The 71,668-nt window shown below is 37.5% G+C and overlaps 5 protein-coding genes across 7 annotated transcripts; all 5 read right to left on the bottom strand.

The window, feature by feature from the left end:
- Positions 1–297: 297 nt before the first annotated feature.
- On the bottom strand, positions 298–7,416 carry LOC116179296 (U-scoloptoxin(05)-Er3a-like). Its single transcript, XM_031499052.1, has 3 exons — positions 7,292–7,416; positions 707–841; positions 298–653 (listed from the first exon to the last, which is right to left on the bottom strand). The coding sequence occupies exons 1-3, from the start codon at positions 7,341–7,343 to the stop codon at positions 418–420; spliced, it is 423 nt and encodes a 140-aa protein (XP_031354912.1). The 5' UTR covers positions 7,344–7,416; the 3' UTR covers positions 298–417.
- Positions 7,417–11,744: 4,328 nt separating this feature from the next.
- On the bottom strand, positions 11,745–20,922 carry LOC116179297. Of its 3 annotated transcripts, none has more exons than XM_031499054.1 (5): positions 20,646–20,803; positions 20,507–20,588; positions 14,888–15,134; positions 12,172–12,306; positions 11,745–12,120 (listed from the first exon to the last, which is right to left on the bottom strand). In XM_031499054.1, exons 3-5 carry the CDS (start codon positions 14,949–14,951, stop codon positions 11,897–11,899), a joined length of 423 nt encoding a protein of 140 aa, XP_031354914.1. In that variant the 5' UTR covers positions 14,952–15,134; positions 20,507–20,588; positions 20,646–20,803; the 3' UTR covers positions 11,745–11,896. The 3 variants fall into 3 exon arrangements, with proteins under 3 accessions (XP_031354914.1, XP_031354913.1, XP_031354916.1); XM_031499053.1 differs by having other exon boundaries at positions 20,643–20,803; XM_031499056.1 differs by lacking the exons at positions 20,507–20,588; positions 20,646–20,803 and adding an exon at positions 20,904–20,922.
- A 9,935-nt stretch (positions 20,923–30,857) lies between these two features.
- LOC116179283 lies at positions 30,858–31,567 on the bottom strand. Its single transcript, XM_031499038.1, has 3 exons — positions 31,408–31,567; positions 31,222–31,356; positions 30,858–31,169 (listed from the first exon to the last, which is right to left on the bottom strand). Exons 1-3 carry the CDS (start codon positions 31,457–31,459, stop codon positions 30,934–30,936), a joined length of 423 nt encoding a protein of 140 aa, XP_031354898.1. The 5' UTR covers positions 31,460–31,567; the 3' UTR covers positions 30,858–30,933.
- Positions 31,568–35,910: 4,343 nt separating this feature from the next.
- Positions 35,911–36,562, bottom strand: LOC116177752. Its single transcript, XM_031496833.1, has 3 exons — positions 36,430–36,562; positions 36,230–36,364; positions 35,911–36,170 (listed from the first exon to the last, which is right to left on the bottom strand). Exons 1-3 carry the CDS (start codon positions 36,479–36,481, stop codon positions 35,944–35,946), a joined length of 414 nt encoding a protein of 137 aa, XP_031352693.1. The 5' UTR covers positions 36,482–36,562; the 3' UTR covers positions 35,911–35,943.
- A 5,404-nt stretch (positions 36,563–41,966) lies between these two features.
- Positions 41,967–42,957, bottom strand: LOC116179371. The gene is made up of 2 exons (XM_031499157.1): positions 42,762–42,957; positions 41,967–42,712 (listed from the first exon to the last, which is right to left on the bottom strand). The coding sequence occupies exons 1-2, from the start codon at positions 42,940–42,942 to the stop codon at positions 42,501–42,503; spliced, it is 393 nt and encodes a 130-aa protein (XP_031355017.1). The 5' UTR covers positions 42,943–42,957; the 3' UTR covers positions 41,967–42,500.
- Positions 42,958–71,668: the final 28,711 nt, after the last annotated feature.

Genomic DNA, 71,668 nt, shown 5'->3' on the forward strand with positions numbered 1-71,668 from the left:
ATGTCTAGCGTGTCTAATCACAAAACTTGTACCGTAAAAAATAGCAGATGAAAATCATTTGATTGGAATTTTATTACTTACTTCAAAATCTGGAATTATGATGCTATATTTCTAACTTCTTAGAAACGTCATCATTGGGTTTCAAATTAGGTACTTGGAAACAACTCTCGTTGGAAACCATTCGGTTCTATACGAACTACGGAAAACCTGGATTTTTTTCTGAAACCTTTGGAGTTCCTAGGAAATTGTTCATCATAATAACTTTCAGCAATCTTTCTAGAAACTTGATTGGGCAGGTTTTTTTCGCAATCTTTATTGATGATATTAGGTGAACATACAGCTTTCCCTTCAAAAATAGAACAATCAAGTGCTAGTATCTAAACTACATCACATCTAATTAAAGTAAATGAACAAGACTTAGTATAACAAATATTTGGTGGCGAAGTACATCAGAGGAAGGCTCAAGAAGCTGACGGTGCTTGATCCCAAAACGGAGGATGCGTTACAGAAATCCTTGTTGCACACTCGGCACTCCTTCACTTCAGTTCCACCTGCCGGATTATTACAATCTGGTTGACTTTTTGAGTTTAAAGGGGCATCCGCCTGAATAACTCCACAGTTAGAACGCACTTTATAGGCGCTTTTCGCTGTTTCTGTAAGTAAGTGAATTGATATCGGAGTATATGGAAAACGCTGGCGGACTTACCAAAAAATACTTTATATGTACAAACGGCCATTGAATTTTGTGGAGCATCGGGGCAGGTCTTTTCTTTGGGTTTGGCATCCTTAGCGCATCCGATTAATTGGTCGCTTTCGCATTCGTGACATTTAAGGGCCGAGGCTGAAACAAAATTTTTATCTTCCTTCTGTCAACTGTAATTCCTTGTTACATGAAGTATAAGCGGCGTCCAATATTTAACAAAAACAAGATACCGACCGTCATAAAGGACGTTTATTTCGTTTAGTTCAGTATATTCCCCAAGAATCTTCTTGGATAAAGTGTCTGCGGAAACTTTTTGTAATCTTATGAAATTTGTTCCTCAGAAGCTATTTCCAAACCTTAGAAAATGATCTAAAGATCTTTTTACTCGACATATCTTTCCCGAAATCTGCTTAGTAATACTCGTAGTAGTAGCGAAGTTTTCAAGAACTCATTTTACCTTCAATAAAATTCTTTCTAACTCAAAAACTATCAATTTGTTTAGAAACCTTTTTTAAGTAATTTCCGAAGAACAATTTCCAAGAAACTTCTTAGAAAACATTTTTTTTAACTTTAGCGTAGTAGAGCGGAATATTGGTAAATGTGTAGGAAAGCAGCCTTGATTGGAGCTTTGGCAATCTGGGATCTCCAAGCAAAGTAATACCTACTGTTACAATTATATACTAAAATTCAGCATTTACCGTGTAACTAAGGTATGATTTTCATTAACATTGTTTTGGGAAAAATCATGTTCCAATCTTCTTTCCATCAAATGTTTGATATAATGCTGTGTAAACAATGTCATTTGGGACGTTTTAGTTTCGTATTAAGACATTTGGAATGAATTCGGGGGTGTCTAATTATGTTCTTAAATTTTTTTCTAATCAATGTCGTGGATCTAATTACGTTTTAACACAAAACAATTGTGTGAATCGGGCGTGTAGTGAAGGTCGTATTTGTTTACCTGCTTTATAAATGATAAACTATTTCTTGTAATTGTTCGATTAAGACATGTTTGTACCTCAATCTTATTTGTTATGAGGGTGCTCATTAATGCGAATGTGACAGTTGAGATATGATTTATTAAGCTTTTCGATATTATAGACAAGATAAAGTGCCATTGTAACCAATTGTTGAATTTGGTATAAATGTGTTGGTTTAGATAAGGAATATTCTAAGAATTAGTGTGGACGTGCAAATTTGTCCGTCGTATTAGTTATTGTCGTTTCTATGCAATTAATAGTTTTAAGTGGGGATTTCCATTTAAATACGGGAAGACGCGGAAAGAAGACGCATAACGTTGTTCTGAACACTCATGTGGAATTTTAATTGAATATCGTAGTATTTTAACATGATTGTAATGGTTGTTTTAATTTTGTGTATTTGTATACCTAATATCACACGAGTGGTGTGTTCATTCGGACCCTTTTCACGACGAACAAAGAATTTTATCCTCAATGACGGTTAATTTTACCGATTCTCATCCAAAGATCATTGTAAGTGGCCCAACTGACATAGTCTATACAGCACTATTTTAGTACTCTACAATATTGGTAAAGACTTACTTATACCGTATTTTGCCATTTTGAAATGGGCGCCATTTTGAAACTTTTAGATGTCAAGATGCTTTCCGTGCGAAATCACATGGGGTTCGGGGTCAACATTTCGGGGGATAATGTTCTAATAGGTACATATTTCCCAGAAATGAATTCTAGTAGCGTTCGCAAGAGAAACTTGTTGTGTAAACTTTCTTGTGACCAACTTCTTACGAACTCTCTAATTTTTCAGGCACATGTATCAAAAGTGGTCGTTCCAGTGCTCGACTACGTCACTGAGGGTCCCTGTACTCATTTCATATGCTAACACTTAGGACACACCCACCCTTACCAATAAAATTGCTTACCCCAAAGCAAAATAAAAAGTTGGTGGCTGATCGACCTGCAATGTGATTAACGGGGTGCAATGGACCCTTATAGCATTAAAAATCATGTCAAAGGCTTGCGTCAGAATTAAGAGCATATTCATTCTCATTTTTACATGCTTACAAGAAAGACTGACAGTAATAATAATAATATCGTCTTTATTCAACCAGATAACGTAACTATAATTATACAATAAAGACTAAAGTAACTGTTAAATATGGTTGAATCTTAAGGCGAATTTCAGATGAATTGCTAACAGCAATTCCCTGTCCTTCGACTTAACCTTACTTAGCATTAGTAAGAATCAAAAAAATCCGCAGTAAACGAAGAATCCTGAAAATTCAAAGAATGCGAAGAATTCCAAAAATCTGAAGAGCCTGGTGTATGAAGAATATAACGAATTTGAGGAATATGCTGAATTTGGTACCTAGCTAGAGAATAAGATAATTTCGGAGAAAAGGAAGGGCCTAAAAAATTATAACACTGAAAATCTGAAGAATCGAACTAGCTAAATGCACCCTAATAAACCGAAGACGCTTACGGATTTGGAGATTTTCAAGAATCTGGAGAATTCCAAGCCACGGAAACATCGGAAGAAGTATAATATAATCTAGACAATAAAAAAATCGAATGATTTCGAAAGAAGATCTTTAAGATTGATGAATACAGGGTCTGAAGCTGAAGCATCTGAAGAATTAGGATTATAGATAGAATCATTCAACAAATTCTAAGAATCCAAAGAATTTCAACCATTTTACGAAGGTGGAAAACCCTTAACAATCTGAATGATTTTTCAACTCAAGAATTTTAGAAATACAATAAATTGACAAGAATTTGGAGTATAATCAGAATCTGACGAGTGTATGTATACCTGACGTATTTTAGAAAAATTTGAAGAAAAATGAACCATACAATGCTAAAAATTGGAAGATCGTGAGAAATATGATAAGTTAGGGGCATGAATGAACCGAAAGAATATCATTAATCGACACTTATTAAAAACTGAAGAACTGGAAGACCCTTATGGATCTGGATGATTTTGCAAATCTCAAAAATTTTAAAAGGGGCACCATCAAGTCTTACTGTACGATTGATGCCAGCTCAGAAAAAAGAGTAGAAACGTGTATGGCAATCTGCCCCTGGATTAAGGCAATCCAAGAAACTGATCAGTTTCCAGGAGAGTAAATCCGGCTCGTTGCTAGCACTCTACAGAAATGAATTAAGGTCATAAAGGCCTAGTCACTGGACACCGTCCTTTGAGATATCATCTCAACAAAATCAGAGTAGCTGAACATAACGTACATGTCGCCTATGCTTCGAGGAGGAAGACAGAGTGAAACACATCATCCGAGTTGGTGTCTCCGGACAGAGATCATAAGACCCGGGCGAGGCTGCAACAGCAACTCAATAGATCAGGGAGTTGCACCCGAAGAGCATCATCAGATTTCATCACAAACTGCTTCTCTCGGAGTAAGACACTAGGCTACGCCAAATAGATCCAAGTGTCAAAGTACGTACACGTAGTAGAGCCTAGACCACAGAAGGAAACAAATACTCAGAATCTGAAGAGTTTGTGTAGGAATTTTAGGAGTGGAGAAAGGAACCATTTAAATAAACATAAGAATCGGAAGAATTTGATAAACATGAAGAATATGGAGAATTAGAAAGCATGAGAGAATCGAAAGAATCTCATTAATCCAAAGAACCTAAACAACGATTCCGAACAAACTGCAATATCCAACGGATAGGACGTTTATGGTGGATTAAAAAACATGGGAGAATCGAGAAAAGCTTATTCATCTAGAAAACCTAAAAATCGAAGGATTTTGAAAAAACTGGAGAACTGGAAAACTGTTTGAATGTTCTTAGAAAATCTCAAGGACCAGCAGAATGTACAAAATCGAAGGAATCCATAGTAGAGTTTTATTCTAAATCATCCAAAGAGCCATATGATAAATTTGAAGAATCTGATGGATCCGTATAACAGATGAGTAGAGTCTTATAGGCCAATTATATTAGACAATTTTCTTGCCAAAAATTCTCTACTTTTTTTCGGGGAATTTCAATCTGTCATCAGAGTTTCCATAACACGTTGGTGGTAGAAACTACAAGCTATTACTACCTTTTTATGAACGCCATATTGGATTTTTACGGTATGAGATAGAGGACAAAAAAAATTATGATGTGCCACACCAAATGGCGCCTTTTTGTTCACCGCTCGAACCTCAATTAAAACAGCTCGTATTCGAAAAAGCCCGACTTTTAATCCGGCTCATTTTCAATAGCACTGGTCCTTGAACTCATAGAAACCGATTGGCGAAGGCTTGACATCGCTGTCTCTTTTCGTTCTCGATTTAGACGAGGAACAGCCAGAGAGGTGGACTAAACCATCAGATACACTTTTGGCGGTTGGGTTAACTCTGGGGTGACGCTTCAACATTTCTGGTAACGGCGTTACAGCAAGTTGCTCCGGTGTTTGCGTTCATTCATTATGGAATAACCCTTGGGCCCACCACTCATTCCATGGAAATGTGTGATGTCGTTTATTGTGGTTTATTTTGATTTTTAAATTTAAAAATTGTCGATTTTAGCGCCCCCTTTCGACCGCCGCCCAGGGCACGTGGCCCTATCTTAGATACGCCTCTGCCTGTAGCCTCCAGTGGCGTAGGGACTGATGTGCGTACCTGCGTACGTTGTGGAAGGCGGTGAATTGTTGAAGAGCTTCAAAATAACAGCATTCTTTAGAAAGCCATGACCAGGAGGGGCTACAGCCCCCGTAGTCACCCCTCTGGCCCCTAGTACCTCCTACATCTAACGTGTTAAGGAAATTATGGTGCAAGATTCAGAATCTCCGAAAAAAACTGCAGCTAGAAGGCGCTAACGTAAACCACCCATTTCCCGCCGTTTGAGGTAGGGCAAATTGACATTTTCATTTTTTGCGGGGATACCTATCTCAGTAATTTCAGGTGCGTTTTTTTAGTAGCAAAAAGGGGCAACTTTAACCCCATTTAGCCTACATTGTATGTCTCACCGTTACAGAGACCCCAATCTCATGAATTTGAATTGGATTTAACCGTGAGAGTGGTGTTAGAAGGACGTTTTCCTTTAGTCCAACTGCTTTTGGAGAAGGGAGAATTTTGGAAACAAAAGCCATAATCACAAAACAGTCTGCAAAACAGTTTTTCAATTCCAAAAAGGTGTAAGATGTGGGTGTGTACCGGCCGGTAGGTCGAGGTATTTTCGGAAATTTAAATTAAATTTCACAAATTCATCCAGGATGAATTTTCTTTACGCAAAATATGGATCATCAGTAAACATGAAAACTTAAAAAAAAACACGAAATTCTGATCATTTTCATTGTCCCGCCAAGATAGGTAGTGGGAATTTTTTCGAATTTCTGAAAACTTATGCCGATTCGACACTTTAGTATCAAAAGACCACCAACATTAATCGAAACCTAATTTATTTAATTGCTTAAACTTGGACTGCTTGGCGGTAGACTTTGGATTGTTTAAAACGACCTACTAAAATGGTAACGTTGCTTTATTTCTTAAGCTTCGAAATTTTGAGTCCCAAAGTTGAGATTCATTTTTTAATCTCCGATGCTGAATGTTGAACTCTAAAATACAGGCCCGGGCCCACATGGCCCCATGTTAAATCCGGTCCTGCCAATACCACTTTAATTTCTTTCTTATAATTTTGATTACGAATTGTTTCAAATTTGGAAGGGCGCGAAATTATGATTTTTAACTTTTCTCTCGCAGTTTGGTATCGTTCACATGGATTTTTAAAGATCTCAGTTAATTCTGCTTAAAATTATGATTATTAACATTTGCATTTTACATTTTCCAATTTAGAAACTGAATTAAGTAGAATTAATTTATAATAAGTTCAGTGTTATGCTTACGTTATCAGCTAATTTGAAATTTGGAAACTCCCTTCAGCAGAAATTAAGACATTGATTTTAAACCCTAATTTTCCTCAAAATCAAAACTCTTTTCTCGCCCCTGTTTGAATATGCGCCATCCTAGGGGGTAGAAATTTTGGCCAAGTCTTTACAAGCTCGAGAGGCGCAATAATATATCCTATCAAAAAAAGAGTTATGCTTTTTGATGGGGCGTATGCGAATCTCCAGAGAAAATGTAAAAGGAAATGCTATTTTGATGGTTTTTGTGGTAATCTCAAGATAAGAAACGTTTAAAAAAACTTATAATACCGAATTCGGTAAAATTTATAATGCAAACACTTGTGACCAATTGTACACATTGTCAATGCAATTGACTGATAGCAAAATACATGCCGCTGTTTGAGTGACAAGCGCAAAGCGGAAATAGTTTATTTATTTAATACTTAAAAATGTGGATTTTGGTTATCTCTCAAGGAAGCATAGATACAAAGGATATGAAATCAACTAACGTAGATAGAGCCTTTTCGACAAAACAAAAACAAAAAGAGTGACGATCTGTATTGTCACCTGGAACAGCAGCACTTACTTAGGAAAAAAACAGAATTAAGAATAGTCTATATTAGAAGAGAAATCACAAAGAAAATGGAAATATAGATAGTTTCTATAAGATTACACAAAACGTGGATTATTTTGAAAATTGCAAATATGCGCGACCTCAATTTTGGGGCCCTTGGAAAAGCACAAAAGCACACAACCGCTTACCGGTGCAGCACAAAGCAACCAGACACATAAAAACGCACACGAACTTTTCCATTTTGTAAGCTGATTTGAAGCAACCCCTTTGACTAGAGTTGTATGTAAGACTGATGTGGCATATGTTAATAATAATGGTGGGAGACTCAAAACGTCAATAGTTTTGTTGTTACAAGGGACATTTACTATAGTTATATATCGAGTTTCGATTGGTCACCTTAAGTTTCACCCGATCTAACCTCCCTCACCCCCCTGACTTGCTTGTGCTTAACGTAGCTTCACCAGGTAGTTAGACAAGGGGTGAGAAAATTTACCGTTAGCGTGATGCGTTACGGTATAGCGACTCTTTATTTTTCAATTATTGGGAACCATTTCCATTTTTTGACGTTTTTAATGTATTTCACTCGACAACTAAATCACCGACATTACACTGTTGTCCACGAAATTCCTTCAAAATCGGAACAGACAATCTACTCCTATCCACTCCTGTATGAATTATTTAGTAGGTAAACACATGGTATTCAATAAATTACGGAAACGATGTCATCGGATTTCTCGAGAATAGAGTAAACAATATTGGTAACAGTAGATGGAGTGAAAGTCGTGGGTCGTCCTCTGAAAAGATTGGACCTAAGGAACTAATGTTACAGAAAAATTAATTCGAAACAAAACTGTATATTTTCGAGTCAAACATTTCATTACCAAGCATCATTTTCAAGACATTTTTGGGCCTTAGTTTCAATAGTTTTGATTCACCCTGTAAACAAGTATTAGAAGATTAGTGTATTCTCATTTCCAGAATTTCTTTAATTTCAAGCAACTCTGAATATAGTTTCATATATTTTAGTAGAATCTGCCTGAAAATATTCCCAGAATTTTGACTTTTGGAACTTCACTGACGTCATTAATTTCACAATTGTACACTCTCTTTAATATTGACTATGTGATTTAACTGCGTTTTTTTGTGGCTTTCCGACGTCTACATGAAAATTAAATTCAGTTTTTTTTTAAATTTAAAGGTCCACTTCGTGGGTTATCAGCCAAGGAACGGTCGTGGGAGGGCGATTTTCTCGGCGATATCATTTATTGAAACGATGAGAAACAGCGTTGAACAGATCCTTGAGGTGTTCCAGAAGCTGAGGATTTTTGAGCAGATCTGATAGTTTGAAAGGTTCTATTATTTAGGAAGTTTTTAATGAAAGGGAATATTTTCAGGCTGTATCGAAAGCTTTTTGCAGATCAAAGGAGACGGCTAATACTGATTTTATCCTGTCGCGGAAGCATAGCGTATTTGGTGGAATCAAAAAACCAGATTAGGCGTTTGTTAAGAATCTTCTCCAGGAGCTTGAACACAGTGAATTTGAATGAGTTTGGTCCAGGGTTATGGACTAAAACCCAATTTCAAATGAAAATTCAAAGGGCTGTAACTTTTGATCTAGTAGCCCAATCTTGGAACTGTTTGAAATTATGGAATCTACAGGCCATATTCTATACGAAAAAGTTTTCTTCCGGTCGATCTGAGACAATTTTTTTGGGGCCTTAAAAAAAGGCAGTGTATAACCTTCCTTTTTTACCAAAAATCGACTACACAAAATTTCTCGGGAAAACACTTTTTCTTATTAATTTTGGTGCATAGAATCCAAATCAATTCGTACTTTTTCGATCAGACTTCTCCATCAAAAGTTATAGACTAGAAACCAATGTCGAAAAATATTCAAAGGGCTGTAACTTTTGAACTAGTAGCATAATCTTGGAACTGTTTGAAATTATGGATTCTACAGGCCACGTTCTATAAGAAAAAATTTTTCCGGATCGTTCTGAGACAATTTTTTTTTCGGGCCTCAAAAAAGGCAGTGTGTAACCTTCCTTTTTTACCAAAAATCGACTACACCAAAATTTCTCGGGAAAACACTTTTTCTTATTAATTTTGGTGCGTAGAATCCAAATCAATTCGTACCTTTTCGATCGGACTTCTCAATCAAAGGTTATAGACTAGAAACCAATTTCGAAAGAACATTCAAAGGGCTGTAACATTTGAACTAGTAGCATAATCTTGGAACTGTTTGAAATTTTGGATTCTACAGGCCACATTCTATTAGAAAATTTTTTTTCCGGGTCGTTCTGAGACAATTTTTTTTTCTTATTAATTTTGGTGCGTGGTGGTGAAATTTCACTACATTTTTAGGTTCTAATGACGACTTCGTCGATATCGGTAAGTTCGAAGTAAGAATGTGAGAAGAGAGATTTACCCTTACCCTTAGAATTTCGAGGTCTTTTGGAAAAATACTTCTTTATTAGAGAATGAAGATGATCAAGAACCAAATGTACGATTGTAATTTTATTTCACAAATGACGCTAAATTTAATCCTCATAATTATACATTGTTTTGAATCCGCTGCAAATAAATAAAGGCATACAGAGCCAAGACAAAGTACCACGCAACAATACGATTGATTGAATACAGGTTCAATAACGTCTTAATTACCCTGATATCAAAAAAATCATTCATTTTCGGTCTTGTGTATCTGTTATTAAGCGGCAGAGCAAAGCGATGCAAGTTTTATAGGGGAGTCGATGGTGTCCGTCTGTCTGTGAACACGATAACTGTCAAATGCTTGGACCGATTTGGTTCAAACTTTGTACAGTTGACTTATATGCCACATGTAACAAGTCTATTGAAAATGGGTAAAATCCAATGACTCCGTGGGGCACACCGAGGTGCTCTGCCGCTTTTTTCAACGCTATTTATGGGTTTATTGGTAGTCGTAGTGGTTTTTTGTTTGTACTTTATTAAAGGAGATGCGGTACTAGAGTACGTATAGAGCAATAATGGATAAACATTTTGGTTCGTTGAATTACGATAATTTTATTATAGTTCATCTGCCGAAAAAAACGAAAATAAGAGGAGTTCGTCCGTTTTAAAACCTGGCTCAACATCTCCGTAAAAGTGAATAAAAATTATAGAGCCTTGTTTAGCTTTTATGATTTTATGGTTACGAAATTATGATGAAATGACGTAACATCTACCTACTTACTAACAGATGGAGGTACCAAAAATACTGCAGCAAGCGGACAAACTTTCAGATGTAGAGTACAAAGAACTACTTCGAACAGGACAGGCTACCGGATTTAAAGAAATCTTTACAGATAAAAATTCAAAAGGAAGGAAAGATGGACAAATAGAAAAATAAATATAAGGCAGTTGTCTATTGCGCGATGCGCATGTGTGGTTTTATAGAAAAATTTTAACTGGTCTGGACTGAGGTCCGACGATACTTCCATCAGGGGCGCGGAGTTGCAAAAATCTCCAACTTGGATAGGTGAATTTTAAATCCATTTCTTCTAACACACCCTAATTTTCGTGGCCAATTGTACACGTCACGATAAAGACGGTTGAACCCGTTCCATTCGATCCTTTAACAAATTTTTCTATGGCACTAGCGAGTGCGAGTGATATATCACCCCACCACAAATGGCTTATAAATATATCAGATTAATTTTTAGCGATAAGCGCAAACCTTATCTATGAACGGAGAAGAACATGAGATAAACCTTTCAAATATGACACAAATAATTTTCCTTTTTTTACAACACGTAAATTTTTTTATCAATTAAATAAACAAAATAAACACAATGCCGCTATTTAAAACTACGTAATTTTCACAAAAATGTATATTAATTAAATTAAATAACTAATATAATTAACCTGGAGCAAAAATTCTTCTTTAATTCCTTTGTAAGTCTAACGTCAAGCTTATAAGATTCTGGTCAAGTGCATCTATAGTTCGTCAAGTTCCCCTAAATCTAATCCTAGGTTGCTTTACAGTTAAGAGTCACCCTTTAATGTTTTTCAGGCTTCTTTTAATTTCTCAAGTGTATCTCAAATTCTCCTCCAGGTTTTCTCATGTTTTTTTTTAATGATTCTCATGTTACTGCTTTAAGTTCTCCCCTCAGAATGCTAGTGTTTGCTTCAAACTCATTTTCTTTGTAACGAAGCACCCGTTTTCATACACGAATTCGATCAGAAACGCCCGGCCAGGACCCTTCCCTTCCCTCAGATGGCAGGGTTCCATTATAATCCGCAGTTTGCCATTGTGGTCGAATGCAAGGGCTAGTGGGCCCCAGACTGGCTGGGAAGGACGACCGCTATTATCAGACCCTGGAACGGCGCCTCTATGAAAGTTCGGAAGCACAACTTCTAATATATAATAGCTATATTCTCCATTTGAAACCGCCACACTCCTGCAAATGGCTAAAGCGAATTTGTGTGGGCTGTGTCTAACACCAAAATGTAGTACAGAACTGTAAAAACCCTCAGAGGAGAAGATGGAATTCACACATGTCTTTATTTTACAAATTTGAACATTGTTGATTTACTTACCTCCTGTTGCTTCGGTTGTTCATCGGCGTCCTACTAGAAGTCCTTGTAATAAGAATGGAAAGTGTTAATAAAAAATTCAATTTGTACCTATTTATTGGATAATTTACACTTTCATTATAAGAACGATATACCTACAGCATTATTGCAAAGTGACACGCAAAGAGACAATTGTACTATCGATTCAGAATGACCACCTCAGAGTTCAGAGTTCAAATCGTTACAGCACACAATATTCACCTCAATGAACTCATTGCATAAATCATGACGAAATAAACAAACCAGGAGACATTTGCCCCACTCGCCGAATTGCACAAGTCCCTATCGCACACTCTGCACTCGACCACTTGAATATTGCTCGGGGTGTCGATGCAACTCCTAACCAAGCTGGTGTCAACGGGATCTTTCTCGTTTATCAGCTCGCATCCGCTGTGCACCTGGTGTATCTTCTTCTCCGTATCTGAAAAGGCCGGCTTTCGGTCACGGGGCGACAAAGTGATAGATTACGCACCGTACAAAACGCTATACTCGCAGACCTGTCTGAAGTAGCTCATTTTACTTCCGCACGTGTAGTTCTTGGGTTTGGTGTACTTGAGGCATCCGTCGATCTCTTGGGAGTCGCATTTGTAGCATCGCAGGCCAAAACCTGCAACTCATTAACTGCAGGTTACGCTGTTTGCTAGTTAAATTAATTGTTATTGCGCAAATAGTGATTTTGGTGCAAGCTGATATCAAAAACCAAAAAAGGGCAAGTCGCTTCTGTCACTATTCAGAGTTTTTCGGAAAGAATTACTGCAAATAATATTTTCTGACGATTTTCTTTTAACTTTTGACCTAAAATGCAAAAATTCGGAAACGGTTTCCAGGAAGACTGGCATTTCTGAAATGAAGTTCAAAAATTTTTTATTTTCCTTTTATTTTATTTTTAAGTGGGCGGAGTTTCAGTCAAGGCCAACTCAACCCAATATACATTTACAAATATCCATGCCTGAACATGGATTCGAACCAAAGACCCTTCGTACCGCAGACGAACTTAAGCTCCACTGTGCCACACGGACCGACAAATTCTATCACGACTTTAAAAATTGTAACAGATGGTTTTGAATTTACAAATTAGACAGTATAGGAAACTTTAACGCGTACAGCTTCAGAACAGAACTAAAATGCAATAGAATGAAGCGCTTTCAGATATAAAGCGAGTGTGCAAGCAAATAAGACCCAAAACGTCAGTGTTGCAGGTTCCAAGGGCCGCTCTTACAGAGCATGGGGGGACGGAATGTCTGCTAGACCTTACATATATAAAAAACGTGGTTGAAGTTTGGTTTGCGTCGGGTCCGTTTCGGTTTTTAAGCTTGGCGACTATTATTGAAAAAATTAGGTGGGAGAGAGGGATTCCTCGCCGAACTTTCAAGACGAACCTATGTAATTCGTTTGCATATTAGATTCTTTGCAAATCTTTGAAGGCGAATTTATGTAAGTTGAACGCGGAATTTTAGATTGCGAAACACAAACGAATTAGTATAGTTGAAGTATAGGGAAGTTTTTAACACCGCGTAATCATACGTGTGCTTTTAAAGTCATTGCGTGTCGCCATCACGAGTAAAGGTAATATAAGATAGAGTACTTATGTGAGTGAACATTTTCGTTTTGTGGCATTATTGGATCAGTGTGATGGTCCCACGGTTTTACCACGAAAGCGTTATGGTCCAAGGTACAGAACGTTCATTGCTTTTATACTTGGAGTGGTAAATTACAATAGAAAACAAGTTTATTAACCAAATTTGTCGGCCTATTTTGTTTATAAGGTGGATAATAAGATTCTGGATTAAACGGCAACCAGTAAAAAGTTTAAAGGCGATTAATTAGCGTTTAAAACCCTAATGGTGGGCTTACACAATCATCATCAACAATTTTGATACAAACAATCACATGGCATGATCGACAGTGCGCTCAATTTCCAAAACACAACCACATTCAACGTTAAAATAAAAATTAAAACGTACATACAGGGTGTCCCATCACTATTGCAGCTGCCGAAGCCTAATAAAACGCCCGAATTTCGTAGTTTACACAACATTATATTAAAAACTCCTAGAAAAACAACAATAAATTGCCAGGATGACATCAAAAAGAGAAACCTTTGTTGCACCATCATCAGGCGGTTTTGTAACGATTTTTGAATGAAACAGGTTGTATTACGCTTTACAATTTAGCGGTGATCTCATACATTTGCACAACATTTTTACGGGGAATAAATTTGCAAAAATGTTAATAGTACATCAGTCAGAAAAATGTCACAGTACTGTGGCGAGGAAATATTGAAGTACGAGGCCCCTTTGAGACCGAGCACTTTAATATGCGAGTCAAGTAATGTCATTTTACTGAGGAGTTTTGTATTACATTTTACCCGAAATCATTATAGACACTTGTGCGGCCGGAAAAGTGGTAGGCGCGACCGGTAATATGACAGATGCGGCCGGTAAAGGGTCAGGCGGCAGGAAAAATAGTCTGTTCTGCTTCTGATATAAAGTGGGCATGAACATGAAGGTTTCATGGCGGTTTTGGGTAAATTAAATTAATGATTCATACGGTCTAGGGTCATAGGGAAGTTGCATTCTCAAAAAGTCCAATTTGAGGCCTTTATGACGGGTCTCTAAGTTCGAAAACGAATGTCCAGAACTTAGGATGTGGTTGGCCAAGGATGATCTTTGGCTGGGAATGGAGACGGTGTTCGACGTACATTTTTTGGTTGCTTATCAAGTTGATGGTGTAGGAGTTTTTTTATAATTCAATTTAATTAAACGATATAGACCTATAAGCAAATAATTCAAGTTGTTAATTGTTAATTATTACAGGTGCTTTCCGTTTTGAATAAAAGAAATGCGAAATTTGAGTAAGTGTTATTTCAATGACTAATTTTGTGTAAAGTGTCCTGTAAAGTGTTTCCAATAGCAACACATTACTGGACAAGGGTGTTTATTGCGTTTTCCTGTAAAACTACGGAAATTTTAAAAAAGGACGAAAGAGAATTAATTACCCTTCCTTTATCAAAAATTGAAATACACAAGAGAACGGCTCGAGTTCCCTATACAGATTTTAATCAAGCTACAAGTGGCGAAAAAATACATGGGCAGCGGACGCGCCTGTGGTCATTTTATCGTAATTTAGATTCTAACAGTGAAGTGCTGCATACGTCATAACATAAAAATAATATAAAACACACTTACATGTCCTTGCGTGAATCAATAGCAGAATGACCATTAAAGTAGTACACGTATACTTTCTCGTCATTATTTCAGTTGGTGGTATTTTATTGACAGCGGTTGTAGGTTCCCAGTGCTACTAACCGATAAAGGTTTTTTTTATCGCTGTGATAATGGACTGTCGAGGATATGATGTAGATTGATACGGAATGACTCATCGATTAACCGCCGAAGATGATCTTTTCAAGTTCATCTAACTTGGGACGGGCATCTGAAAATAATCAAACACGTAATCACGTAAAGTTACTCATAACTACTATGGTTTTTGTTAGTGATTTTATTATACAGGATGTAACAATTGAGCATGTGAAAAACAATGGAAGGTGGAGGGGGAGGGGGTAATAAAAAATTAGACGATAAATAAAGTCCCAAAATTTGTGTTTCTTCTCTAATTTTTTCTCTTGGCAACCATAACAGATGAAACTATGTACCTACATTTTTGGATAGGTTCAAGTATTCTCAAAAAATGCTTTGAAACTGTATCCATGAAATTTCAAAAAATCTATTTTATTATCTGCAGTTTACTTGAGAAAAAAATGCTTCTTTTAGTCACCTCACCAATTTGAACATTTTTTAAAATATAATAGTGAACAAGAACAAATGCTTGAACTTATTTTAGTGTTCCTAGGTGGAGAAACAAGCACTTTAATACAAAGGAAGGGGATTTTCTATAACGTTCAAATGAAATGACATTGAGTACTGTAAAAATCAAAAAAATTAGAAAAAGAAATGCCCCAATGCATTTTTCTTATGGTCATAATTAACAGACTATCAAAATGTAAGCCTTGAGGAGCCTTTGATCCTTGGAGGAGCTAGATATCGAAGATGTCAAATTTAGCGTTTTACGTCAATTTTTGAAGTGGGAGCGACAAATTTTTCACCTTTTTTTATTCCTCTAATTTCTTCCCTCCAATGACGAACGGATAACAACAACAAATTTTTTTGGCTTTTAGAAAATGGAACTGAAATGTCACAAACACTTTCTTAAAATTTGACCAAGAGGATAATCCTAAGAATATTCCTAATATTTTGTCGTTTTTTTGTTTTGTTTTAGAAGTTGTTTCCTTATTAGAAACATTCTATTTTTAACAAAGTTGACGATTGCACGATTGATAGTAGACCAAAGGTACTTACTAAAAGCTGCATCAAGGACTATGAAGGAATCTTGTACTTAAATGTGAACTTATGCACCCGATGGCGTTTGCATTTTTTTGCTTGATAGTATGTCGTATTTTTGAAACACATAGCGCCACAGAATATGGAGTACCCTTCCATATCCCGTCGTCGTCACGCGTAAAACTAGGCAGCCGAAGGCAAAATCGACCCTCTCACCTGGCTCACAATTGTTTAAAGCGCATTTGTCTACTTCAAAGAAAATATGGTCGCCTTTCGATTATGATGACGCGGGTTCGAACCCTCGAGCGCGCGTTTTTTTTTCTATAATAGATCGCGAAAAAAAAAGAGAACAAAAGATTGTGAGAGAGAAAGATGTACCTAATATTTTCGACTGTTGGAGAAGTTTTTCCTACGGATAGACCAAAAAAGGGCATACCGCACTACAGGCTTTCCTAGAGGCTCTGACTCCGAAGAAAAGGAGTGCCGAAGAGGAAATCATGAGAAAGAATCTGTTCCATTATTTCGATCGTTCGTCCACGATCCTCCCTTTCTTTAGCTCTCTTAAACATTGCTCACTTCATTCTCAGAAAATTTGGGCCAAGGAATTTAGTGGCTAGCTTGTCGCTGCTCTGATGGACTTGATACTTTTCATAGATTGGGTGGCATCAAATGCGTAACACCAACGCGACTGAAATCTGCTCCTACTTTATAAGTGGGAAAGTTTTGTGTTCTCGATCTGCAGCTTTAGGATCGCGTACCACAAAAGGGGTTGAAGAAGGTCATTGTTCAGGAATTTTGACCATGCACTCGTACCAAGCCACCCGTACGTTGTGGGCGTGAGGAAAATGCTTCTAAAGACGTGCACCCGAGACATTCAGGGTTTTATGATGTTGGTCTGCGAGTAGATTAATTCTGATAGAACTGCAATTATACCCCCTTCCCTTCGTAGATTCACCGCTCAGTGATAACGACACGTTATACATACACTTCACTCAGAACTCCAACACTTCTTTGACCAAGTTTTAATGATACTGGGAGGATTTCATATGCTCGTGTATTTTGTGAGGTGCATTGTGCAATGAGAGAGATAAGTAGCCTGGCGGTACCTTTTTACAGCACTTTTGCTCCAAATTCAGTAGAAAAAATGCTAAGTGGGAATCGAATCAGTTGAATTCGCAAAATTTTTGCGAATATTTGGATTTAGTTTTATTTTTTTGTGAAAAAAATTAGTAAACCAAGATTTTAGTTATTAGAACAAAATGCGTCGGTTTTTTTCACGCAGAAAAATTCTATATCTAATAAAAGTATAGGTATTGAATAGTTGGGTGAAACCGTTGATTACACATGATATAAATGCCGGCCCATGTAGCGCAGTTCAGTGGAAGCTCGACTGCGGTACAGGGTCCCTGGTTCGAATCCGGGTTCGGGCATGGATATTTGTAAATGTATAGTGGGTTGGGTTGGTAGAGCAGCCTCGGCTGAAACCCCGCCCACTTAAAAATAAAGGTAAAATAAAAATTAAAAAAATAAGTTAAATAATCCGCGTGAAAGGGAGCGGTAGAGCTCGCCCAAGCTATTTTAAAAATGACAAATTATGCATTTCAAATTTTACAAAGAAGAAAAAGCAAAGAGTTAACGCGTCTGTAGACAGCCGAATACTAACAGAAAATAGAAAGTATTTCTTCACAATACAATTAGAAGCGTGATTTTCTAAACGCAGTTGAACAACAAAGACGTAAAATGTTATTGCGATGCTTTCACGGCCGATGTAATATACTTACCTAGTTACATTTCAAGAAGTTGAATCGATTAATTAATGTAGGTATTTCGCAACTTAGGCATTTGCTTGAGAATATTTGTGCGAAAAGTGCGGAAACTGCTGTAATCGTAAAGGATTCAGAAAAAGCGCATTTCCACATTAAAAGTCTGTTTTGGTATTTTCCGAAAGAAATATAGTTACCACGCTCAAATCCGTTTTTAGTTATTCAACCATAATCACTTTGTAGAAAATTTTGGAAAAGTCCCCCTGCAACTAAGAAAGTTGGCTGCGCACCTACACAACTCATTTTTTGCGTTTTTAATTTACTTTTGTAAGAAGCATATTCATCAAATTTCAGAAAAAGTGTTCCACTTAATGACAAAGTTGAGGCTGCACATACGCAATTTTTAGACGTGATTTCTATTTTCTTGTGTGGGAAGAACGTACTGTTTTTCGTCTAACACAAAACAACTTTACCGTCAACACAAGTAAATGCAATTTTGGGACTTTTAAAAATTTCAGAAAAATTGGTCCATTAAACAAGAAAGTTGAGTCAGCGCATGCGCCATTGATGTTAAGCACGTGCACATAATAAATAAACTTGTAAAAAATATGGCAAAAGAACTCCTGGGTCACAGAAAATTTAATCAGTTCTTCCTTTTTGTGTACATGGTAACTCGCGAACTGTTTCGAATTTTCCAATTCTGTTTTCAATATTGTTTATAATCACCCAAGGAAGAACTGATTTAATTGACTTTTTTTTGTAAGGAGCACAGAAAAAGTTCCTCTCTTTGATGCAAGCCTCGAGACCAAAACCAACCAAATAAAGAAAAAAGTAGGGCAATAGTTTTTAAGATCAAGATCTGATAGTGACACAGCCATAAGAATGGACGGACGGACGAAATGGCCACAATAGCCCGTTTTTTATTTAAATGCGGTAAAGAAACTTCTTTTGGACTAGATTTGAATTGCGCATACGCAACTACTGTTTACCTATGTTCAAATATTTTCGTAATTTCGACCACAAAATGCGTCTATATACTTTTTTCAAATTACCCCCGTTTAGATAGGAATTTTGGAAATATTTTGTAAAATCAGAAACGGGATATTGAAAAATCCGCCTCCAACCCTATTCTTTGGCACGTCATTCCAGTTTGATTTTGTAATAAGCATCTTAGCGTATTGAACTTATAAGCATAATAAACGGCAAGTGTAAAATTATGGTAGGCACATTGCCTTTTTACTATAATTTTTTTTAGTAATAAATGCAGAAAATAATGAATAATGAACCAAACAGCGAAAAAAGTATAAAAATATCTCTTAAGCTAAAGATCTAGTAGCGACACAGCCGTCAGGACGCACAGACGGACGGACAGACGGTCGGACAAAGTGTCTACAATAGCGTATTTTTTTAATTTTTATGGAAAAACGGCAATCAGTGTCCTTGCTGCCAACAAAAATCGCTGTGTTCCGTTCAAATTGATTGCAATGATGTAAAGAAGAAAAACTAAGCCATGCACAAAATGGAACTAAGTATAATACTCGCATCTTCCGATGGCTCGTCAATGTATAATAAATAAAACATATTACCCAATCTGTGTGAGCCCCAAAAGAATGTGAAATTTGAATTGAAACTATAATAATAAACTAAGTATCATTTTAGTTATTAGTACGAAATGCGTCTCATTTTTTTTCATGTTTCTCATAAATACAATTTTCATGTTTCTCATAAATACAATTTTCAAGTTTTAGTTTTTTGAAAGATATTTGAAATACGTTTCAGAACTAGCAAAAATTTTTGAGTTTAATTTTATCGTATACGAGGCATGAGTTTTTTAGAAATTATTTTGTCATTGATATACTTTTACGTTTAAAATATACATCAAACAATAAGGACAGTACAAGTTCAAGTGCAAAACATCAACATAAAGAAATTTGAGTTTTTTTTAACGAAGGGGATGCAATAGAATGGACCTCCCCCACTTGACTCCGCTTGATTTCGTTATTTGGGGACGCTTGAGAAATGTAGTGTACAAGACACAGGATAAAACATGAACATAGAGGAATTACAACAAAGACCTTTGTTAACGCCCGCCAGGAATTTCTACACAGACTTTATGATTGACTAAATATGTACTAGAGGCGACCATTTTGGGGATTTAATAAAATTCATTTAATTTGCATTTGTCTTTGTTTCCCAAAATATAAATTTGATGTGGGTATTTGTTTCTATAGAGAATTTTATGGCCTTCAAAATGATCTATCTGTCAATGGGGATGAATAATAATTTTATGTGCGCGTGACTGAGCGTGGGGGATAAAAGCTAAAACTAAAACTTTCCCCTGACTATTCTAAATAGACGTGTATTTTGCAATTTTTGAGTTTTCTTTGGAATGCAACCCTCGCTAATTATCTCCGGACGCCCAAAACTCGATACAATTTGTTTATTTTACAAATCCATCCCTTAAAACGTTCCGACCCCAAATAAAATAATTACTTTAATTTACTCTAACGCCACTTGATAGCCAGATAAAATTCACTGGCACTTCATGTTTACGTATCATTAAGAGGGCGTGTGATGGTATGTAATATCCCGTTGGAATTAAATTTGATGTTACCACAACGGGCGTGGTCATTGCCCTTTCACAATACAGAAGAGAAGAGGTCACGCATATATGAGGATATTACCGATAAAAAGTGTCACGTACTTGCGTGCAATCCCCACGACGCGCGAATATCTCAAAATGATCTTCGGAGTACCCTTAATCACCTTGCAGAGCAGGAGACGACCTCATAAGTGGAATTACGTCATTTACTTTTTTTCTAATGCGGGCTACTACTTACTACCTACAACGCGTCGGTTCTCAAAACTACTTTCCACGACGAAAATAGTTTCATTTCTAATCGGAGTTTTTTACACTGTTTGCGAAATTGTTAAAATCAAGGTTCGCAGTCGGTAAACAAGACTAGATTTCTATTGGCGCTTAGGCAATTAGTTTGTATAAACGCCAATATAACCTGCGTTTATGCACGCCACTGCTTGCACATTCCACATCCGGGTTAATTACCGAAATAATCAATTAATTACGTATGTTGAAGACAAACCGTTTATTTGATAGACCGTACGTGCAGCACTTTGTTTTTATACTAACCTTCTGCATCTTCTTCGTCGATTAATTTCAAAATTAGTGGAGCTTCCCGTATTACGCATCATTTTGTTGAAGGATTTTTCCTCATTTCCTACCCCCTACGCTTAGGTACACAAATTTATGCCACCAGCCAACGCCTATTTTCAAAATAATATTTTCAGCAAAAAATCACTTCTAAAGACCTATAGGGTAGGCAACTTAAGTTGCAGTTGTGGGAACTCAAGTATTTATCATAGTGTTATTTACACTATGGTATTATCAGTCAATACCAGTGGTGTAACTACAATGCTTCAAAGGTGCGCAATGAAGATGGGCCCCGACTTAAAAGGGGCCCCGGCAAAAATGTACAAAAAATGTAATTGGTTTATACAAAATTCTGAAAATTTCCCGGACTCCTTCAATGTTTTGCTTCTATTAATTATTTACATATTTTCCGTTACTAAAGGAAGAGATAAAACGTAAAAAAGTGTAATGTAAATGCACCTGCTTTTTTTACAGTTCACAATAATTATAATCCGTAGAAAATTCTGAATCATTATTCACGGAGGGTAAACATGGGTGAAAAATTTGGAGCAATATCTGCAATATACAAAAATTAACAATCCGAGGAATTTGAACAATTTAAATCTAACTTTAATCTAATACAAAATTTGATATGTTCAAAAGTAGCCAACTCAAATAGATTTAAAAGCAACTCCACTCCTTTGCCATTTGTGAAAAATAACATTCCGAAGTCTCTTACATAAAGTAATTGATACTTTGTTAATCAGCGGGACGTTCTCCAATCCAGAAGGTATCTGGAGGTTCTGGATACGGTAACCTTAGCCTGAAGACGTATTTCGAGATGAATGCCGCTAAGTAATTTTAACACTCCTGCATTTACCTCTGCATGGACGAAACAGTTAAATACGTTAAACAAATTGAAGTCGCTAAACAAACTAAACGAGGTTAAACATCGAAGGAACTTGCGAATATTAAACAAATCAAAATAAAGATAACATTTAAAGTGAAACAATTAAATAACAAACAAATTCAAGGGTTACCTACCCCTAGTTACAAATAGCTGAAGAGTTACAATTAAAATTAAGTACATTATTACATTTTTTATGGCACAAATATTACACAAAGCTTGACAATTGAAGTTCGCACAAAATCAACTGGACCTTGACTGAACCAATGAATTACAAAATGCAAAATCAGCAAAGACACTATTTTTTACATAATACAGATTAACATCGTTTAAAAATTACTGACATAAGGAAAGGGACCTCAAATATTATTGAAGAAGGGCCTCTAAAATGAAGTTACGCCACTAGTCATTACTTACCGGTCTCATCTAGGAAGTACAGAAAATCTTTAAGGAATATTATGTTGAATATCGTCACGAGGGGATACTTTTATGTAATGCTGGGGCGGCGACTTAATGGAGCCTAGGATTGCTCAAGGGCGAGCACCCTCAAAATAATTTATACCGTGTACGACAACAGGATAATGGAATTTCGCTTTTTTGCTGTTTGAGTTTTTGAGGTTTTGGGCTATTTCATTCAAATAGAAATAAAATAAGTGAAAAGGTTTTCACCTTAAGGCGAGTAACTTTAGCACATTTTCCCTGCGTTTATCAGTATTTCCCAAAAAGCTATAAGTAGCTACGTTTTTTTTACTAAAAGCATCTATGGTGAAAATTTCAACAAATATCTCCATAAATAAGAAAGTTATTAATATAAATATCGAAGTACAAGGCCTCTTTGGGGCCGAGTACTTTAATTTCCGAGTCAAGTAATAACATTTTACTGACGAGTTTTGTATTAAATTTTACCCGAAATCGTATTGTGACATAAAATTTCAGTGTTTATATAACATAACAAGCTGGGCCCTTAAGAGGGTCCCGGTAACTGGGTAGGGTAGGCTCTTCGAGGGGACGGTTTCAACTCAGGGCCTTATTCAAGGATCTGGTAGTGGACCAGCTGCTATTCGCAAAAAGAACAAAAAGAACGATGGCCAAGAAGCGCCGGCTCGAGAGTAGTACCTCGGGTCAAGCGGGCCCTGCGCCAAAGCCTGAGATTGTGTCTTGGCTCAGGTGAGTCAATGCGACGTCTGGAACCAAGCATCTCAGATCGGAGGAAAGCAATCCAGGGCAGCCTGAGAAGAAGTCTACAGGTTATGGAGCATCAGAATTGCGGGTGCACCACAAACCTATGGGCAAGTAGCCGTAGCGGCCGGGGTTCAGGGTAGCCACTGTTCCGGTGTCACACGGTCACACCCGGAGGTGGACATCACTGAGCCTCAGTCGAAGTGAATTATGACTGCATTGAATGGAGGGGGATGGCGGGTCTCTGAAAGTCCCTTGAGTAACCAAGGTTCCGGATGACACGGTGACCATCTTGAAGCGCCTCCAGAGGCAAATACCGTGTTTGAGGGCTGATGTTCCGCAGGGAGAAGTTTGGTAGGGTCCTCCTCGCATTTGGTGTCGATAAGGAATCGTTCGGGCACTCCAGCGGCAGAACGAGTGCTTCAGGTGCGCCAGGTAAAGGAGCAGTGGGACCCAGTTCCGTTGCGACGAGCTCTTTAATAGGGTTATGCAAGTAGTTCGAAGCTTGCCTACGGACTAGGAGGATCTCAAGATCGCTCAGCGCAGGTATAAAGATCATATTCGAAAGTCCAAACGAGGATCATAGCGGACCTTCTGTGGTAGCATAGAACGTCTTCCTGAAGTTCAAGATCTTCGGAAGATCTTTTCGAAAGACCGGGGGCAAAAAGTGGGGACACAGAGCCTTCCATATAGCAGATATACGTCTACCGTGGGGAAACCACTACATGTCTCTTGGAAACACCCCTTCCAGGCTCTGGGGACTACGCAACCTCGGTCCCAACAAAAGGAGCTCTCCGACTCTCTGTAAGGCCGATCGACTTCCATTTACGAATAGAAGGAGAGCAGACCTTGATGGACGAAAGATCGAAGTAGCCTTTGGGAGGAAACCCTCAGATGCGATCTCCGCCTCGCAAGAAGGGATGTTATCCGGACTGTCTTACTAAGGTCGAAGAGTTATAAGGTCACTCTCACGGACAGGGAGTAATGGCTGAACTCAGATTGCCCGTCCCTCAAACCCGAGGGGCTCGTGACGGATCCCTAACGGAAAGGCCCCAAAGCTGCACTTGAAACTATAATATGAGAAATGGCATTTCTTGATATCAATTTTTTCGGTGTCTCTTAGTTGACGTCCAAAATCGTCACTGTTTCAGCGCCGCCTCCAAGTTAATGCTGCCACTTACGACTGGTAGACTGGCGATTTTTTTACTAGTTTTCAACGTACTTTCAGCCTGTATTTTTGAATATTTTGTCGCTTATGGATTAGTTAAGATGTACGTTACCTACCGGTCTATACAGTCATATGCGTATTTATTAGACTTTAATTAATCCAGAGCATTTTAAATTTCAAATTTTAAGAGGAGATAAGGGACCAAACTACCACAAGGTAAGGGGTATAGAAAACATTTTCCCACAATCTATTGACATTCCCGCACTAGTGCCGGAATTGATCACTTTCCGCACGCGATTTGATTAATTCTGAAACGATTGTAGGAAATCCGTTGTTCCTAACATGTGCGCAAAGGTGATTCCGAACCTCAAGCAGGTATCCTGCTTTCGTTTCGGAATCACCAACTTACGCACTATTTTATTACTGAGCTAGGCGTTGGCAAAATAAAATTAATTTGCTCTCAGGAACACCTCGTCATACTCCACACGCCATTCACATAACCATTCTCCAATGCTTATATATCGGAAACACTTTCTTCGGTATTTCTAAATGAACTTAGCAACTAACTACTTCGTAGTGAATCCAAGACAAAAATGTCAATATAGTACAAATAGAAAAAAAAAACACTTAAAACCACATCAATTATTCTAGGGTAAATATCAATATACCTATACAACTGGAAAAATATGAAACTTCCGCAACCACTCATCAATAATTCATAGGAAAATATGTCAATATTATACGAGTATATTTAGTAAACAGGGGCAAAGTAAAACTGGCAAAGTCAAGGCCACGGGGCTTACTTATAACAAGGAGGGCTAATAATCAATCATAAGTAATAATTATATGGGACTAGACAAACTTCGACGAGGAGAAATAATTTCGTTCCCCAATAAAAAAGGAAAGCATATCGACTAACACACGGGTCCCTGTGTGGCAAAAAATGAAAGAGAGCGAAGAAAATGAGAGGATTAAGGGAGGAAATGAAGAGAAGGATAAAGCAATGGGACAAGGAAAAATAAAAATGTATAGAAAGTATAAAAAAAAACTCGAAGAAGAAAGAGAGAAAGGAAATATTAAAAATAAGAACAACATGACGATAAAGGTAGTAGAGATACAAAAAGGGAGATAAAATGGCGGAATGGCTAAAAGAGAAACTACAAGTAGATGCGAACGTAAAAGAGGGGAGAAAATAAAGTAATAGTCGCGGAACTAAAAAGGGAAAATAAGAAGGAAGTTGTGAGAGGGAAGGGAAAGTAAAAGTGAAGCGGTATATACATATATGACGAACTGACCTAGAAAGAAAGGTACAGAGAGAAATTGGGGAGATAAGGGAGAGAGAAAGGGGCAAAGGCAAGAAAGTAAAATGGGGATATAGGAGATTAGTGGTGGAAGATGTAGGCACAGTTGGAGTAACAAGGAAAATGGATTAGTAAGACCAGATAGGAAGAGAACGGGAGAGGGAAAGGATGGGTAAACAGTAAAATAAAAGACAGGGAGAGGGAAATGGGGAGAAGAAAAGGAGACAGACACAAACAGCAGAAGAGAAGGGTAAAGGGGAATCAAAAGGGAGGTCACATGAAGATGTTTTGCAATGTGGCGAGGATAATCAGTAAAATCTCACAATTCTGGGGACATGATCTGGCGGGGTTGGTGGAATCATGGGTAGAAGAAAAGAAGTGGGTCACCGAATGAATACGGACGGAAGGATAAATTCGCAGAGGGAAAACACAATAGGAAGAGCAAAACGAGGCATTTTAACGAATGAAACGAAAGAGCAAGAAGGCATACAGGACAAACGAGTAGAAGTGGAGGGGAAGAGAATGAAAGTGATAACTATATATGACAGAGAAGGAATCAAAGAGTTAAATACTATGATAGATGAAAGGGTGGACGACAGGCAGTGGAGTGAGATTTAAATTCCGGTGCAGGAAATATAGAAGGAGACAAAACACAGGATAGAAAGTGAAGAGGTAAAGAACGAACAAAGATGGAGAGTTGTTACTGGAATTAAAAGAAGAATTGATTGCTATTAAACGGAAACTATAGGGGGACAGGGACGGGAAATAACAGGGAGGAAAAGGGAGGTCGGTAATTGATTAATAAACGGAAAGAATCTTGGAAGCAATAAAAAGAGGTGAGGGAAGAAGAAAAGTACAAAAGTATATGTAAGGAATGAAGAAGAAATCAGGGAAAAACAGAGGACTTTTGGAAGATGATAAAAGGAGGAAAATGGAAAAACATAGTAAGTGAGAACGAAATACAAATAGAGGACTGGATGGAGGCGGCAGGTACTACAAGCAGAACAAGAGAAAGCGAGTGGTATAGAGGTCAAGGGAAGAGAGGAGGTGGGTGGAGACCAGATATCAAGAGAAGAGATGGAGCATCAATTGAAGAGAGCGGCAAGAAGGAGCAAAATAAGAACTGAGGAATAGATTTTCGCTACAGATTCATAGTGTCTGTTAAGGAGAATCTTAAGAAACAATTAAACAAGATGGAATGGAGGAGGACTACCGGAATAATGGTAGGAAGGGGTAATGATACCGCTTTACCAAAGAGGTGACAGGAACTCTGTGGAAAATTACAGGGGAATGTCGATAATAACGAGGTTGGAAAAATAGATAAGGATTATATGGATGGAAAAGGCGTAGGGTAAGGATAGCAGCGAAGGAGTCACTTATCCCAACCTTATTGGTTTTCTACATAAGAGATATGGAGAAAATATTAATACAGGATTAAAGTTAATTAATAGTGATGGGAAGAAGGGAGACATGGTCCCTGGCTACGCGGATAGTACAGTGTTATTGACAACAGAGGAAAAACAGATGAAGGAAATGATGGAAAAAATAGAGCTTGGGAATGAAAACGAATGGAATTAAATGTAGAAAAAAAATATGATAAGATTTTGGCAAGAGGGAGTAGGAAAAGGATAATAGAATGAAAGTGGAATGAGGAAGTAAGAGAATTTAAATACTTAGAATACTAAATTAGTCCAGTCAAATTAGCGCAATTTTGGACAAATAAAAACATTAATATGGTATACACATTTATATTGGGACTTTTTATTGAACATACTAAAAGTCCCTGTCAAAATCTGTTGCGCTCGAGACGCCATCTTGGAAAAACGGTACACTTTTCCAGTTTTTTGCCCATGTCTCGGCAACTATTACTGATACGAAGAAATAGTTTACATGAAAAACATAGTTTACTAAATTCCGTATAAAAAAGAGTATTTACATTTTTTTGTATCTCCAATACTTTAACTGTAATCTTACGTTGAATGCGTCAGAACGTGTTTAGGCCCCGTATCGTAGTTATAGGAAGGAGACCGTCTTTTTTATGACTACACCGAAAGCTGTAAAAGCACCAAAAAATGAACAGAATCGTCTTGCGATAAAGCATTCTAGCAATGACATAATGTTTCATGATACGATCTGAGACAATTTTTTTTTCGGGGCTCAAAAAAAGGCCTTTTTTTTAATCAAAAATCGACTACACCAAAATGTCTCGAGAGAACACTTTTTCTTATTAATTTTGGGGCGTAGAATCCAAAACAATTCGTACTTTTTCGATTAGACTTCTCAATCAAAAGTTATAGACTAGAAACCAATTTCGAAAGAAAATTCAAAGGGCTGTAACTTTTGAACTAGTAGCCCAATCTTCGAACTGTTCTTGGAACTGTTTGAAATTATGGATTCTACAGGGTACATTCTAAAAGAAAATTTTTTGTCCCGGTCGATCTGAGACAATTTTTTTTTCGGGGCTCAAAAAAAGGCAGTGTATAACCTTCCTTTTTTTACCAAAAATCGACTACACCAAAGTGTCTCGGGAGAACACTTTTTCTTATTAATTTTGGGGCGTAGAATCCAAAACAATTCGTACTTTTTCGATTAGACTTATAAAAGGGACGCAGAAAAGGGACACGTGTGGAGAATAGGAAAGAAAAATTTCAAAAATGTTTCCAGATTTTTTGGCGCAATGATGAGAGAGGTGCTGATGTACAGAACGGAGGTATGCGGATGGAAGGAATGGGATAAATTAGAAGGAATACGACGAAGACTGCGACTAAAACAAGACACCAAATTGTAAAAAGCAAAACTGAAAAGATAAGGATAGAGTGGGGGCGCAGAGCAGTAAGATTTACCTACTTCAGCTGTCAGCTGTGGTTCCAATGCCCTTCACTAACGTCAACCCCTCCAAAAACTCCACCATATAGTCACCGCCCTCTTTCTTATGCAGGCAACATAATTATGTGTGAAGCAAAATCTGACCTTCGTTATGGTGAGTATACTCGTATTAACCATATGAGAAAGTTAATAATTGTGACAGAGCACTTGATATAGGCATGGAATCCATGAAAAAATCCAGAGAATTCCCTTCAGCAAAATTTCGTTGCGTAGAAAGAATGCGGTACTGTCCTTCAGGTGGAGCGAAGGGAATGGTGGAGAGAGACAAAATTCAAAACGTCAATTCTGACCAGCTTTTTCATAGAATGCTTCTTATGAAAAAGAGTGCCGAAGAACTCAGAGAATTCTTAACATATGAACTCAAGGTACCCCTACCTGCATTTTTTGATGAATTTACCTTGCGACAAGAGACTACCCTGATGTCAAGCTTTCCAGTATTTAACGTTGGAAAAGGGCTGATAAGGTAAGTTAACCGATCTAACTGATATGCTACTTTGTTATGTTGGACTTTTTATGTAGATACGTTGTGGATTCCTGCTGCAAGAAATTTCTCACTCATTTAAGGCAAGTTTCTGTAAGATGTGACTGTAATATGCATGGGCTTTAATCTGAGTAGAGGCAATTGTGCGCAAAAAAAATGCATAAGAATGGAAAAAAGTTATCAAAGTTGTTAATTATTTTAAGCTCCTTCCAGGTCAATTCCAGGTGTACTGGAATCCTGAAACTGAAAACAATTAACAGCAATATCGTTTAGTATTTAAAAATGACGTCCTCCCATCGCTCTAAACCCATTCTGGTTTTCCCTAGGAAAATTCCAGTTTTTCTAGGCTTTATGACACTGGAATGCACAATATAAAAAATGTGATCGAATGAAAATTGTGTTATTTACTTAAAATTCTACTTTTTCCAGGACATCCCGGATATCCCACTAGGAAGGTCGAGGGAGCTTTTTAGCGTCATCCTGGGAAGGTATCCGAACATATTCGAAAAGGTCTCAGTAAAAATTATGGCAACAATTCTGAACCCTTCATAAAGAAAATTTTAATCCGAAAGGCACAATAAATTATTGGAAAGACAATAGCTTTCTATTAGCAGGCAATGATTGATCAAATTCTTCCAATCCTTGGAGTGCTTCAGATTCTTTCGATCCTGGATATTTCTTTGAGCCAATGGAAAAGAATTTGGAACCGTTTAATTACCTACCTCCTATAATTTTGAGAAATCCTTTGTTTTAGAGGAGTTTAACCTTTAAGGTATTCATTCATCTCTTTACTCGTAGGAAAGTGGTTCTCGGTTTCATAAGTAACATTTAATTTGGTTAGAAATGAAACACTTAAATGATTTAATGATCTGTTATGATTAAAAAACGTTGAACTCGCTGCCATAATACAAATATAATATCTTCCATCTGTTGCTTCTTGCTTATTTTATGAATTATTTAATGTGCGTGTGTCAAAGCCATTACAATCATTACTCCATTTAATACTTGACTAGATTTATTTAATGAATAAATTATTGAGATTCTCTTTATTACGTCTGGTACGCTTAAGTTTATACCAAAGACTATTAATTTATTTATTGGCCCTTCGAAACTTGTTTGTTTGATCATTGCTTTAGGTAAATGAGATTTAGTTTTATTTTTAGTGCTCTTTTTACTTGGCGTCGTAATATTAAAATGATCATAACGCTATTTAAACCCCGAAAGACCGGCAAACCGACTCTGAAGATGGTGAAACTGTTGCGACCGGGAAGGTGATGGTCCTCATGGACAAAAGCTTGTAGCTGCTTCGCTAAAGGTTCTTCTATCCTTTACGACCCCAGTGTTTGCCTTTTTTGAGCTACTTCCCTGCCATCAGACCGGTATCGCTTTTCCGTGTGCGTTACCTGGTTCCTTCAGTAGATGGGAAGTCGGGTTGCTTAAAATCTCCTGGTTCCTGCCTCATCTTTTTCAGCTTCTAGCGCGTTGCCCCGGTGAGTTTTGTAGGCTCTCCAGTACCAGGTGCCTGAGGTGCTCCGGTAGTAGCTTGTTGGGTTTTTGGTTATTTTCGTGACTCATATGCGTCCCGCGAGTATGGGGGAATAAACGTCCGCCTGGTATTACAAAGTTGGGGTCGATAGATCATCTGTTCAGTGATGCATTCCCTCGGTCCCTTAGGATTTAAGTTATTTCCTGAAGTTGCTTCCTATTGGTCGGGGCGGTAAAGTCGTGACCTCCCGCACCATTCCGAGCTCAACAGGTTCGTGCATGGTATATCGACATTGTTGACGTACATCGAACTCATGTCGGCACCGTTTAACCCTGTACAATCCCTTGGCCACGATACGACAGCCGGCCGAAGTAGCGGGTCCGCTGGTTACTACATGCACTTGGTTGGGTGCCACCCCTCAGGGGATAGATAGTAGCTTACAATGTGGTGTTAAATAAAGGGCGTGACCTTTAGATGTACATTTGTCGTGTAACCACAATTCGAAACTAATCAATAAATATATTGGACACATTATCACACATTTTTATACACTTATTTAAACAATTCTCCCAATATTATAGTAAAGCGAAGGACGTGAGCCACTTTGCTGAAACTAGACAGATAATAGCAGTAAGAGATGATTCTAATAATGGCGCCGCATTGCATAGATCCGTATCGCAAACTCTGCACTCGTCGACTCTGATCTCAGGGGGTGGACTTTTGCAATCTGCAACCATCTCACTAGATGGCTTACTTCCTGCCGGAACCGCAACGCAGCTCGAATTGGCAAAGCTGATGCTTCGAGCGGTATCTGAAAACGCCAATGCAAGATGACAAAGCTAGTTTTTGGAAGAACCACTCACTTCGAGCAGATTTGTAGTAACAAACGAAGGTAAAGTCCGCAGGTGGTGTTCCGCACGGGGACGTGGCGGGTTTCGCACTTTTGGCACAGCCGCCAGGTTTTTCAGAATCGCATTTGTAACACGTGAGCGAATAGGCTACAAAATGTATTTACGATCAATCATTATCAATTGGTAATTGGTGCTCACCTGTGCAGAAAACCATGGAGGCGAAAACAAACACTTGAATTAAGGCCATCATTTTTAATTGTGGTAACTCAAAAGAAGCTGGATTCACTCTGGCAAAGCAGATAGTGAGAATAAATTTAAGTGGTATTTCGAAGCGATTTTGCAGGTTTGCTCTATCGTTACGCATTTGCAGAATATTTATCTATCAGCACCTGCGACTGGTTTGGCGATAAAAATTCCTCATACAAAATGCAAGATATTGCGGTTTCCTTTAGGTACTATTATCACGTATACAGGGTGTACGTTTTGCAATAATTCAAACATTGAGACCTAACCATGCTATAGTGAGTGTGGGTCGTGGATGCGGCTTTATCTAGAACAGTACTCAATCGAAAAAGCCATGTGCAGCGTTTATCTAGTGTGTGGCTTTATCGGTCAAAGGAAAAGCGCTAACATTCCGATATCTATTTCGCATTAAAATGTTTTCAAACGATTTATAAGGTTCGTGTGACTCAAAAATCGTGGTCAAAGGATTTCTGTAGTTTTCAGAATTAAAGCTGTTCCGATTTCTCGGACTCCCAAAATTCCTCAGATTGGTTAGCTTCAGATTATTCACATTCATCAGATAGTTGGGTTTACTCATATCTTTTTATCGAAATAGTCTGAAGGACAGCAGTTTTTCCGCTAGAACTAACTCCTTTTGCGCAACTGAATAGCTTTTTTTATAAACAAATCGATTTGATAGCCATTTGGTTGATGTATTTGAATCCTAAACAAGCCGTGCTTAGGGTTACTCGCAATTTATTAGTTGAAATTTGTTTGCTGGAAGTTTTGCAGTATGCAAATGTCCAAAATAACCTTTATAGCTTAGTTTTCACAGCCAAAAAAGCAGGAATTATATGTCTTTAACCTTAAACCTTAAACGGTTGCCGTTTAATGTAGATCTAATAACACTCCGTATACACAATAGAGGTGGACAGTTTTGATTGATAAACTTGATTTTTAACGTATCTAGCCACTCCAAATTTAGCGCAATGAAATATTTTGTGACTTTAACCCTTTAATCGTAACAATTTACTTAAATGAGAACACTGTAGCGTTTCGACTCATCCGCTTGAACACTTGTTTCTTATTTTAACGCGTTTTCTTTTTCAGAAGTTCTGATGAAACAGTGGAATCTTCTGTTTATAAGCAAATCGCTTTTATTGATTCTGTCCGTATTTGACTTACACATTTTTCGAATTCTATTGGTTTAAATCTTTTTTCTGGTAGATCTGCTGCTCTGCGACATTTTTCTTGCCCAATTCTATATGCAAAGTGAATAGCCTTGTCTTTATGCATAAATCGATTTTATGGCTCAATGTTCGTTTATAATGGTCTTGTAGTTTATACATTTTTTGAGTTCTACAAGATAAAATCTACTAAACATCTTTTTTCCGGTGGATTTGCGACTACTCACTTGCTCACTTTTATATTCAAAGTAATGTAAAAAAGGGCTCCCCAAAAAATCTGATGCGAAAACTCTATCCGGGTCGCACAAAGGAGTCGCATAAACACATAATTAATAGATTGTTAATAACAAAAGTTTCTCGAATAACTGATAAAAAACACAACTTTCCCCATACTTCTGTTTTTAACCACTTATTCGATTCAAATTGACCCCACTTCGAGCTTTACCATAACATGTATATCTTCGTTTCTTAAACAAACGTTTATTCCGAAAAACAAAGCTTGTTTGGATAAATTACTTCGCACTCAGGCGTTCGACAAATAAAATAAGAAAATCCTAAAATTACTTAAATTTCTTTCCTCTTTCAATAATCCCAATAATCTGGTCGTAAAAAGGTTTGTGATAACACACAAACGCTGACAACTTCACACAAAACTTGATGAATAGAATGCGAATTGGCGGTCGGTTGTTCAGACAGTACATTTAACTTTAATTACAATAGAACAGATGGTCTTTTGAGGTACTAACTGCTTGCTTTTTCAATTTGACAGACTCTAGGACCGACTTCTTCTATAAGACGGACAATCCGTTTTAAACTTCTCACACAGGTTTAGTTAACTTGCTTCTGCATAATGTAAAATGACAGAATATTTCAGTAATTTTTTGAGTGTTTGTCGTCGGGAGGAGTTGCGTACGCTAAAGACCGATGACATCCAAGAAAGTGACTATATTGGTCATATTAGATACAAAAGCTACTAAAAAGGTATTCGCGGTTTCCTCTAATAATATGGTTGGCGATCCTCTTCGGATCTATAGAAAATATACGACTCTACGATCACACCGCATGAGCGAAAGTAGCCGAATACCTTAAAAACCTGATCCGCGAAGCTTCACAGGACGTGATAATCAAATCCGGCGAATTGCCCGAATCAAAAAATAGCGTAAAGAAACGTACACGCTTTGCAACCGTCGCGAAACATCCTCGTTTTTTTTTGTTGATTCTAGTATTTACCGAAACACCACTTTCACAATAAAATAATCTCCTTCCTCAAAATCTTTTAAAAACGTTGCCAATCATAAGTAGACATGATTACGTCAACTTCCAAGAAACGCGTCCCCATTTACGCCGAACTAACGCGCACAACGTAACATCTGCATCTCCGTGATCTCTTAGGCTGACCTGCGCTAATTAAATTCGTTACATAAAACTCTTTATCGCAAAACAACCAGTTAAGAACATTTATAACGTATGCACCAGATTTGCCCATATTTTAGCAAGTAATTACAAACAACTTTAAAAGGAACAGTGGACACTGCTATAACGAATTCAAATACAAACAACCAACTTTGTGCTTATTCGTAAATAATCCCCGAGATTTCCAATTTAATAAATTGAAACATTCTCATATACAGAGTTCTGGTCATTATATTTTTGGTGTTTAAACCAAAAGAAAGTCAACACAACAGTTTTTACTCAAAATGTAAATAATAACAAAATTGTCACATGAAATTCAATGCTTAATACAAGAAAGAATAAGATGTAAACGAGTAAATAAAACGCTAGACCCGCCATTAATGAAGTTCGGCTCGGATTCGGGTCCCGTTAATTGAAGCTAACTTTTTCCCCAAGCTTCGTTATGAAAATTCTTAGTTCGGGAGCTGCGCAGAACGATTGCTGTATATGCAGAGCGTTTCATATTTTCATGACCTTTTTTTGTGCACAAATTGATTCTATGGCCCTATCTCCATTTCTAATGAATTCTACAGGCTTTAAGATGTTAGAAAACTGTTAGACTAGATTTTTCCTTAATCAATTTTGAAGTGATGATTGGGACCACTAAATACGGGTGACCTTGAAAATTGAACATAAAGTACGGTCGGAGAGGACCATTTTAGACTCGAGGCGGGTTATTTAGCTCCCCAGGTTGAGCTAGGTGGCTATTGCGGTCACCGTTTTTTGGTCATCCAATTTTGGTTTAAATTTTGTATGTGTATTTATATTAGGTATACGAAAACGAAAAGTAACGGGCCGGACTTTTGAACCAAAAATTTGGAGCGCCGTACATTAGGCACAAAGGATGTAAAGCTATCAAACACTTTTTTTTTATCGATTCAGAGCTAGGAAGCTGTTTTGTCAAGAATTTGCCACCTGTTTTTTTATGATATTACTATCAGCTTTTTTCAAGCTTTGACACAGGTGGCGTAGAGGAACATGGTTTCAAACATCTTCCATTTTTTGGATTTGATCCAGTTTCTGAAATATTTCTCCTGGAAAATATAAATCCGCTGTTTGTTATACTATAGAAAAACGTTCAGAGGCTAATTCGTAAAAAAGAGGAAGAAATTCGACAACAACTGCTCGACAACGGCTGTTAATACGCCACAATCATGAGATTTTCGTGACTTTTAGGCAACTGTTTTTTTTTTATCTTAATTTCCGCCTTTATAGGCTACTATGGGTACCTTTGATTATTAGTTTATATTCAAAGCTTTGATTATAAAATACAAACTATATTCAAAGATGGGTACTATAATGAAAAAAGTGTGGTATAATGCACTAAAAATTGTCAAAATCCTTAAATTTCAAACGGGCTCAATATCGATTCAATGATTAACGTTATGAGCATCAAGTGGTGCCATGAGGCACGTTATAACTTTAGATATTAAATGATATGGTAATCTCTTTAAAAAACTCTTTGAATATGTCATTGTTAAGAATCTCATTAAAATTTTGTCAGACATCTTGGAAATCTGTTAGAATTTCCACTAGGAACCTCAATTTTTTACACCTAATGCAAAAACTTACAATTAGTTGCACCATTCGTGGGATTACAGATAGAATTGCATTCCACAGGTTGTGCATTAATAACAATAAAAAGCACGTTAGCTTTCATGTTCTATTGACCAATGTAAGTACTACACGATTACCTACAGATCAATAACTAACTATATCGAGCTGGTGTGACCTATGTATGCTTGACGCTTCCCTGTAATTACCCTGTAATGTAATTACGTTGAACAAACTCATCGACACGCCATGTTAGGCACTCATGTTTATTGTAAAACAGTTTCGTACAAAGTGAAAATACAACTGAGATATCATAAAATTAACGTGCCAGATATTTTACTAAGAAAAAAAGGGGTAATAAGTTAAGAAGAGATGTACTGAGTAAAGGAGCAGAATTGCATAGTTCTGAGGCACAGACTTTGCATTCGATCACATTGTGTCCAGGGGGTGGATTTTTGCAATCTGGAACAACAATCCGATCCAGTATACTTCCCTCTTTAACTTGTAGGCAGTCGGACTTAGAGATGTTAACTTTTCTCTCTACATCTGAAATTGTCAACCGTCACGGGCCATTTCTGAATTGAACAATTCCAAAAGTTACTTACGGTGGAACAGCCTGTAGCTGCAGAATGTTGTAAAGCCCGGCTCTTCGCGTCCGCACTCGACCGAATTAGGTTTCGCCTCTTTTGCGCAACCGAACGTTTTTTCGGATTCGCACTTGAAGCAGCGGCGCGAGTGCGCTGCAAAAACGGATTTAAGTAGAAATCGGCATCTACTCACTGTGCATAACGCTATAGTTACTTACCCACGGAAAAGACGACGGTAATCAGTACAAAGGATTGAATTACTATACCCATCGTTGGGGATCCTCAACAATCTAGAGACCAAGGCAGGCTATCGATAACTTATGCATTGCACAAATACACTAGCGCCCGTCGTGACGTGTCCTAGTCGGTAAGGGTAAATTGTTCAAGTTGTCATAGTTACCGATTATTTACAGTGCCCAGGTTCGTTAGGCGCAATGTCAGGATTTTGTAGAATTCTTTAATGCGCATAATGTGAATTTGTTTCTGTATTTATATTGATAAACCCAACCTAGAGATTGTTTGTCCACAGGGGGTCTAAGCATTTTCCGGAACGTACAATGTTTTATCTGAAACCGGTGGTACAATTTTCATCGTAAAGTTAACAGAACAAAGACCGTAAAAAAACTGAAATTTTTTGACTAGTGCCAATTTGTGTTTTCGGCAAACTATTCCCTTGAAAATTATCTCATTAGATTCCGGCATACTTATGTTGGCACAAATCTCGTAAGCGTTTATCCGCTGAAAGCTGAATGAAAATTACTCCAAGAGCATTCAGCATTAGATTACATTCCATATATTATGCGATGTCCAGCAAAGGACTACTGAGCAATAAATAACGCGATGTAGAAATTAGATGCTATAATATTAGCTCAGAATGCCTCAAAGAAGCAGAGAGGGTGCTCCTCCTCACAGTCTCCTATAAGAGCAGCTTGTATTGCATAGAACGGGAGCTTTAATAAGATTTGGAGAGCTTCATGCAAGAGACTTTCTTATTTCTGCGAGGAATAGTGTACCTTGGGCTGGTTGAAGAGGACCGCCTCCCTTATCTGCCCCTGGGATGGCGGTTCTCTAAAAGTGCAGAGACACGCTAACAAGAGTGCTTGATGCTATACGGGCTCCTGGATGACACGGTCACGATTTTGAGGCACCCCCAGAGGCAAAATACTGGTTGCAGGACGAGCCTTTGGAGGACGTTCTCTACAGGTATGACGGAGAGCTCCACCCTGTTGCGTTGCGACGTATGGGGCTAAATCGAGCTCCAAAGGGCGTCGGGATTACTGCTGCCGTCTTCGGAGGTCGAGGAACACGCCCACGAGCTTGTTGCTCATGTGGAGATTCTTGACTCCGACCATCGGTCGGGACCGGGGGAATCTAGTACATCATTGATAGGCGAGGTAAGAAGGCGACCTGTTTAATATGCCGTCAACTTGCTGGGAAGTTGCGAATGCCTCACACAAGAACTTTGGGTTTGTAGGGACGCGTAAGAGGTCTAGGTCAGGTGTAGATCCTTTTTATTATAAGAGGGACAGCCAACTGAACTCTGAAGAAGGAAATGTCTGCCCGGGGGAAGGTAGCCCTGGGAGCGTTCTTAGATATCGAGTGTGTGTTTAACAACGCCACGTATGATTTCATGAGTGAGCTGCTGAAGGCATTGATGGATCAATCGTAAGATGGATCCGCACCTTGCTCGGAAGCAAGGTCAGTATATCCTCAATCGGGACTACGGAGATAAGCTTCTCAGTCACTAGAGGATGTTCGCATGATAGATGATACAGTATCTGATGCTAGCGGGGCTCCTCCGCACTTTGAACCAGGACGGAGCGTATTCAAAGGGATACGTACGCAGACGATCTCTAACTGGAAAGGAGTACTGAAGGGGGTCTTGAACAGGTGGATAGATGGTGCAGTAACCATGAATTCTCAATTAACCCGAAAAGTTTGTTCCATTTACGAATACAAAGAGAGCGGACCGTGATGGGCTCACTCTTCGAGGACGTCAACTGCATCTAACCGGGTCAATGAAATAGTTGGGAGTCATTCCCCGTCTGACCTGGAAGGAGCATATTGAGCGAATAAGAAGAAAAGTTCCTATGGCTAGCATAGATACAACCCGCACAACTGCGCACGCGCGATTCTGCCCTTTTGTATCTAAAAATATGTGTGTCAAATTTGGTTGCAGTCGGTTTAGCCATTTAGCCGGAAATGAGAATACAAAATGACAGAGAGACAAAGAGACAAAGGGACAGAGGGACAGAGAGACAGGGAGACAGAGAGACAGAGATACAGTGAGATAGTGAGACAGTGAGACAGAGAGACAGAGAGACAAACAGACCGATCGACATCATCGAGAATTTGTTTGATTCAGATTCCTAGTGCTTGAAAACGTGTATTTCCGTAAAAAAAAGTGGGGGGCGGGGAGGTCTTTTTTACCCTAATTCAATACCCCCTTACGGTGCGGGTAGGAAAAAAGGCACTGCATGTCTATAGCATGCCACTACATATCTACCGGCATGCAAAAGAGCTTTTGGCTGTACATGGGTCTTGAATTCTCGACTAGTACAGGGTTATCATAAAATAATGGATATATTTTAAATTATTATAACTTTTAAACAAATTAAGTTAATAACAAAAAATAATTGCTTGAGAAATAGGATTTAGTATGCCCAAAACCAGTTACGGCAATTGCTCAATGTCAATATGACCTCCATTTTGCTGTTGTAAGATTACCAACCTTTCCTTCAAATTGTACACAGCATTCCGTAACATTTTCATGAAGAACCTCTGCAACTTGGACATCACTAATTCTTGGTCTTCCCGATCTTGGTAGGTCAATTACAGACCCTGCTCTTTCAAATGTTTGTATCAAATTGCGGTACGGTTTCATTTGAACTCTACATTTACTTGTGTTTTAATTTCAAACTAAAACTCCAAATTCAATGATTTCGTTTTGACACTCGTGTCAACAATTAAAATAACAACGATGTTGTTTCCTATAGATGCAATAAAATCCCATTCCTTAAGCAACTAGATTTCGTTTATATTTTGTTATTAACTTAGTTTGTTAAAAAGTTATAATAATTTAAAATATATCTCTTATTTTATGATAACCCTGTATATTGGTTTTACACTGTAGTGCTATAGGGTTGACTTGTATGGCGGTGTGCCATGTGTAGAGCAACCTAGAGGAAGACTTCGGCGATAGAGCGGATAGCGTTCGTTCATCTAGATCCGGAGAGTACGTTAACTGAAATAGAGGCCGCGCGCATTAATACGCCTATTGCCTAAGGAGCGGATTGATACTGGTGTAGACACACCCGAGAGAGCCCGTATATCGCTTACACGAACCAAGCCATCGTGAGGTAGCTAATTATCGTTGCATTAACCTCCCTTCCAACATAGGAAAGGGGCGAAGCTACAGTTTCTCGAATCGAAGAACCTTTCTAAACCTGTGGGGGCAAAGGCAGCGGTGTGAAAAGGAACCATCTTATTTCATCATGAACATGTAATTTTCGGTGCATATTTAGATTTGTCGCAAAATTTCGCTTCTGATGAGTCCCATCTCATTGAAGTCTTAATACAAAAATTTTCGCTAACTCAGAAAAACCGAGTCTGACCATAAGAACCCATGTTAAAATACCCTATGTTTACTGTCAAATATCTCAGAAACGGCACATAGGAACTCTTTTTTTACCATTGGAAAGTGCGTCTCTCAGAGAATAAGTGACCAATTTTCATCAACTTCTGGTTACTTTTACCTAGGCGCTGTAACTACTTTAAGGTCAATAGTACTGAAAGTGAAAATACTGTGTATAGAAACGGCTCTAACTAATTCCTCGATATTCGGTAGCGGGTAGGGGGTAAGCATCTAAATTGGTAAACTTATTAGTCGCTTGTGAATAGTCGACAACCATTCTCTTTTTGTGATTTTCATTTTTAGTAATTACAACTTGTGCACGACAAGGAGATTTACATTATTCGATTATTTCTTCTAACAAAAATTTTTTAATTTCACTCGCAATAAAAGCTGCATCGTCAATCGAAAATTTTCTTGATTTAGTTGCTATTGGTTTGCATTCGGGCGATAAGTTTGAAAATAAGCGAGGAGGCTCTATTTAACAGACGCAAGAGAACAAATGCTGGTTTCCAAATTTTCAGTAGGTAGATAATTTTTCACCGCCGAAATGAACAGTTACCTAAATATTTATGTTGTTTTAAAATATCATGTCCAATAATCATATCGTCACAAAATAGATACCTGAGATTGAAGTAGGTACTGATGTTCAAGAACGTCAGGTTAATAAAGCAAAAACCAACACTACATGACTTTAACGATATTTGAGCCATTGCAACGTATCCTTTACTAATGTGGATTCGTAAGCAAAACTTTGATTTAAGTAAGTTTCAGAACATCCACTATCTACTAGAGCTACAGCAGCAATGACACGACCTTGCAAAATGACTTTCTTCCACATTGATGACATAGACTGTTGCGTGCGGGACAAATGGAACGAGCATGTTTTTTATTTCCACCGAAATAACAAATTTGGTATTTTTTAGTGGCATCTTACGACTTCATTATGGTTGATCGATGGTTCTGAAGGCTTCTGAGTTACATTCACAAAATTGGTAGAACTGCTCTGACATTATTTCTGCATGTTTTTGAGCAGATTCAAGAGATACTGCTTGAGTAGGAGCTTTTTCTAAAGTAAAATTGCTTTTTTCTAGTAAACGCTGCCGGATTTCAGAAGAAGAAAGACCATTTTATGAATGCATATCTCACGTAACAATCGCAATAAGCTCCTAAGCGCTAACAGATTTAAAGTTACAATCCTTGCTCAGCTTTTTAAGTAGTTGAAGGAACTGACTTACGGATTCACCTGGTTGCAGTTTACGAGAAGAGAGAAAATGCCTTGCAAAAACTTCATTTTGTGGTTTTATATAAACAGTATCCAGAACAGCAGTGGCTTCCGCGTAAGTCTTACTTTCACTACAAAACTCAAAAGTAGTGCGACTTACAGATTATGTTCGTTAACAGTTGTAGTTTTTATTTATCTTCGATATTCTGTACAGAAGCGATAAAATTCTCAAAAGTTTCTATGCAGTGGGTCCATTCTTTGGCGGCGTTTTGAGTACTAGGATCGGAATCAAATCTTTCTGGTCCATTATTGTAGATTAAATTGTGATAAAAGATTAGATCTTGGGAATTAAGGCTTTAATCTACAAAATGTAGCAGTTTGACAACTAAAGAGATTTGCTGATAAATTTATAAATTGAACAATTGAAAGTATATAATCATGCATCACTACAGTGTATTGTACTTTCCCACCCCACCGATGCCGCTTAGGCTCAACCCCGTTCAGCTGTGTTTCCTTCTATCGTGGAGTTGTTTATCTATATTAGTCTCACAAACAGCGGAAGAAAAAAAGGCCCATCTCCACAGAATCCCGGATATGGAAATAACCCGCCTTTATTATGATGCTCTGGAGGTTTTAGTATCAATCATCACATGGTATTTCTACGCATCCTTTGCCTTTTGGATCTGTCTTAAACTTTGAGTTACTGTTGAGGTGCTTTCCTCTTAGTCTGGGCGGTTAAATCTAGATCCGCTTCTAGGTTCTAACAGTTCATTTCCATGGTAGCAAATGTAAGTGCAATAGAAGTTATCTACCTATCAGATAATTTTAACAAAAATAGAATAGATCATAGAGAGACTAGATTAATTTTGACCGTTGAAGCGATTTGAAAACGCCAAAGATCACGACGCTAAACACTTTTATTGTTTTCAAGTTCGACATGTAATTGTACATATTTTTACACGTGAACGTCGATTACTAACATGTAAAACCATAAAAAATATAACTTTCGAAAGTTAGTGTACAAATATAGTTTCCGCTTCTGTTAAACTAAATACAGTATTACAATATTATTACAATAAGTACTTATATTTACAATACAGAAATGGGGTTTTTACAACTGAGCGTGTGTGAGCAATGCGTCAACTATTATTGGTATGACATTAGAAAAAATGTGGTAGAAAATTTTGATTTCATCTCGTCCAATGCCAAAAGCGAATTACAATATACACTTCAGTAGGTAGCAGGTACAAAATGGTAACACCTACAACTACAATAAAGTTTTAAAAATATGAGCACTACATTTCACGCATATTCTCTGCGTAATAATTAAAGTCGTAACGCCTTTACAATAAATTTGGTAGGTATATAATTAATGGTAATAAAGCAACATTTATTCTTAAAAAAATGGGCCGAGAGCCTTCGCCGCCCTCAGCTTAGAGCAGAAATGCGAAACAGGCGATTATTAGACCAACTACGGCCATTCCCGTAAATTGCGTCGCCGAATTGCACAGGTTATCGGTACAGGTGTAGCATTCGAGATCCTTATGTCCGCTACCGATCTCCAGTGCGCCAGCTATCAAATTGCAGGCGACCTGTCCAGAGTACGGGGTGCAGTTTCTGGCGACGAATCCGTTTCCTTGCTCGTCTGGAAGTTAGCAGAAATCAGGAGAGGTTTCGGGTTCGCAAGTACTCACCCTTTCCGACGATTTTCACGCACTGAGTGGGAACGATGGATGCAACAGCGTCCAGCACAGAAATTCCGGTTCTCGCCTCACATTCTACCTCGGGATAGGTAAATGATAGCAAACCATAGCCGCACGTGAATCCAGTGCACGAGTAGCATTTAAGAGCGGACGCTGCAAAAGAATTAAGCATGTATGGCACGTAAAACAGTTAACAGATAACAATTACATAACCAGGTCAATGCAAATCGGCGCAAATTTCATGGCAAAAGGATTACCTAATGGCTTTTTGGGGCAAACAAGCAATACAGGGCGTTGATTTCACAACGAACCACCAATTTGTAATTTGTAACGTTGATAAACAAGTATAAATAAATTGTGCACAACTCTTGTGCAGATAAAGCGCATTTTTTAAAACCGAAATAGCTTAATTAATGGTTGCTTTGATTAATGGAGAGCCTCCACCAGTAGATATGTCTCATCGAAAAAATTCATTTGTGGGCACTTTCCTCCAACAAAGCGTTTTCGAGATCTTCGTTTGTGAAGTTTTGACATCACCCATAGATATATTTTTTCCAGACGTCCCAACCGCTCTTTGTGAGTACCATGATCCTCCGACAATCTGTTCTTGAGAATAAGGAACTATTAATTATATCCGATCACTATAAGGAGTCGAAAAAAAGCTACAGTTGGTAGAAATTAATTGCTTTAATTGAGCCCTGTAATTAGAGTACCATGAAGGATATAATCAGTTCCAACACCTCCCCCTCCAATCACCTCTTTTGCGATAAGGAGTCGGAAAGTGTGGCGGTAGTTTGTAGAAAACCGTTTCTTTTGTTGAGACCTTTAATTGGAATACCATGAAAGATAACATTCATTTCTACTCCCTCCCTCCTCACCCCGACCACCTACTCATCTCGGAAAGAAGTCGCGCAGGAAAGTTACAGTTTGTGCAAACCAATTCATTTCGGTGAGACCTTGCATTAGAATACCATGAAAGGTTGAACGTGTGTTCACCCTCGCCCTTGGCAGGCATGCGTATGCAAATTCTGAGACCAGTTGATTGTCGCGTGTTTTACATTCAAAAACAGCACCCCCTTGAAACAGCGAAATTTGATGGCTGTCTGGCACACCTTCAAGATATGGAATATCTATTACAAAAAATTCCAGGACTCTAGGACCATTCCCCTAAAAGTAGATGAAAACCGCAGAAGTGGGTCCCGACCTTGGTTCGAACGGACGGACGAACAAAACGCAAACAATAACACATTTTTTTAATTTTTAAAAAATGTGCTAAAATTGCGGCAACACGTTTAGAATAAGCGTAATGGTTGGTTTACGTTAGTTGGTAGCCACCCCCACTTTAAAATTATAGTATGCACCCTCCAGCAAAGTGACACGTCACTTTAAAGGTCATAATATTCTCTTTATAAACATACCTACAAAATCAAACTTCGATGGTCTATGGTTAAGAATGACGTTTTGAAAACCTACAGAAATAGAAAAACCTACCTACATCATACATGATGGTTCGCTTACATACCTTCTTCTTCACTCAGTAATTGGGCGGAAGCCTGTTGAGGGTCCAGAACAAGAAAGGAGTAATAAATAAAATAAAAAACAATCCCAATTATTAGGTGAAGAGGTCCAAATTTGAATTTAAACTCCCCCGCAATTCCACGAGACATTTTCATATCTAGAAATGAAGGTTTTGCCCTGCAAATTTTCTCAAAATGAATCGATTAATTTAACTTAAGGTAGGGAATAGCCTCAAAATCTATAGCATGCCAAAGGGCGCTTTCATCCTGGGAGTGGTTGGCACCCCATCTCGGGGGTTCAATTTTTTTATTGTAATTTTAACACATGAATAGATAGAAACATTAATTCTAAGCAAAAAGTGTTCTATACATTTTTTTTGGAAAGTTAATAATTCTCCAGTGATTCGCGACCGAAGGTATGGGTTTTTCAAAGGAAATATCAATGTTTTTAATTGGTTATTCGCGAAAAACTCGAAAAGTATGCATTTTATAAAAAACCTGTGGAAAACAAAATCGTAGCTTTTAAAAAAACAAAGAAAATGTTTTTTTTAATAATTGCTGAATGACCAATATACGAACCGAGTTGTGGCTTAGATTACCTCTTGTTCGTCAAACGCTAAATTAGAGTTTCATAGTCAAATAACGCCAAAACTATGCATTTCTCGAGAAAAACTTCTAAAATATTCTTTAAAGTATTTAAACAAACCTTTCTTCTTTTTTTTAAAAACAACCTTTAAGATGAAAAGTGAGTTACGATGAAAATAAGGTAGATTCGTACTTTTTTTTAGGGAAAAAAATCAGCGGAAGCAACCCCCTAATTACCACCCTAATTAAAATTAGTCCTGTCCCTTTTCCAGGTTTCTCTAATACCGGATTATTAATATACCTATTCTAGAAGTGTACCCAGTTTAGAAGACTTAATTTTGAAATAATTCAAGCTAAAAGGGAAAAACGAATTTCTGCAATTTTGTGACAAACGTCTTTCTCTTCAAAAAACTACAAAACAACTAGAGATATGTAAAACATGCTGCAGCCTCCAATTGTAGCTTTTTTAATTCCCAACATTTTCCTCACTGGCAAGTTTCTGTACGACAAAAATTAAGTGAGATATAGACGTTTAAAACTTGCATTTATATGCGAGCACTACCTTGTTTTAGCAGAGGTTTTAGCCCTTTAAGCTACCCCATTTCAAAACTAAGAGTTTTAAAGGGATTTGATGTAAATATAATTGTAGTTCTTGCAGAAGTCTACATAATGGTTTTTTAATACACTTTCTATTATAACAAGTTAAAAAGTAATCGTAAACGATTTACATAAAGCGCATTTCCACTTGCATTCATTTCCCATTTGTAAGATGCAACTTCTGTTAAAATCGTAAAAATTCGGCCACAAATATGAAAGATAGCGTTGCACATGGGCAATCCATTTTTGACGTGCTACTTCAATTTCAGTTTATGAGAAGAATTTCATTTCTATGCTTTTCTAAATAAGAAAATTGGAACTGCGCATGCGCAAACCTAAATTTTGAAACTAATGTTAGATTTTCCTTTGTTCCAAGCGCCTAAGTATCAAATTTCACTTAAATGCTTCCATAGATAAAAAAGTTGGCACTGCGCATGCGCAAAACCAAATTTCGAAACTGGCGTTTGATTTTCCTTTATCCCAAGTGCCTATGTATCAAATTCGTTTAAATTCTTCCATAAAGTTGGCACTGCGCATGCGCAAAACCAAATTTTGAAATTGGCGTTTGATTTTCCTTTATTCCAAGTGCCTATGTATCAAATTTCATTCAAATACTTTTATAAGTAGAAAAGTTTGCAATTCGGTTTATAAATGGTCGAGATGCGAAAAGGGCACTGTGAATTTTGAATCGATTCGATTCAACTTTTGGCATTGCGTATTATATGGCTAAATCTATGCCCATATTGAATTTCATGCAATTCAGTTCATAACTACGGAGATGTAAAAGCGATCGAACATAAACAAAGTTATCGTTCACACGGACAGATAGATGGACAGACAGACAAAGGAACAGACGGAGAGACCAACCGGCAGGCGACAGATAGCAATGCAAAATTATAAACGATCTCTAGGATCGTTAATAAACGGCAAAAGTGTAAAATTATGGAACATGTAAAAAACGGTTTTTTGTTTTTTTTACAATAACTTTTTTTGTAAGCGGTACAGAAAAAATTCCTTCCTTGGTACAAGACTCGACACCATAACGAACCAAATAGCGAAAAAAGTAGAACAATAGCTCTTAAGATAAAGAACTAGTAGCGTCGCAAAACGAGCGGACGGACGGACGGACGGACGGACGTGGCCACAATAGCGCATTTTTTTTTTATTTTTGTGGAAATGCGCTAAAAAGGACTAAGGACAATGACGTCGCGTCAAGCTGCAATAAATAATTCTGCCTAAATCGTTGCTTATTGCAATATAAGCCTCATAGTGACTTTGTGTACAGCTTGACAAGCTCCTTTTTAATTCATTGATTGATTGAAATGGGCGCATTTCTATCTTGGACCAACTTATATCCTAGAAAAGGCAATACGTTTATTTTGGGACTAGATATAATGTGTTTCGTGACCTTAAATGTCAGGTTCGAAATTAGCATTATTTAAAAGGTCACGGGCGTGAACAAATTCCTAGGTCATTCATACAGACCCGGAATAATTAATCGATTAAAATGAGTTTTAGTAAATAATAACAAATCTGGTGCACTTCGCTCCGAGGAGCAGGTAGGGCAAAGTGGCGAGGTACCTAAACAGTTTCATTGAGGAAATTGGATTTAGCTTAAGCAAATATAAAACTCCAATTTACGATGGGATTCCCAATGACCCAAATAACGTAAATCTGCAAGTTGGACGTTTGGATTTATGGAAGCATGGAAACTTTTATTATTGAGTCTCGCCGGAACTCTTTCTACTTATCAAATTAAATTCTATAACCCTTCATCATCCTGTTGACTGTGTCGCCTTAATATTACTTTACGAAAGTAGTAAAATGTCACGTGCTGACCTTATGTTGCAAAGAAGGTGTTCGTTGGTGCAAACTAAGAAATAGGTCACATATTCTACCTAAGCTTGACGTTTTTGGCACTCTAAATAAAGTAGCTACTGTGATCGCCTCAGAAGTTCGTGCTAGATATCACCTAAATTGTTGACTGCAAAGACGTGCTAAAGCTGCACGGTTTCGCAACTTGATAAATCCGATTTCTATTCCAGACTGAAATATTGTGGATTTTCGACGATTTGGTGGTTATTATATTGAGTTACTGAGTTTCTGTTTTGTGTTAAAGTGTAAAGTGTGTTTTGCCTCTCTATGCTTAAAGTCAGTAAGTTAACGTTCCATACGAGTAAATTGCGTGGTCGGTTAGAAATCAAATATATTATTTTCTGTTCGTTTGTGCTCAATTGTGAACAACTTCCACGTTTTCAGTATGACTTACAACTAAAAGACACATCTTTAAATTAACTTTACAACTGAGGGCCTGAATCGTGAATTGTGTTCTTTTTGTGCTCTGATTCCCAAGTTTTGTGCGTTCATATTCCACAAGATACTGAATTCAATTCCATTTCTAGTATTTTAGCTGAGTATTGTATTCTTTACCTACATGGCTCCGAATAGTGATGTATAATGTTGGCACAGATACTTAGCAAAGCTCACTTTTTTAAATGTATCGGAAAGGTGAAAGAAGTTTGAGAGTAACTCACATTTGGTTCTGCTACATAGAAAATCTGTCTTTTCCTATGTACACTTTTAAAATGTAGCGACTTCTTATCACACTAATGTGAGTTTGATTAAAAGTGTAACTAATTCATTCAAATTTTCTTTATTATGAACATAATATTTTCCCCAATTTCGACGCTAATAAATTTTCAAAATGGCCATAGGTCGCTGTCATGGCCGTGCTAGTAATGAAAAAGGAATTTTTTCATTTAGCACGGATTAATTGAACTAAAAACCTATAAGCAGATTTTTTATTACTCACTAAACTTTGAGCGCATGGTTAAATATCAAAGAAATTTAGATGAAAGAATAAATTAGTTTTGTTTTGCTTGTCTCCGTTCTATTTTAACTTCAGTATTTTAATTTTATCACTCACTGAACATAAATTGGAGTAATTCATAGAAATTTGTACTCGGTTGGGGTGGTTATAAAACTTTTACTACAGATAACATACCGTTTTAGCCCTTCAGTACCAATTCGTGTGCCGTAGGCAAACGTCCTTAGTTCCCTCGTTTATCTGTCCGCTTTTCCATAAACAAGGAACTACCTTCTCGACGAAGAAGATGTGGAAAGTAACGTGCTTCATCACATACGGCAAATTGGCATACAAAGCCATTTATAAGGCAATTCAAAAAATGTAAGCCAAACGAGGTCGCCACGCGATGGTCCGCCCTTAGTTATAAATGTACCCCAAGGACATGTGCCCGTCTTTGTTATTCAACAAAACCTGAGAGGAATTGAAATGATAGGAATGTGATGACATTTTAAAAGAAACATCATGAGAAATTGGAGAGGATTTTAGAGAAAATTACAGAAAGTCAAAGGAAAGTTAAGGAAATATGACGGAGACGGGATAGCAACAATGAACTTTGGTACCACATGATGGAAACCTTGAGACGAATTGAATTGGTACAAATGACGAGGCGCATTGAAGGGATTTTGGAATCTGAGAGCAACGTGACAAGGTAAGATCTTGGGAACAGTTTTATGGGTGAAGGGAAATTTGAGATGATTGAGATGAATTTGCCTTAAGGAGAACTTAAAAAGGAATTTAAGAAGACTTAACACAGAATGAGAGGAACATGGCGAGAACTTTGTGGGAACTTAAAGGGAAATTGGAGTAACTTGATATGATAAAATTGAGGAAAGTAACTTGATGCCAACTTGATGGGTACTGGAGACTTACAAAAGATACAAAATTAGGGGAAGTTTGATGGGGAACTAGGGTAGACTCAAGGCGGGTACAAAAAGTAACGATATCCCCTTATTCACTAGAAAAAGTGACTTTTAATAATATCATATTTAACAAGATCCACATTGAATATTGGTATGCACAATGGAAAACGGTCTCTAAAAATTCTTATCCAGGTCGTAAATTGGGCACAATTAAACACAACATGGAACATTTAGGCTGAAATAAAAATAGGCACTCAGGGCTTGAATACATATACCACACGATCGATTGATATAATTAATTAAAGAAATCTTAATAACCTTAACACGTTAATAATCCAAAATATCCGCGGTCAATTCGACTTTCTATAACTGATGAACAATCACACAAAGACCCAACGATGATATTGTTTAGAAACTTGACTTCTTTACTTTAATTACACCTGAATCTCGATTTAGATGGCACTGGGTTCTTCTGAATTACTGATGTAAAGGTGGCTCTTTGATGATGGAAAAAACATCCTTTAACAGGTAACTTGGATAAAAACCTTGAAAAGCGACCTCTCTTATTACAGACCTCTTTTATTGCAGAAATATTGAGAACTGAAGGTCACAGTATGTTCAATGGATGCCGCCCGCGGCAGTTTAGTTAACGCATAGTTGTTTGCTCTGACCGACTGTCCTTGCACAAAGACATTACATTTGATGTGGTACTGGCATACCCAGTTTCAATAGTATATGACATTCGAGTCGTAAATGACGGAGAGGCCAAATGGTGTGTATGTTTTTGAATGGAGTGCATTTAAAGTTTGGCATTGCATATTATTTATGTGGCACTGGCTATTCCCAGTTGGGCTTTTTGTGCGTTTCGGTTCATAAACGGTCTAGATGCCAAAAGGGCACTGTGAATGTTGAACACACACAAATAAGTGCCTATGTTTTAAGGTCCACAAGAAACAAAGATTAACGTGCTCCGCCAAACAAGCAACGTTTAAAGTCCGTCTCTCCCATTTAAAACAATTTTTCTTTTCAACTTCCAACTACGCAGTCCAGTAAATTAAACACTTGACGTCACTGCGGCGAAAAAAACATCTCCGATAACGCATGCTTATCTTTAAACTAATTAGCCTACGCAGCGATAACGTTCTTATCGCAGTGATCGGAAATAACATTTTTACAAAAGAATACAGTTGATCTTTTAACATGTAATTTCTTTACAATTAAATAAACAGGATACACGTGATTATTTAAACCAACAGTTACACATCATATTACATATAAATAATAAATTATATAAATAAAATTCGAATTAGCGACTAACATTACTAACAACAGTAATGCGTCTGGGCCAGATGAACAAGTTTCGCTTTGTAAGTACTCTTTTTCGACGCACAGTTTCGAGACATTCGGATTTAAAGTTATGAATATACTGGTGCGTAACCTCACCTGGATGCTCTGTATGATCTACAAAAAAGACCAAAAATTGTCACGCAGAACTTTAGGGCTACTTTTCAAAATAAATGAGACTGTCACCCCGCTATTAGTCACTGAAAATGACTTCAAAATGCCAAAACCACTAGATTTTAACTCAAGATTCAATTGCTTTATTTTCAACTAAAGTTTATTCTCCAAATTACCTCTCGTCTTACCCAAATTAACATGAACATGAAATCGACTGGGCTGGTAAACCTTTAAAACGCATAAAAAATGTTAAAACGCATCCTACATCACCTAAGTTCAATAACACCACAGCCAAAAATATAGAAAAATGTCACTTACGTCTTCAACATTTGCATGTCTTCTTTCACGGTATGCGATCGCAATCCTCCACGTCTTCTTATGGAATTTGGAAGCTACTTTTATAATTGTTGGTTATCATAATGATTTTACGGTGAACTTGTTTCTTCTAAAACGATTTGGAAATTGATACCTATAAAACAGAACCACTTTATCAGCACTTCTAAAACTTAATTTTTTTTCTTCCCACCCACCTCTAATTTAACAAGACGCGCACTTAAACCGCATTTAAACATCACACCTATACAGCTTTATACAAAAATAATGCCTAACAATGATCTCGAAGAAAGTTAACAAAATACACACCTGCAAATTTCATACAATTTAAATATGTTAGCAAATTAAATAAAGCAATCATATTTTTCCGTCCATCTGGGCTACATTAATTTATTTATTTATTTATTTTTTAGGACATTTCTGCTCGCAAGAGTTGTATGCGTTTGTCTTTTTTGAAGTACTGTTCTTGACATTTGCCGTCTAAGTCCCCTGTTTTAAAAATAAATAGTAATGATACTCGTAATATGAAAATATATATTATTTTTTGATGTAACGCGCCCGCCGAAGCTCAACGAACTTAAGCCAGCGTTTCTCCAACCCTGTGACCGCCGTCCGGAAGTGTTTTTCCTCTAGCTCTCCAAAAATGGTGTTCACACAGTCACTATTTTATCTCGTCGTACTGTCAAAACAACAAAAACCTCAGAAAATGGGCTTTTTAACCTGTCGCCACTAAATAGTGCTCTGATCGTTTGAATATTACGAAACAGGAGACATATGCATATCAGACGACCCTCGTGGAAATTTAGGTACGTATGAGTACTCTCTTAATTACAGCGATGAAGTGGAGTTGTATTCTCGTGATATACGGCTGAATGAGATCCGGGAACTCTGCATTCTACCGGGAAAATTAAATTAATTGAGAGAAAATATTATTAGAATGGAATCAACTTTTGCGCGTGTCTCTCGTTCGTTTATAGTATTGGATTCGAGTACTAACTGGGTCAGCTTAAGAGTTGTTTGGTGAAATACGCACGTTGTAAAATTAAAAGTGCTTGAAGTACTTCGGCAAAACTTTTCCGTGCCATAAATTACTCAATTTATGCTAACTGCTCGGTTTATTGTTTACCACGCTTCTTCACGCGCACTTCCTTACAAGCAAATGTAATCCATTTACGTCAGATCAACTACTTTAAACCACCCCCAGGTGTTTCTTATAAACTGAAGCGTATATAATGTTAACCGAATATAGAAGAAGTGCCGTTAGTCGAAATTTATGTGTACATAAAGTGGAGAGTATCTGGCGTTTCGGCGATAAATGCATTCGCTTTTATTTATTTAAGCAGCCGAAATTTTCGATTTGTGAGTTTATTTTAGTGTAGGATGTTATGCTATTCGCGCAATCGTGCGGAGAAATGTTGTTTCTAGGGCGTATTCCGCTTGATCCGAATTCGATGAGTGCAACGCATCAAAAGTTATTTTTGTGAAATTGTGGTAACTGAACTATTTTATCCGACTTGATATTTTGCACATCCTTCCTTTCGAGTTCATAGCATTCTACCATATAGGTGTAACGTGGTTATGTATTCATACTTGTGTATATAAAGAAGCTTTGTCCACTCTGTTTGTTGCTTTTACATCCGGGTCTGTCCAGGATACGCCTTTTATCTGCAATGTTTGTGTGTGTTCCATGTTTTTCATGGTCTTCTTTTTGTTCTTTGTATCTTGGCTTGCCACAGAGCAACGTCAACTATTTATTAACGAGCTCCTGAGTTTATAATTTTGCGGTGTCTGTCCGTCCGTTCGTCTGTCCGTCCGCCCGTCTGTTAGTACGCTATCTCAATAACGAATGGACCGATTACGATAAAATTTAGTAGATGGATTCTTGATCAAATATGTAGATCGGAGTTCGTGAATTGGCAATGTAGATAAAAAATAAGGAAGACCCTTTTGACCTCTCTATTAGTTATTAACCGAATTGCGTGAAATTTAATATTGGCAAAGCTCTAGCTCTAACCATACAATACGCAATTCAAAAAGTTGAGTCTAATCGATTCAACATTTTGTGCCCTTTTTGCATTTCGACCATTTATGAACTGAATTGTAAACTTTTTTATTTATGAATGAAATTTGATACATAGGCACTTAGAATAAAAACAAATGTAACGCCAGTCTCAAAATTTGGTTTTGCGCATGCGCAGTGCCAACTTTCTTATTTATGGAAGCATTTAAATGAAATTTGTTACATAAGGACTTGGAATAAAAGCAAATGTAGCCCCAGTTTCAAAATTTGGTTTTGCGCATACTATAGCCATACCCAGGAGCTCGTTTGCTATATTTGTTTACACGGGGAAGAGAAGGGTCTAACTAAATAGGGTTGGTCAGAGCTCATTATTAAGGTGCAACTACGGTCATAAGGCTATAGGCTATACAAATACCCAGCAGTTCTTTGCTATATTTGTTTATATGTTTATTTAGTATACACATCCTGCCTCGGCTCTCTGACTAGGACCCTCGGCCAAAAGAACCTGCAGATCAAGCTCACTCCTGAACTATTTTTGTTAGCAATGATTGATTTTTGGTATTGATTTTTCATATTGGGTCGACACCATATGACCTATTCGGGTGAAAAGGTCACTCAGCGGTATAATCATCGGGCGCTACCCGAGACAACGCTGTAGGCTCATACTCATTAAGTATTTATATCCGGATATCTACAAATAAAAGGGTTTTACCTAACAATAGCCCAATAACAATAGCACAGCCAGCGCGATGGCCTGCACAAATCACTCACCACGTACACGTGGTGCACACATTCCAGGGCTATTATACGCCAAGCTCATTCACACTTCCTGTGCCCTACTTCTACTTAGCATCCCTTTTACGATCCTGACCATACCGCGTACGCAACTTAACTGCCTTAACATGATCCCTTAAGACCCTTGCTTCCATCTGTGCACATCGCGCATACTTGACCAATCAGTTTGCCACATGCTTCAAATAGGGGTTGCGTTGACATTTTACGTTTTTCCAGGATTTTTTCATTATTAAAGACCGACATAAAAATTCGTTCTTAAAATTTTTTTTTAATTTTCGTACTAATTTGTATTGTTTATAAATTTTTCGCGCTAGAATTTTCAAACACGACTATTCTCGAAATTTTACTCGCGATACTATCGGCTATACCGCGATTAAAGCGCGAATTATATTCTCTCACTGCGACGTTTTACTTCTCGCAGCTTTTTATGATCGCACAAGACTCTAATTGCACCGGGGGCTTGCATGCAAATCAATCAAAATTTCTAGGAAATTGATCCCCTTTTTTTTCATTTTGTGGTTAATTAACGCCTACTAAATGGTGGATCATCTGCTAGGACGACCATATTTAATCATTAATTTGCTATTTAAATCACGCCCTTGGGACCAAATTAGAGTTAGAGCTAGAGTTCCTCAAATCTGCATGCTATCATGCAGAGTTCACAATGTAATTCAATAGTACCACCTAAAAAGATGGAATACGATGCAAATCCCAGACTTTATGACACTATCGGTTTTCCGAAAGTAATTAAGAAACAAAGAGCCTATATAGGCCTGGAAAATAAGAACAATTTTGCTGGAAAGATGGACATTTTTACGATTAGTTTTTGATATACGAAGAAAAATGTAGTACTTATACTGATTCAGCAATTTTTTGAAAATTATAAAGATATCTATATGAAAAGTTGGAGAAATCGTTTGGAAATCATTAGTCGGGGATTTTCGTGCGGTCGCCAAGTCCAGATATACCGTCAAAATTGCCCGGGGATACTTAGGCGTGGGGCTACGGCGTGCCGCCGAGTGCATTGGGGTTTTCGCGTTAAATTGTCCGGAGATGCTCAGGGGTTACGCTACGGGGGTGAAGTGGAGTGAAAAATTAACCGTATCGCAACCGGTACTCGAGGATTTTTGTGTGATTATTACAATTTACTTAAATCCCGCCATCCTGAGGCATTCCTGGGAAATTTTGGAGACACATCTGAACGCAACGACCGTGCAAGCCTCCGAGCAAGCATTTCCGAGGCACGTTTAATTTTTCACTCCACTGCACTCCCCCTGAGCATCACCGGCCAATTACAAGGGCAAATATGCGCCTCCAAAAGCCACCGAATAATGATTTCTAAGAGATTTTTCCGGCTTTTCATATAATTATGTTTATGCAATAATAAATGCATTTTGATTGACAAAAAATCACAGACTCCTAAAGATTCGGATGAGTGTAAGTATACAACATTTACCTTAAATAAACAGTCGTAAAAAAATGAAGTCTCCCCAATGTCCCTGGACTGGTGTACTGGATCAAAGCACTGGGATGAGGAGAGGAATTTTCCAGCTGTTCCAAGCTTTATTAAACGCTTTTTGGAGCACCTTCACTACTATTCTGTGATTCCGCCAAACTGTCCTCGAGCCAAAAGCACTTCTGACTTCGCTACGCAGCTTTGTTTCTCCTTCTGCCGTTCTGAATACCTTCTGCAGACATTGTGCACAAAAAATTTAATGTGAAAAACCAAAATAGGGCAGTAGTTTATTGACTCTACTTCATTTGACACAAACTTGTAGTCCCGCATAGAACTTGTAAAGATATCTATTATTTTTGGAAGATGAAATTTAGGAAATATTCACTAGGAGAAGGGACTTTTTAGGCCATTTACAAAGGTTTGTAATTCTCAAAAAAATAGTGATGTTACTTTTCCGTGAGTAATACGACGATGTGGTAAAGTTCCTGGGAACGAAGGTACTGCCGCCAAATTTTCCGATGGCGAATCTTCTGTGAGCGTGATATTTATTAAGAAGTATACATTGGGATTTACGTGTATTATTTTTCCCTATGTCTACTTTGAAAAGGTAAAATCCTTCTAAAAGGAACTTAATTTTATGCAACTTCACAGAAAATAAACCTTTTACGCTTCTTAAAATGTTACCGATTGACAATTACTTAATGACCAGATCTTTTTTAATGAAGTTATTTTGGTTGCATAAAATTAGGCGCCCTTCGGAAGAGATTTTTTTCTTATAAAAGTAGATATAGGGGAAAGCAATACACGAAAATCCCTATCTTCACTTCTTAATAAATATCACTGTGTACCCCGAGGACTAGTTTTCTAGAGGACGAAATTTTGGAGGAGAGCTTTCTTGTAGTTTAAATTTCCGCACGAGCCTTTCGAATCTTCTGAGGACATATATGCTGGGGTCTAATCTTCAGACGGTGAATCTTTTAAAGGTGAATGATCTGGGGGCGAATATTCCAGAGGGAATCTTCTTGTGACGAATACACCGGTGGCTGATCTATCCCACACAATTCCCTCATTTCCGTTTTTGAGGTGTTTTATGGTCTCTTCTAACTCTTATGATTTTATGATCATGGTATATTCCCATGAACGATTGTCGATTTTCCTGTACTGCATTGCTTCTATTTCATTCAAAATTTGTTGTCCCTTCCCGTTAGGAATATTTTCGAAGTTTTGTTTCCACCTTGCTATGATCAATGATCATACTGCTTTCTGTGATTAGTTGTCGTTGTCTTGGTTTACTAGCTCCTTTAGAGTTTTTACTTGTATTCCTTGTAGTTATCTTTGTTTGTTTGCTTAAATACATTTTCCATTTCTTTCTTAATTTTTATCTTTTTAGGTTATCTATTCCACCATCTAATATGTTTTCTATGTTTGTAGAAAGTATTGTTGTTTTTTGTGAGCTTCTGTTTCCCACTTTTTGCTTAAGTTCTGAATTTTAAAAATCTTAATTTGTGATAACCCCGTTTTAAATTTCTTATAATTTCGCCTTGAGTTTTAATTGCTCTGTGTAATATTTCTCGAAATCGTCTCAATTTCTTTTCCAATTCCTCTACACAATTATTATTGAGTGACTCGTGAATGCCGCATCAGCTGCTCCGTCGGAGTCCCAGTTTTTTAACATGACGGGCGATATATATTCCATATTGCTTCAGTTTTAGGGCTGTTTTATAAGACGCGCATCCTATAAATGCAGATGCTGCATAGAATCTATGAATTTTCTAATTTTAAATCTTAATTCAGATAATGCGGTCGTCAAACAATTGCATATATTTCAAACGATACATTTTGTGACAGATAACATTTTAGAAACAGACGTCAGTTTGTACTACACTCAAAAAGGTTCGTAATTATGCATGTACTTTGTAAAGACGGTCGGTGGCAATAGAAGTGGATTAATGGGATTTCGTTGTAAGTAGGTACCTATATACATGGAAATGGCTCTTCAAAATGTAATGAACTGAAACTTGGATTAGTATTACCTAATAGCCGTAAACGATGCTGCCTCGGACTAATCCAATTTGAAAATTTCGTTACGGAATAAGTATAGTGTATCCGGGCATCCGGTTTCATGCAAAAAGAGGTAGCTCTCTTTTACAAAATTAGAATTCGCGAACAAAGTGTAAAAGTTTCTCGGTACTTGTGTAATAAAATTGCGAAAACTTTTCATTTTTATATTTCCAATTTTAAATTCACCATTTTTACTGGAATCGCAAACTTTATAATGTATAGGGATCCATATGTGTTGCGCCTTTGTAAAATTGACTGAAGTTTTATTATTAAACTGACGTTCGCGTATTGCGAGTTTTTAAAATTTGCGGCCAACACTGCTTTTAGATAATGTTTCAATCAGTGCTTAAATATCGTACGCTTATCTAAGGTTTCAGATCGCAACACTGAGATATAGGCGAAAATTACGTTGTTAATTTAATATCGTGTGAGATGGGCGATTGGGAAGAATTTTTGCTTCGCAAATCTTCTCATCAAGTGTGTTTCTTAAAATAGTGTTGAAAAGAAAAGACATAATACCGAAAATGTCAACAATTTAGGTTGAGAAAAAGTTGACCATTTAAACAATAATTATAGAGACATTCAAAGTCAATTGAAGATTTAAAAAAACCGTTAAAGAAGGAGGAATTCGAAAAATCAGATCAGAAGACTTAGAAAAATGTAGAGAGATAAGACCATAATTAAAGAGAAATTCAAAGAAAATTTAAGATTCAAAAAGGTTCACGTTTGAGTTTTTGAAAATCCTCTATTATAGGTCTTTTCATTTTTAGAATTGTTTGCAACAGAGTGCTCTATTGTTTTTTAAATTCTAATCTAAAATTATCAATTAATGTTGTTTTCAATAAATACATTATTATTAAAATTCATGCTATTTGAGCGCGCTTCATTTGACACCAAACCCATGTAAATCTGATTAGATACAGGCAAGGATCCCGGTAATGATACTTACTTAATTGGCCGAGTTGAACATCCGCGTCCCGGAATTTTGGGATCAAGTGACAGGTTAACTTTATGAAAACCATATACGGATCGTACAAAGAATTCGAATAGACACACAATGACAATGACAAACAATTATTCCGAAATACATCAAACAGTTAAAACAAAATCCCTGAAAGAAGGAGAAGTTTACAAAGCTTGTTCGGACATAATACCCCGCACTTAGGCGATCGATGATTAGAAATTTTAAAAAATCTTACATTACTTACAGTTTCTTTTCAATAATCCAATAATCAGGTCGTACAAGATTTGCGATATGGCAGCACTAAACTCACACAAACGCTAACAGCTTCTGAATGTGGCTTGTTCTTTAATAAACTAACTCTATGATTTGAACTGGCTTGATAAATAAGATGAAAAAATGTTCGGTGGCTGCTCGGACGGTAGAAATTTTTAACTTTCACTAAGCAGACAACTGCTTTGTAAACTCGAACTTGGGTAGTGGACATCGACACACAAAAAGACAAACCTCGCAAACGCGCATGTCACTAAAATTTTTTTTATATATTGTTAGGTCCCGTGAGAGTAACCAAGGTTTGCAACACCGAAAACAGGGTGCTCGAAAACCCGCGAAATTGTGGCACATATTTCAGCTCTTTTTTAAAAAGATCGGCGAAACGATCAAAGAAGCAACAAGGAAAACACTAGGAAAACATAAACCGCCCATGTGACCGAACAGAAAGCTGGCCAAAACCCACACTAACCTGAAACAAAGAAGGAGCTAAGGGAAGCCAAGGAAGAAGAAAACAGCCTATGAGCAACACGAAATCAAGGAATTCGCCGAGTTCGCGGAGAACATCACCAAACTCAGACCAATGGAGAGGAGTACGGAAATGTAATGGTATAGGCACATCAGAAAATATAAAAGGAGGAAACAAGGGGGAAACAGAAAATATATACCAATGACAGCGTGGGCGATGCTGGGACTACCCAAATTCCTAATCAACAGAACCATACACGCGTGGCAAAGGGAGTATACTAGTATACAATGGTTTTGGAAGAAAACCGAACACCAAAAGAAAACCAGGGGGATTAAACAAGGATGTCCGTTTCCCCAAGGCTCTTCGCGATAGCACTTGACCACGCGGAACCTTAGCATAGGCGACCAATTACAACTACCGACATTACTGGCGTACGCGGACGATCTACTCGTAATCGCGGATAATTTATAAGACACTGAGGAATTCGTCCAGGCCATCGGGGTACCAGGTACACCCGGAAATGGTGGACCTACAAATATACAACGAAAAGAGCTACATGATGACAAGAGTGCCAGGAAACAACACCCCCTGTACAAAGAAGGAGAGAAGACCATAGCCGGGAAGGAGATAACCATGAAGCACAAGATCAAATATATGGGAACGTATGTACATAAGCAGCACCCTCAGCAGGCACAACGCAGTGAAAGACAGAATAACCAATGCATTCAGAATCACATACGGAATCTGGAACTTCTTACAAGAAAAGAAAATACCGGACAGCTTGAAAATGATGATTTACAACACGATCGTAGCACCGACAATCTTAGAGGGAATTAACACTTCAGCGCCAACAAAGAGCAACAGACGAACATTGAGGAGGGCGGAGTGGAAGGCACTCAGGATACTGAAGAAAACAGCAACCTCACAAGAAAGCAGAGAAGAGAACTATTAGAGCAAAAGACGTTTGCCAGGAGACTGAAGATGAGGCAGATGAGATACTGGGGACATACCAACAGGAGGAACAAAGACCATATCATCCGGGCTGCCAAGATTCTATGTGCCTCGGAATGGAAGGTAGGCCGACCCTGCCAAACATGGAACACCACCATAAACCAAACGGTAGAGGTCTCGGGGATTACCATGGGAAGATGGGAAGAGAAGAGCAGAGACAAACATCAAAGGAAGAAAGAAAGCAGAAGAATACTGGAGGTGGAGGAAGAATCAGCCACAAGGACAAGTAGCCAAGGGGAGGAGGAAAAGGGGACAGAAAGTAACGCAGGGAGAGGACAACAATAAAAAGAGCCTAACATGAAGGAAAACAGGGAAGGGAACGAGACCAAAGGATAGGAACATCGGAAGCCAATGAACGCCCGGAGAAGAAGCTATCACTAGAAAGCAGAGTTCCCTCTAAGGCAGAATACCAGTGGCGAAGCTGTGGCCGTACCCGTTCGGGTCGGATAACACCCAGTTAGCCGCCCCCCCACAACCCCCCCAATCCACAAAATCCACCACATTGTTTGGCATATGTCGCGGCCCAGCGCGATGGCAACAAAGTAGTGGAGAAACATCCCTGATAGTGTCTACCAGGGACGCATCCTCACGACAGTTGACTAAATCCTGGGAGAGGCGGCGACGCCAGGCATATATCAAAGTTTCAAGTTTCAACTATCTTAATGGTATATATTTCATTTAAAGTTGATATTTATGCTTACGTGGTTTATTTTATATTTACGTTTACTTGTTTAGTGTATGTTTAATTGAATGTCGAAATTGAAAAATACGTGTGCAAGTTACATTTATTTTTATTTTATGTGATCGTACACTAAATAAATACACACTCCCACGGTGCTCGGAAACTGTGAAACTCTATTCGATTCAAGGCCAACATGAGGTGGTGAAGCTTTCATTTAAAAAAACCGACTGGGTAGACCTCCCCACTCACCAGTATTTATCTTGGTCCAAACCTCAACCAGGAAGAAATAGGAAATGCTGGAGAGAAGATCTTGGTGAACATTTAAGAAGGAGATGAAGGAACACCGAACGTCCTGCGATGCCTTGATCGTCTTCCTCCCCACCACAGAGACTACCATCAAGTGCAAATGATGGGTTTGACAATTGCCGTGGGCTGCTAAAAGAACTAAAGGATCTTTTACACATTTCATGTTTTCCGAACCTTTGGATTTCCGTATCTCCACTGCAACTGTTCAACGATTAAAGAACTTGTGAAGTCAATCGAGCACCACTCCATGGAGATGTTTTACTGTCGCCCGAGTTCCCTAATTGACTTTACTTTAATTAATTATTCATTTCTAATTAAGTAAAATTCAGGACCGCCAGGCATAGAAATAACATCGTGACCAAATGATTCTTTTTTTTTATTTTACTACACAAAACGTAGTGCATTCGATGTCATAAATTACGAAAAGAGCTCATGAAGCATTTTTCTCGATATGGGAGTACAATCCCGTCAAATTTATAGCGTCCAGTCACCAATTTCCATCATACATCAGCTGCATAACTCTTATTTATGGAAGCTCGAAAAAAATTGTTTACATTCCGATGCGAGCTTCCAAACATATCCTATAAAAAGTTGAATTCCATATGAAAAATAAAGTTATTCACGCTCGGATTACTGTTTCGCCATTCGCACAACCAATGAGATTATTCTTAAATCGATCCCAAAGCACTCGTAAACACGATAAATTTAGAACAAGATTCTGAGCAATAAATAGCGAGGAACAGAAATAATGAAGAATTTAAGGAAAATACAGCTGAGACTAACGTGACAAATATCGGCAATCGTGCATCGAATCACCAGGTCGCGCGGCCAAGCAAATGTTTACTCTCAGATAACGCTCGGTTTGACACTAGCAATGGGTGAATTTCGTAATCGTGTTACATAAGAAGGGCGTTTGTCATTGATTTACTGTCAGTGTTGTACGGGTATGTGGGTATCTAAGGCACGTAATTCATTAATCCCCAAACACGAAAACAGCCCCCAAGAAAAATAAAAATCCCTATAATTACTTTTTAATAGAACGCACAAACCGTCTTTGTAATTTAATTATTTTTTAATTAAATACTTTTCTTTTATATTCTTCGCAAATTAGCAAATTAGCTTCCGGTGGCAAATATTAAACAAATTTCAGTTTTCTTCAATTTTTTCATTAACTTACGCTTACTCCCAGAAAGTACCTGAGGGAATTTAGCGAAGAAAAAATAAAGCTCTTAATTTTTTAATTTTATACGTCTTGCATAATAAATTAGAGTAATGGTACTGTTGTAAGTTTACGATAATGGTGCTGTTTACGTAATTTCCAAGTGTAATTATGCCTCGCATTATCCATAATTGCTTTCAGTTAGGTAGGCACTGAAATGAGGGGATGTCATGGTATAAGTTGTTAATCGAAAATTAGCAGTATCTAAGCCATTAGACAAATACGCAACGATAACGAAGTAAGTGTGCTGAACCATTTTCCGAATATTATGACATCAAGTTTGCTGGTGGTACAAAGTATCCCAACTAAAACTACACCCAAATATTATTATTAAAAGTTTATTACTTAATTTAATTTAGGTAAATTTAAAGCGTTGTGTTACATCAACAGTCTAATGCTAACTCTATTACTGAGTTTAACGGTGTACGCTACATACAGTGATTTTTTTAAATGCGCACATAGGATTTTGTATTTCTATATGTTCGATTTAAAAAAACGCATCAATAGCGCATGCGCACATTAATCGCCAAGACTTTTCTTGACTCAGGTGTCAGAGCTATAAGCTACCGCATTAGAAAGAACGAACTAAAAATATTGAAAGCTGTAGGAGTATTTAAGTCCTCAGACGGACGGAAGGACAGACGAACGGACAGAGAAAGTTGCACCAACTTCCTTTGCACCAACTTCCTTGGAAAATGCGTTAAAAAAGATGCGTTATTTTCAGCGCGTTATCCGTCTGTTTTTCTTTCTGCTGGTCTATCTGTCTTTATCATAAGGTGTGTTGTATAACTGCTATATACGTCATATGGCAAGGTATGAGCAACAAACTTTTGATAGGAAAATGCAACTTAGACGTTGTTCGAGTTTTATCAACGTGGAACGGAATCCCTCCAGGGACAATTATGTAGGTAGGGGTCCTGGAATATAACCCTTGTCTTGACATCTCTCTAAAGTGAATAAAAATTATTGAGGCATGTTTATCTTTTACCTATGTGATGTCACTACAAAAGCTCTGGATTTCATGGCAATTTTGGGACTTCTTCAACATTTCAGGCTACGTATTTTTTTCAGAAATAACTTTTTTCTCTTTTACTAGAAAAAGTAGCAAAATCACGACTAGTTTTCCTTCTTTTCCAACGCTGTTGCTGAATGAGGAAATTTTTTGAGATTTTCTCTGTCCAGTTGTGGTTTCAGTAACAACAGTTTTAACTGAAAGGTATTTGTGGAATTTATCTCCACAATCGTTTTACCTTTTTCTTAAACACAGCCATGCTAAATTTCTCTAGAATTTGTGCTATTAAGCCCGCTACTCACTATGCGTTGATGCGATTCGTCGGTTCTCTTCGTTTAATACGCGCATAGACGAACCGACGCATCACATCCTACTCATAATGCGAATGTGAAAGCGGCCGCCATGTAGATTCGTAGACTTCGTTCAATTTTCCTTTGATGATTCGTTCAAATACCGAAATCGCGACAAAGTCAGGCGAAGCGCCGCATAAACGAATCGCATCGGCGCTGCGCATCATACCCACTACACAATAATTCGTGAATCATTCCGACGAATGGACGCATCGACGTATAGTGAGTAGGCTGGGGTTATTATAACTGCACAAGCACACACGTCGAAATAAAGACGCTTGAACTCGTGCCATTCGATCTTTTAACGACAAAGACATTTTGCAACTTATCAGAAAGCATGTGCGCCGTAATGAATCACATCCCAAATGAAAATCAGTAGCTGTCGCCTCAATGCACTACACCACCACAACTCGCTTATAAAAATGTGAAAGATCGCGTTAAAAGGTGACATTAAAAAGGGCCTATAATTACATATGACCGATACATCTATCTCTCTCTTTCAGGGCCAAATCGAGTCATCGAATTGTTGCTCATACCTTATCAAAGGAAACGCGAGGGAAACGTCACCTTTTTAACGCATTTTCCAAGGAAGTTGGGTGCGTTATTGCGGCCATTTTCTCTGTCCGTCCGTCCGAAGCCTTAACTACTCCTACATGTTTCCATTTCATGCTTTTTGGATTCGGTAGCTTATAGCCTTGACGATTAATGTGCGCATGCGCGGGCTGCGCAGTACCAACTTTCTTATTTATTAATAGTCTAGGAGCTAGCCCATGTTCCGTGTGCAGTTGTAGGTACGTCCCCTAAGTTTGGTTGCAGGGATTTGTAAAGTATCTATCCTCACACAATGTTCAATATTAATTTTTTAAAGAAAGTTTTAATGATTTTTTGAAGGCAAACAAGTTTTGTAATTAGAAATTATTTGGTAAATCCAAGTTTTTAAGATACATTACCAAAGTGTTTTAATAAATCCACTTGGCGAAATCTTGTTAATTTTGTTGTAATTACAAAATAATATAATATAAAGTAATCTAATTTGTGTCTGTAAGGTACTCATCTATGGCGTTCTTATAAGATGACCGCCGACCGGTGCCCCCCCCCCCCCATGATTCTTCCTTGTGCAATATTAAGAAAATCCTAAATTCGGTGGTTTCTACTTAGGAATATCGATGTAGAAAGCACAATCCGGTAGGTAATAATGAAGATAAAAGTAAGTCAGAAGTAAGAAGCCTAAAAATGATTATTCAAAGTCAAAAGGTAAATGCGTAATTGCTAATATACCGAAAAACGGTCTTAGAACTTGTAAAATACATCTGAAAATGCGTCATCGAAGTGTGGAAAGCAAAATATCAAGAAAAAACTTCACTAAGCTTATACAGCATCAATACAAATCCCAAAAAGGCTGACAAAAATTGTCGAGTAACTGTATTGGCGTGTATTCTTCTGCAAGTAATGATCGAATCCGGTCTTTGTAAAAATAAGTGCGTGCACCGAAAGAAAATAAAGAAAACTGTGCACGACCTCCGTCGACAAAACCAAAAACTATGTGAAAGAAACATATACTTAGATAATAACAAATTTACTACAAAAACAATTTATATCTAAACTAATGGATTACAAAGAAGATACCTAGATGGCGTAAGGATATAAATAAGCGTAAGAATACTAAATTTGATTTACGAGCAAAAATAACGTAACACAATCTTCACATAAAATGAAGCTATTTGCAATGCTATAAATGAGTTTATGCTCTAGAACCGTGTAAAAAACTAAATCCGTTGCAGTGTGGTTACATATACAAATTACGGTATTTTAATTCCACAAGTGACAAATCCTTGAAGATTTTGCTAAGCCATGTAATTACCAGAGGTGTTACAGACAAATGGTATGCCCTGTAAACATATCTCTTGTTGTAAACATTAGATGTGCGCATCCGCATTCTGCACAGTGCCAACTTACTTATTTATGAAGATATTTCTTTGAAATTTTAGCCACAGATGCTTCTGGTAAATAAAAACATAGTGCACATATCTATGACCTTTTTTTATATATTTAACCCGCCAGGTGCATCTATCCCATATCTGAAATTAAAATAACTAGGCAGGTGTTTGAAAAACGGAGTGTCGAAGGTGTCAAAAAGATATGGACGAGAAGTATGTCAGTATACTATAAAATTTGTGGCAAAAATCTTAATCCCAAGCAAGTAAGCATGGTAACTTCGCACAACCTATAATCTCGCAAGGAGTTATTTAAAGTAATCCTCTATAGAAGGTTTCAGGGCTATTCAGGAGCTGCCCAGTTCTTTAGTTAACATGCCGGCCTTCAAATTCTCAATTTTTCATCACCAAAAGCAAAAATCTTTCATATTTTCAGCAAAAAAACATTATTAGAAGAGACTACCCAGTACCCGCAAAATCTTATACTATGAAATATATAAAAAATGAAAAAGTTTTCGCCTTAAGGCGAGTAACTTTAGCGCTTTTTCTATGAAGTGACCCGTAAGGTCTTATAACGGACTATGTATGTGTGCAAAGGAAAATAAGTTATGGGCTAAAAATTCTTTTAAATAAAAAACTTAGTGTTGCACAATCCTCGCATGCACACGCCTGATGTTTAAAATATGCGATATGTTTGCTTTATTACAAGAATCTGTGGTTAAAATTTCAAAAAATATCTCTATAAATATGAAAGTTGACATTTCCCATTGCGCATGTCTGATTTTTACTGCATGCGATATGCTTGTCTTTACTAGAAGCATCTGTGGTTAAAATGTTAAAGAAATATCTCCATAATAATAATAATAAAAATAATAATAATATTTAATTGCCCAACAGAACAAAAACTTATTCCAATTACAGAACAGTGGTGTGTAATACTAGAGACGGCACATCAAAATAATATAAATTACATATATAGAGAAACTGATTCAAAACCTATTAAAAAATCAACAATCAATTTAATGCAATATAATTAAGAATGTATCTAATGCAAAATACATGTATCAATGCAACTTAGTAAGTTGTTTAAAGTAAAACTGAAAACATCCTTATTTAAATATAAATAAACAAGTTGACATTGCGTAGTTTGCGCATGCACCTATCTGATTTTTACAATATGCAATATGCTTGTCTTTACCAGCAGCATCTGCGGTTAAAATTTGAAAGAAATATCTTCAGAAATAAGAAAGTTGACATTTCGCAGATTTTTACTATATGCGATATGTTTGCGTTTTTTGGAAATATCTGTGGTTAAAATTTCAAAAAAATATCTATACTTAATGAAGTTGCCATTGCGCACTCTGCGCATGCGCACATTTAATCGTCAAGAATTTTCTTCGTTGAGGTGCAAGAGTTCTTGGCTACCGAATGCAAAAAGAACGAACTAAATATCTTGAAAATTGTAGAAGTAGTTCAGGACTCGGACGGACGGCCGGACAGACGGAGAAAGTGGTCATAATAGCGCCTTCTAACATGAGTTCGAAAATGCGCTAAAATTTTATACAATTTGTCGAAAAAGCCGCCTTCCTTGCTATGTTTGATTGCTGGATAGACAACTTTCTATAATCGAGTTTTGTGTAAAACCTTATAACGCAAAATTAAGATGCTTGTTATTATTCTTATTCCAAGTGCCATTTAATCCCTTCTAAACATTAGACGGAGCAGAACTAGTCAAAAAGTCTCAAACTAGGTCTCAAATCTATTGTAAAACTGTGTTAATTATACTGTTTGCCGAACATCATTTATTGATTACTAGCATACCCGACGAACTTCGTACCGCCTCCTTTGGGAAATCTCCTTCTCTTGGATGGGATATACGCTTGGTTTGCCTCACTTCGCGCACCCGGTAAACTACATACCGTTAATGTTTGCTTGCATGGGACATACGTTCGGTTTCGGTGGTCAGGCCCGTCTCACCCCGCACACCTGTAGAACTTCATATTAATACCAATTTATTTATATAGAAACCTTCGCGGGCATACGTCCAACCATTTCTCAAAGTTTCATCGCAATCGCATAAACGCTTTAGACAGGCATAAAAGACATACATACAAACATTCATATTTATTTAAGTATATGGATTTTATTATTGTTTCGTTAAAGCACTTGAAAATATAAATTTAAATGCACAGAAAAGAACCATTTGAAATATTTGGTCTGCGCAAGCGTTTAAAAATAGAGTTTGCGCATGCGCAAATCTGGCATATCGCGAGTTTAAAACGAAAACGTATAATTCACCCACGAAAGTGATAGCAATTGCAAAAAGGGTTTGAAAACGTAGATTTAGTGCGTTGATGTTCATTAATAATGGAGGACTCTTGCTTTTATAACGGTAGCTTCAATCATGATCCCTCTTGCATTTTATAGCCATATAATTTACTATTTTACATTATACAGTACACTTCCAACATTATTGTTACGTTTATTACTCTCTCGAGATGAACAATAAAAAGTGAAAAATACGTTGCATGAATAATGCATACGCCATAATTGAAAAGTTGAAGGACCCCTCTCTTTCTTATGAATATACTTGCACTTTTTAATAACTAAATCTCATATTTTTGAGAGCGGGTAACTCTATTTGCGAACATTTTCGTGATTCATTTAGTCTGCATTTCAAAGTTTTGAAGTAGTAAGTTTCGACAGCTGTAATATTGTGCGTATTAATTACAATGCAAATTTAGAAGTTAAGCATTCATTACCAACGTCGGATAAACGAATTAGCATGCCGTGAATAAATTTGTATTGTAATATTCTTTAGCTGAAAAGAAGGTATTACCTTCTCTATACTTTTTATGCAAATAAACATTTATAAGCGGCCCAATGTTTGACGTTTGTTCCATTGTTTTCTAGAAATTTGTGCGCGTGAAAAACACATCAATCTCATAGGATGGCAAACGTGCGAACATTGCAAAGGTTAACATGCAACTGCATGCAAACTTTTCTCAGTAGACTTAGCTGTGAATGTGCAAAATCTAAGACACGATATTTTACGAAGTACCTTGTAAAAAAGTGAAAGTGAAGTTCGTAAAAATGTGCTGATTGTCAGGCATTCTTTAATTATATTACGTTCAAATTCATCATAGGAGTACTTCAAAGTGAATTTCTTTTCATTTAACAATCATTGATTGAATCGAATACATAAAAATTTGCACGTAGCTTTTATAATTCACGAATCTTGGATGTGGTCTAGTTGCCTCAAAATAAATGCATCTCCCCTCAAGGGTACACTGCACACAGTCACTGGATATAATTTAAGCTGTCGCAATTATGCCTTGCACTCATGTTCATTACTTTGTTTTACCTAAAATGTAGCCCTTCCGACATTATGCGCTCGGTTAACTCAATTATCTCTAATTGGAATGAAGTTTGTCCAACTATGCGAGTAGCTGACGTAAATTAAATTTAATTTAGCTGAAAGGATTAAGTATTGCCTTTTGCTTGTCTCTTTGTATTTTACTTTTATATTTTAATTTTATCATTTCATGAACATAAATTGGAAGATTTTCAAGAAATTTTGTGCTGGTTTGGCAGTTGTAACAGTTTACTGTAGTTTTCAAGTAATTATTTCTGTCTGTAAACCGTAGATCATTTTCAGCCCTCAGTAGCAATTTACCGTGTTTTGTAGGTGACCGAAAGTTCAGGGCCACGTCGACGAAAAAGAAGAATACCAAAAGATTGGAGAAGGATTTACAGTTTCATACTTTCCAGGAATTCGAAAAACGTCAGAAGTCTTGAGGATTGAACATTGATAGCCTGAATTTAAACCCAGGAAAATGCGGGAATGCGTAGACCTTTATTTATTTTTCATTTTTGTTTAAAAACCTCTCGATCCCAAATTCATCCAGATTATAATTTCGCAACCCTCTTCCGCGCCATTTTGTAGTAGTAAATTTAGAAAAAATTTAAGTAAGCAGAGAAACGCATACTAAGAAGCCTAGGTAAACCAACATTTCACTACATTACTCACATGTGACGAACTTTTGTGTCCCACACATAAAGGGCTTAAAATTAAACGGTAATCAATTAGTGGTATTAAAATAAAATTTAACTTTAACAGAAAAAAAGTAAATTACACTTATTTTTGACTGAAAATCTAACGGTACGGAAATCTCGAGAGTTTCTTACCAGGAAATTTGAATTTCTTGCTGCTTGGTCAAGGCGGCGTGTTTCGGAAAGGAAATTCGGAACCCCATGGGTACTCAAGACGGAGAAACGAAAAACTTCAGGAATCTGGCGGTCGTTGGCGCATAGCTAAAACAAAATTTACGGCACACGGACACGGTAAGATTTGTTCAAGCGGTACAGGCAATCCCAATTATTTAGCGGTATACCGACGGGTGAAACCCAGACACCCGGAAAAAAGGAACACAACCCACTTTTTATAACCTTCCACGGGAATGAAATATCAATGCGCTTACCTTGATTAAACGTACGGTGAGAAATTTTTACTAAAGATTAAATGCAACTTATGCGCTATATCAAGACGACGAAAAATCGAAAGATCCTTCTAAATGATTCTGAGACTCGGATTTCCTAGCTGGCTTTTGCATACTGAGCGATAACCGATCCAAAAAAAACTTATTCACCCTGACTCGTACAAATCGAGGACTAATCTTGAAATTCATGTTAAATTTTAAAGCGGCGCTTTCATTTTGAAGACTAAACTCTATCTATCAGACGAGGTGTTGCTGCAGAACATCTCATTAGCTCCCGTATTTAACTCAAATATAACAGTCGGACTGAATTCCGGAATCCGGTAGCCCTAAATAATGACTATAATTGCTGCATGGAATTCGGGCCAATCCGCAATAGGTTTGCGATAAGAAGTAAACTGCATGACTTGGAGTTTTAACGCTCGTTTTCGATATTAAATCGGTTACTAATTAAATTGACGGCGCTGAAATCATAATATTAATTCTTTCCCTGCTTCTCCATGTCGAGGGCTGTCGGATGCTAATAATAAAATAATGTATATATCTCTACGGGAAAATTCAATTAGATACTTTATGTCTAAGAATATGTGTACCAAATTTGGTTCCAATCAGTTCAGCCGTTTACCCAAAAGTGAGAGTTTGGTCCATTTGCGCATGCGCGATTCTGCTCTTCCTTTTATGTCTAAGAACATGTGTACCAAATTTGGTTAATCGGTTTAACCGTTTAGTCGGAAATGAGAGTACAGACGGGCCGACAGACCGACATCATCGTGATTTTGTTTGATTAGGATTCTTGGTGCTTCAAACCGTGTATTTCTAGCAGAAAAGTGGGGGGTCATTTGTTACCCCAATGCACCCTTACTAACATGCGGTGGTCAAAACTATAAGAATATTTGAAAGGCTTATGAGGAAGGTGGAGAGAACTACTCTATTTAAACGTTCGGTCACAATTTATAAAAGACACTTCTTGAAACTACAGGAAACTTTTTGCAGTCGTGAATCGTCGGTTCTCTTTCACTTTACAATCCACTTTTTGAATGGACCTGTGGGAAATGACTGATGGGCGCCCACATGGTTCCTTATGGTGATTGGCCCCCACCCATTTCTGGGATATTCCATCACTCATAATGTTTTCTCTATAAACTTCACCGATTTGGCGAAGAATTTCAGCTGATTTAAAAATGCTGCTTTGTACGTAGTTTCAGTGCTGAGAGCTCAATCATTAGATAGATGGACGGACTGCCTGAATTTACGCAGGCAAAAATGCGGTAAAAAGTAATAGGGTTAGGGAATTTGGCATATCCCAAGAGAAATAATTTAACCAGCAAAATACATTTGTGTAATCGCCACCACTAGAGAGAAAATTAAATTGTTAAGTCGCGTGACGTAGATTACACGTTTGCTAATTAGAGTTACATAAACACCGATTTAATTTAATCAGTTTTTTTGTTCTTACCAACCACGCTTGCTAACACTGTTCAAATAATTAACGTTTTCTCTAAATTTTCGTGTAGGTACAGAGATTTTCAAATGTGAGCATAAAGGGGCGCACTAACTTGGATTGTCGCAAGTTTCTAACTTTGTTAACGTTACATATAAAGGATAAGTTAATTAGCCAAGTTACGTAAGAGGTAATTGTA

This window comes from Photinus pyralis, unplaced genomic scaffold (genome assembly GCF_008802855.1).
Source record: "Photinus pyralis isolate 1611_PpyrPB1 unplaced genomic scaffold, Ppyr1.3 Ppyr1.4_LG8, whole genome shotgun sequence".
NCBI classification, from domain to species: Eukaryota; Metazoa; Arthropoda; class Insecta; order Coleoptera; family Lampyridae; genus Photinus; species Photinus pyralis.

What these genes read in the sequence shown, in the direction of transcription:
- LOC116179296 (XM_031499052.1), bottom strand. Translation starts at nt 7,343, where the DNA reads ATGGAAAAGTTCGTGTGCGTTTTTATGTGTCTGGTTGCTTTGTGCTGC. An exon ending in GGTTGCTTTGTGCTGCACCG is followed by an intron (nt 842 to 7,291) that starts GTAAGCGGTTGT and finishes ATTTTGTTTCAG; the next exon opens with CCTCGGCCCTTAAATGTCAC. An exon ending in TACATATAAAGTATTTTTTG is followed by an intron (nt 654 to 706) that starts GTAAGTCCGCCA and finishes ACTTACTTACAG; the next exon opens with AAACAGCGAAAAGCGCCTAT.
- LOC116179371 (XM_031499157.1), bottom strand. Translation starts at nt 42,942, where the DNA reads ATGCTTAATTCTTTTGCAGCGTCCGCTCTTAAATGCTACTCGTGCACT. An exon ending in CGTGAAAATCGTCGGAAAGG is followed by an intron (nt 42,713 to 42,761) that starts GTGAGTACTTGC and finishes GCTAACTTCCAG; the next exon opens with ACGAGCAAGGAAACGGATTC.
- LOC116177752 (XM_031496833.1), bottom strand. Translation starts at nt 36,481, where the DNA reads ATGGGTATAGTAATTCAATCCTTTGTACTGATTACCGTCGTCTTTTCC. An exon ending in TACCGTCGTCTTTTCCGTGG is followed by an intron (nt 36,365 to 36,429) that starts GTAAGTAACTAT and finishes CCGTTTTTGCAG; the next exon opens with CGCACTCGCGCCGCTGCTTC. An exon ending in CAGCTACAGGCTGTTCCACC is followed by an intron (nt 36,171 to 36,229) that starts GTAAGTAACTTT and finishes TGACAATTTCAG; the next exon opens with ATGTAGAGAGAAAAGTTAAC.
- LOC116179297 (XM_031499056.1), bottom strand. Translation starts at nt 14,951, where the DNA reads ATGACGAGAAAGTATACGTGTACTACTTTAATGGTCATTCTGCTATTG. An exon ending in ATTGATTCACGCAAGGACAT is followed by an intron (nt 12,307 to 14,887) that starts GTAAGTGTGTTT and finishes AATGAGTTGCAG; the next exon opens with GTTTTGGCCTGCGATGCTAC. An exon ending in CGAGTATAGCGTTTTGTACG is followed by an intron (nt 12,121 to 12,171) that starts GTGCGTAATCTA and finishes CGGCCTTTTCAG; the next exon opens with ATACGGAGAAGAAGATACAC.
- LOC116179283 (XM_031499038.1), bottom strand. Translation starts at nt 31,459, where the DNA reads ATGATGGCCTTAATTCAAGTGTTTGTTTTCGCCTCCATGGTTTTCTGC. An exon ending in CTCCATGGTTTTCTGCACAG is followed by an intron (nt 31,357 to 31,407) that starts GTGAGCACCAAT and finishes TACATTTTGTAG; the next exon opens with CCTATTCGCTCACGTGTTAC. An exon ending in TTACTACAAATCTGCTCGAA is followed by an intron (nt 31,170 to 31,221) that starts GTGAGTGGTTCT and finishes TGGCGTTTTCAG; the next exon opens with ATACCGCTCGAAGCATCAGC.